General features: G+C 37.2%; 2 protein-coding genes across 2 annotated transcripts; one reads left to right on the forward strand and one right to left on the reverse strand.

The window, feature by feature from the left end:
- Positions 1-28,031: 28,031 nt before the first annotated feature.
- Positions 28,032-38,447, reverse strand: LOC145121553 (phenylacetaldehyde reductase-like). Its single transcript, XM_079057282.1, has 7 exons — positions 38,390-38,447; positions 29,166-29,198; positions 28,634-29,005; positions 28,365-28,544; positions 28,220-28,272; positions 28,162-28,171; positions 28,032-28,048 (listed from the first exon to the last, which is right to left on the reverse strand). The coding sequence occupies exons 1-7, from the start codon at positions 38,445-38,447 to the stop codon at positions 28,032-28,034; spliced, it is 723 nt and encodes a 240-aa protein (XP_078913408.1).
- Positions 38,448-55,131: 16,684 nt separating this feature from the next.
- On the forward strand, positions 55,132-56,196 carry LOC145118763 (DNA-binding protein S1FA2-like). Its single transcript, XM_079054439.1, has 2 exons — positions 55,132-55,253; positions 55,871-56,196. The coding sequence occupies exons 1-2, from the start codon at positions 55,239-55,241 to the stop codon at positions 56,069-56,071; spliced, it is 216 nt and encodes a 71-aa protein (XP_078910565.1). The 5' UTR covers positions 55,132-55,238; the 3' UTR covers positions 56,072-56,196.
- Positions 56,197-72,089: the final 15,893 nt, after the last annotated feature.

Genomic DNA, 72,089 nt, shown 5'->3' on the forward strand with positions numbered 1-72,089 from the left:
AAAAAAAAAGAAAGAAAAGTAAAAGGGCAAAAATGTCATTTCAAATTTACCAGGGACCAAAACCATTGAAAATTCTTGATTTTGGACATTCCATTTAAGTTGGAAACTTTTTGGACCCTATCCACAGTTTTTTGAATACCACATGGACCAATCTTGCAGTTTTGTCATCGTTTTTTCATCATTTGTAAATTATAACTTTGGTCCTTATAGTTTGCTCCAATATACATATTTGGTCCAACTTTGGAAATATTGATATGGTTGGTCCCTTTGGTTTCCAAATCTTGCACCATAGGCCCCTGGCGTTGTTACCATTTATTAGCCACCATTAATAAGGGTACGCACACCTCAAATTAGGGAAAAATTGTCCTTTCTTTTGGAATATGACTCCAAGGGATTCGCAACAGAAGAAAATGGTGACTTCGGGTGTGGTAGCCAAGCAGTAATCATGACCTTATGGACCAATCTAAATCCAGGGCATCGATTTTAGTGTTGTTCTCGCACTGGATAAAATTACGGTTTTCTAGGGTTATTTGACCCCCGAATGTGTTCAAGGGCAGTCGATGTTATTCATGGGTTACTTAGGTTGACGAACGAGCTGGAAAAAAGCATTATGTGATGCAAAGAAATAAAAGATCTTCTTCTTTATTTCATCGATGTTCTTCTTGTTTGCTTTTGCCTTTAACATCTTATGAATGTTTATGTGTAAGTAGGTTTATCTTGGTTTTTGGTAGGGGTAGGTTGGTTTTTGGTGTCGCTGACAGTTTATGAGCTAGTAAGAAGTATAATGTTGTTGTTGGCACGTATTTGTACTTGTATTTATATGTGGTTTGTTAACTTGTAATGTAAATTATGATCTTTCATTAATTGAACATCTTGACTGTATTATAGATTTGTATGTACTTAGCAATGTATTGATTTACATATGTTCAATAAAATATTTTGTTGATTATGAGACTAACCATATTGTGATCCTTATGGTCAATAAAAATTGACCTTACTTTGATCATTTTGACGATTACATTTAAGAGTCAAAACATTATCTAAATTTTAACCTTATTATTGCAATATGAGCAATTAGGAATGCAATTACCAAATTCAGTTTAATTAAAATGACAACAAACTTGAAAGATAACAAATGGAAACAAAAGTTGAAACATACCATATGATGTGTAACACCCGGATCGTGAGGTACTTCACATTTTCAATTTTTGACATATTAGGGTTTTCCGCGGCATGGTGGAGGCACCACGACGTGGCAAATCAAGATAACATTGCAGGTTCATTTAAGCCGCCACAGTGTGGCAGTATATGGCCACATCGTGCTAGCTGGAAATTGTCAACCCCTATTTTTCGAGTTTTTCTCCCTATTTAAAGGAATGAGGAAACTAGGGTTTGCTCAACCTCAACCTCCATCAACCTCCTTGAGACCTGAGAAACACTAATCCCCTTCCTCCTTTATTTATTCCCTTTTTGGTGTCCTTTGAAGCGATTAAAGGAAGAAAAAAGAAGTGAGCTAAGATTCGGCGAGCAAGTCCTCATCCTTTGTTGTAGCACTCTTCTGGACCTTTGTAAGTATCCAAGACACGTTTTTTTTATCATGATATGTTTCTAGATCTTGATTTTTGTCCCTAAATCTTCATGTTCTTGTTGTTTGGAGTGGTGAGATTTCATAAAGTTTTCAATTTTATGAATCTCCAGGCCATTGAGGGTGTTTGGTCCTTTGGATCTGGATTAGAATGGAGTTTTGGTGTCATGCATGGATTTTTTGCCATAAACCCTATTTTTGACCTAATAGGAGTTCAAGACATGCATTGGACATGCATGTCTGGAAAGCATGGATTTTTATGTTATTTATGATGCTAGAACCTTTCTCGAAGTGTGGAACTAGAGGTCTTCAAGATTAAGTGCTTATTGGTTTAATCTAAATTGTGTTTTGCCCATTTTGGACCTAGGAGTGAGATCTCTATCTTTTGGGGAATCTAAACGGATAAAGTTGGAAACTTTATCCACTTGGACCATAGAATGGTCCATATCTGAGCTTTGGAACCCTTAGAATCGAAGAAAATGGCTTATGTGATAACCCGATGCTTTCTAGTCAACAAAAGTCAATTTCCGTTAAATAAATTTCGAATTTTATTTGTTCCGTTAAGTTCTTGTGGGTTAGAAAATAGTCTAAAATTTATAATTAGAGGTTATAAAAATTTTCGGAACCAAAAACGCTTGAAAAATCAAGATTTCCCTCGAAAAATTAGCAAACTCACCCAGCCATGCGTTTACGGCCGTAAACCCGTGGGCTGTAAACCCCTGGGCCGTAAACCCGTTTACAGCCGAGAACCCACTTTCGGTCGTAAACCCAACCGGTATAAAGGTTTTTCCCGGAGAGATTCTTCATTTCTCATATTTTTCACCAAAAACTCTCTCAAATTGCTCCCAAGAACATTCATATCCTCAAGAACAAACCTTCAAATCTTCATATTTTCACCAAGAACAACCCTCATATCTTCAAAGGCTGCAAACCCAGTTCACAGCCGTAAACCTTGTTCACGGCCGTAAACCTAGTTCACGGACGTAAACCCAGTTCACGGCCGCAAACAACCTTGAGCCGAGAACCTTGGCTGAAAACCCTCTTTTTCAATTTCAAACAAGTCTCGGTAACATTCCTAACCCAAAAGAAAGTGTTTTCTAACACTTTAATTAATGGTTTCGCTAATTTAAATACAACTATGTGTTTAATTGTTATTAGAATTCCATTAATTCCGCGTACAACAACTCGAGGGTCATCTTTCAGTTAGCGATTCAGCTGCAAGCACACACTAACTGTGAGTTTATACCCCTACATTTTTCCAGTTTTTAATGTTTTTAGGGGGGGATACAAGTACCACAAAATACATTTTTGGAACATTTCAATATTTTCTAAACGATTTCAAAACTACCATATATTGTTTTAAGTTATCCTAATTTAATTTGATAAGTAATCAATCATTGTTTTCACTGAGACGTATTTTATACAATCATGATTATTTGAACCTTTGTAACATCCAGAGCAAAGGAACATTTTCAGAATACTTATTATACAAATGGAATATACCCATATAAACTATAATAGGTATAGTTTATGGAACAATTACATTATCAATACACGAAACATAGACACAATGCAAATAAACATATAAACTATAAGAGGTATAGTTTATGGATCTTACAAATAGTCATTTAAATTCAAAGGGTTCATTTTATTCTACACTTAATCGTCAGTATAGCATTTTGTGAGTGAGCATCTTCGCGTACTTACCTAAGTACTAACAAAAGTCATGAGATTATAACCAGAATCTCCTGGAGGGAGAGCGTGAGTTTGTGTATAGATCTATACGGGACTGGCAATCCCGCACCACAACTGTAAGCTACAGTTAGGCCGGCAGGATTAGGTGACAAAGTCATTTCAATTCTGACGCCTGAAGAACGTCGTTCAGGCAATTCAATGGTCAAGTATGGTTATAACAACTCATAAATTTGGTACTAAATAATACGATTAATGTATGAATGGTAAACAACTCCACTTCACTTAGTTTTATTATAAATAAAACTACAACAATGTACGAAACTCACAACAGTATAAACTAAAACATTTGTTTACGGGATTTCAACTCTTCAATTGGTTTTATTTTAAATAATAGAACAATACTATACATTACTGGTGGTAGCCATGGTTTTCATACAGATTTCATACAAAGGTTTTCATACAATACATTTCTTTACATAACTACTGGTTGTATCCAGAGAATTCATACAAGAATTTTCATACAAAACAATACAATACAAAACAGCTGGTGGTATCCAGGTACACATTCATATACAATTACAGAATACAGTAACAAACATACATTTTGATCTTAAGGCCTAAGACTACTCTACACTACTAAAGAAAATATTGGATTTTCTTGAGAGACATACAAACATTTTCACAGATTCAAAGACAGGTTTTCACTACAAAAACATACTTATGAACTCACCAGCTTAAATGCTGATACTCTTTCAAAACCGCTTGTATTCTCAGGGAACCAGTAAACAGGTTCGCCCGCAGGATTTTGAGAAGACGGAGCTTTTAGAGTCGCGTCTTTTATACTTTGTTATACTTTTGCTGTCATACAAAATATGTATTGAATAGATGTAAATACTATATTCAATCAATGTAATGGTTGTGTTTGCTTTGATTACTATTATACAATTGTTGTGATACTGTACATGACGTCCTCCGCCCCCGAACATTTATGCCGTCTTGGTTTGGGGGTGTGACAGCTTAACCCATTAAGCTGTTAGGAGCCCAGTGCCCATGACGTGACCCTAGGTTGCCACGACGTGGAAACTGGCTAAGGCTCATTTGATTTGGCGATTAGCGGACACGACGTGGCCAAGGATGGCCACGTCGTGGCGACCAGTTGGAGGTTGACTTTTGACCATTGACTTTGACTAAGTTTGACTTAAAGGCATTTTGGGTAATTTGTATGGTAGTTTGAGTTTGGGTCCCTGTTGATTGTATATGTGATCTGTAGAGGCAACATTTGGAGCAGTGATCTGTTCAACTATTTCTCAGTATGTGAGGTGAGTTTTCCTCACTGTACTTGTGGGTCTAAGCACCAATGCCGACCCACTAGGTTATGTACCATGGTATATAGGGTGATGTTATGATGGTTATATGATAGATTGGTAGACCTTTATGGTTACTTGTATATGATGGATATGTGTTATAATTATTTATTGTATATGTCGACATATTGTGGTTGGGTGGAGGTGGCCCTGTTTCGTGCTGAAGGCCAAGATACCCAGGGCGGTCCGGATAGGCTGTAGGCCTTGTGAGGTGGTCCAGTCAGGTCGAAAGTGGTCCAGATAGGCTGTAGGCCCTGCGAGGCCGTCCAGTCAGGTTGAAGGCTCATATTTGCATGATGTTATCGGTTTTGTTGTGTGTGGTATTTTGGGAGAACTCACTAAGCCTTAGCTTACAGTTTGATTTTATGGTTTCAGGTACTTCAGAGGATAGGGGCAAGGCGAAGGCTTGATCGTACACATCATCCTGGATTTTTATGAGATTATGATTTTGGGTGTAACATCCCGAGAATTCAGGTATTTCTAAATTCATCCCTTGGTTTTTAATGTATGTTATTTTGGCCCTTGGATTGCACGGAAGTAGTCATGGGAATCCCTAGTGGCAGATTTGTAATTTTAGGGCCAGGAGGAGTACGCTAAGCGTACATGTGTGTACGTTGAGCGTACTAGGGCGCACCCTAGTACGTTGGGCGTACATGTATGTACGATGGGCATACTCGTGTCTATAGGAAACCCTAAGTTTTAAGGTTTATGGGGTATTTAAGCACCCTTATGGCTCATTTATCCCGACCTTTTTAGCCTCCAAAGTTTTAGAGCCGTTCTTGCAAAACCCTATCCTCCTAGAGTGAGATTGAGAGCCCTAAAGTATGTTCTCGGTGTTTTAGAGGGAGGAGAAGTGCTTCAAGAAGCTTGGAAGCATGAAGCAAGGATTAGATCTGGAAGTTTGGCTCTCTTCTCCCCCATCTAAAGGTATAAAGTCCATACCTTTATGGTTTATTTGATAGATCTCATGTTTAGGTCTTTTTATGTTTCTTTTTGGTCCCAAATGCTCCATCTTGAGCATGTCATGCCCTGGATGTTTTGAGTCGTCCTTTCAGACCCTTGGAGGGGTCCTTAGTCATAAAAATGAGGTCCCAATGGCTAGAAGTGTCCCATGCATTTGGTAGAACGGTCTTAATGGATTAAGACCTTGTATTAAGAACTTTGGGACGTGTAAAGTCATAAAGTTGGAGACTTTATGACTCTAGGGTGCATTTGGACCATGGATCTGTAGTTTGGGCTTAAGTGCTTAAGCCATTAAGCACAAAATGAGACTTTTGCATATGCAAGGGTACGCCCCGCGTAAGGGGTAGTATGCCCCATGTACTTGGTCAACCACCCCGATGTGGGTCAATACGAGGCTCGGTGTACTCCCCGCGTACGCCTTCTGTTGGATTTTGGAATTTGGGCTTCAAGTTTTAGGCCATCTTTTGGGCTTAAATGCTTGGGCCCTTATTGGACTATCTGAGTATGAGTGTTTTGGGCCAAATGAAGGGTTAGACCTTAGGATAAGGCCCAAAAAGGGAGTTTGAAATTATGGGTCTTGAATAACCTTGGGCTTTTGGATCAAGAATTGGGCCTGAGTCTTGGTCCAATTAGGGAAAGGTTAAAGTGGCCATTTACCCTAGGTATGGATTATTAGATAATAATGGTAATGCAATTATTAATTGGATGTTTATTTGTTGTGATAGTTCGGGAATTTTAGTGAACCAGCAGTCGGAGGTTTTTAGTGCGATTCGTCAGTGTGAGGTGAGTTGTACTCACTGTACTCTCGGTTCGAAGGCACCAATGTCGGCCCTTTGGATTGTTATCCTGGTTTATTATATGCTTGCTATAGTGATCTGTTGGACCTGTATCACTGTCTGTATATGCTAGCTATGTTTGATTATGTTATATGTGCATATGTGATGGTTGGTTGGGTTGAGGTGATCCTGCTGTGTGCAGAAGGCCAACAGAACCAGGTCGGCCCGGATAGACTGAAGGCCTGTGATGCGGACCAATCAGGTTGAAGGCCCGGAGAACGGTCCAGACATTCTGAACGCCCGGTGCGGCGATGCAGACATGATGAAGATTCTGTATGCATGTTGTTGTTGTAATATCTATGATTATGTGTTGTTGTGGTATTTTGGGGAAACTCACTAAGCGTTGGGCTTACAGTTTTGGGTTATGTTTCAGGTACCTCAGATAATCGTGGGAAGGCAAAGGCTTGATCGTGTACCTCCTCATGTTATGTTTTTGTGATTTTGGGAAAAACTCTGATGTTAAATGTGTTTTGAAAACTACAATGTAAACAATTATGATTTTGGTTGGTTTGAAAAAGTTTAAATTTTTTATGAAATTTTATGGATGTTACAATGGGATACTTTGATTCACATTTATGACTTTTGGAAACTATGTTTTCTAAACACTTATGGTTTTGGATTGGTTTCAAAAATGAAAATTTTACCTTGATTTTTGGGATGTTACAAGTTGGTATCAGAGCCCTGGTTTGAGAGAACTGGATGAACATTCGTGTAAATTCAGACTCAAATTAAGTATCTGCAAAACTTTCCAAATTATTTTCAAAATTGTTTTCTTAAATAACCAAGGGAGGATGAGATGTGTACGATCAGCCGGAGCAAGAAAGTATTCCCCAAGATACCCACACTGTTATTTTCTTATGATGATTATGATAGAACTGAATGCTAGTTGTAGGCTATGGATATTCAAGAATTGCATAATAGAATTGTCTGAATTATGATGCCTAATATCCTAGGAGATTTTCTTGTATGCTAGATGGAATTGACATCATTATTGTAGTTGTTTAGTGTATGGACCATAATGGTACATAACTAAGATTTATATCCTGATAATGTTTGGTTTAGCCTTATTTCATGTTTCTTGTTTGATTGTGGGCTTAGGGTAGAATTGAGCATTCGACTGTCTATGGAATCCAACGTTATGTATGATTAGCATGCACGAGTGACAGCAGGGTTGGTGGAAGTTCCATGAGTGAGTATCACAGTACATTGTGAGGAAGGATTAGCCACTCATGGGAAATGTATATGATGTATGTGTATCCTAGATGTTAGGTATTGCGATTGGGTGGTCCGTGACGACCCTTTGATACAAATACATGTAGGTGTGGAAGGTAGTATGGGCTCATACTACTTGAAGCACATGACTCTTACGCGTAGCAAGGAAGTCACGAACCCTGAGGGTCTAAGTCTTTCCGTAATGATTGTTATAATACGAATTGTGGTATTTCTGATGCATTTTGGTTCATTTTCAGTATGGTGTACACGCGGGGTTCAGGATCAAGAGCAGGCGACCCAACGAGGCCAGGATTGACTGATGATGAAATTCAGGAGTTAATCTCCACTGAGGTGACTGCGACTGTTTGGGGTGCTATCCCGGAGGTTTTTGGGTCTATTAAGACCGCGATGATTGAGCTTTTTTATGAGCGGTACGCTGATGTGACTGAGGCTGCAGCTACCGCAGCTGTTGTTGATGCAGGGGTTCATAGGATAGGGTCATTCCAGTAGTGGGGCTTCAGCAATACGAAGCCCCCATATTTCGATGGGGTCAAGGAACTGATTGTGTCTATGAGGTGGACTTCTGACGTGGAGGGATGCTTCTTCACTTGTTCCTGTCCGAAGAACCAGAAGGGCAGGTGCGCCCTGAACCTTCTTTGTCAGGGCGCGAAGGACTGGTGGAACCTGGTGACTGGTTCTTATACTCCTGAGCAGAGGGTTGTTGTTACTTGGGGGAAGTTCTTGGAGATGTTTCACACAAAGTATGTTCTCCAAGCGGAGAGAGAGTGGTTGGCTTAGGAGTATCTGTTGTTGAGGCAGGCGATAGAGTCGGTGACAGAGATCACCAAGATGTTTACTGAGAGAGCTCTTTTCTGTCCTGAGTATTCTGCCTCGGAGAAGGCCTTAGATGTCACAATGCTTGAGCATGCTCAAGACTGAGATTCGACAGTTTGTGTCTACCCAACGATAGAATACCCTCTCTGAGCTTCATAATGTCGCACGAAGGCGGGAGATTGTGATTGAGATCCAGAGGAGGGAGGAGAGGTAGACTTCGGTTCAGCCATAGCATGTAGCTAAGCAGTTCAAGCCCGCTGTTTTACGGTCTGGAGGATAGAGGGGACACACTTTTGGCAAGTGCGGGAAGGCGCACGAGGGCGCATGCCGATCACCTACTGGTTGCTACAAACGTGGCAATGAGGGGCATTTCGGGAGGGAATGTCGTCAGCAGGCTCCCCCATCGGGTACTAGGATTTGTTATCATTGTAATCAGGTGGGCCATGTGAAGGCCCAGTCTCCTTTGCTTGCTGCTATGTCCATACAAGCGCCTGTCCTGATTACTTTGAGTATTACAGATGGATGGCAGGGGAGGGCTGAGGCCCCGAAGGCCAGGGGTCGTGCTTTTCAGCTCACAACAAAGGAGGCCATGGTGGCGCATGTCGTCGTTACTGGTATGTTCTCATTTATTATTCTGTCAAGTTATTTTGTTATATGTTTATGATTGTATTTCTGCTAGGTACCTTCTTAGTGAATTCATTGCCTGCTCTTGTGCTTTTTGACTCGGGTGCGAGTCGGTCTTTTGTGTCTCAGTCCTTCAGTAGGAGTTTTGATATGTCTCTCGGAGAGTTGGAGTGTCCGTTGCGAGTTTACATCGCCAACGAACATGGGATTTCTACATTGAGAATTTTTCGGGATTGCACCTTGGAGACTTTCCGGTGTCTTACCCAATCGATTTGATACCTATACATATGGGGGATGTGTGTGTGATAGTAGGGATGGACTGTGAGGGACATCGAATGGTAGTTCAAACCTTAAGTGAGGGAGAACTGACTATTTATGGCGTGGGTACCAGAGTTGGTTCACCTTTTTGTTCAACTGCCAGGGCTTGACAATATCTACAACATGGGTGTCTGGGATATCTCACGTATGTGGTTGACACTCGGTTGGAGAAGGGGGTTTCGATTTCGGATGTGCCGGTAGACAGAGAGTTTCCAGACGTATTCCCGGAGGATTTACCCTGCGTTCCTCCCGCGAGGCAAGTGGAGTTTAGGATCGATATGATCCCCGGTGTAGTGCATATTCCTAAGGCGTCGTACCAATTAGCTCTGCCTGAGATGCATGAGTTGTCCTCTTAGCTCCAGGAGCTGTTGGGCAAGCAGTTATCCGACCGAACTGTTTGTCATGGGGAGCACCGATTTTGTTTGTGAAGAAGAAGGATGGTTCACACCGAATGTACATTAATTATCAGGAGTTGAACAAGTTGATAGTGAAGAACTGTTACCTACATCCACAAATTGATGATTGATTATCCAAGATTGACTTGATGTCAGGTTATCATCAGATGAGGGTCAAAGAAGAGGACGTAGAGAAGACAACGTTCCGAACTCAATATGGTCATTACGAGTTCGTGGTGATGTCGTTTGGGCTCACCAACGCACCGATGACATTCATGGATTTGATGAATCAGGTATGTAGGCTGATGCTCGATCGATTGTTCATTGTTTTTATTGATGATATCCTGGTCTATTCCAAGACCAGGGAGCAACAAGAGTAGCACCTTTGAGAGTTGTTGGGAGTTTTGAGGAGGGAGAGGCTTCATGCCAAGTTCTTGAAGTGTGATTTTTGGTTACATGAGGTCCAGGTTTTCAGACACCTCATCAACCAGGATGGGATTCTGGTCGACCTGGCCAAGATAGAGGCAATTATGCAATGGGAGGTCCCGAAGTCCCCCTCGAATATTAGGAATTTTTAAGGTTTACTAGGGTATTATCGGAGGATTATTCATGATTTCTCCAAGGTTGTTGTACCTCTCTCTCATTTGACAAGGAAGGGCGTTGATTTTCGTTGGGGCCTGGGTAACAGGTTGCATTCGAGACGTTGAGACATAAATTATGTGAGGCCCCAGTGTTGACCTTTCCGGAGGGCGTGGAGGATTTTGTTGTATATTGTGATACTTCTATCACCGGTTTGCTGGGGAGAGGTCGGACACAGATTCATGGGTAGGATTGAGGTAGTTCTTTAGACTAAAGAGCTTATCCAACAGACCAGACAGAGATTGTAGACAACCAAGAGCTGACAGAAGAGTTATGATGACCGGCGACGATCGGACCTCGAGTTCCAAGTGGGTGATTTGGTGCTTCTGAAGATGTCACCTTGGAAGGGTGTCATCCGGTTTCGGAATCGGGGAAAGCTAAGCCCCGATTCATTGGTCCCTTCAGGATTATTGGCCGGGAAGGCAAGGTTACATACCGATTGGATTTTCCTGAGGAGCTTAGACAGATCCACAACACTTTCCATGTCTCTCAGTTACAGAAGTGTGTAGCCGATGATTTTGCGGTGATTCCTTTGGATGACATTCAGGTCGATGGGCGCCTGAAATACGTGGAGAGACCGATTGTGATCCTCAACAAAAAATCAAAGACTCTGCGCAACAAAGTGGTAAACCTGGTGAAGGTGCAGTGGCAACACCGTAAGGGTTCTGAATGGACGTGGGAGCCGGAGGACGATATAAGAGAACATTACCCCAAGTTAATTTCGGTGGCGGACTTCGAGGACGAAGTCTGATTCAAGTGGGGGTGATTTGTAACACCTGGATCCTGAGGTACTTCACATTTTCAATTTTTAATTTTAGGGTTCGCCACGGCGTGGTGGAGGCACCACGACATGGAAAATCAAGATAAGATTTCGGGTTCATTTAAGCCGGCAAGGTGTGGCAGTATATGGCCATGACATGGCAGATGGCAATTGTCAAACCTTATTTTACGGGTTTTTTTCCCTATTTAAAGGAATGAGGAGGATAGGGTTTGCTCACCCTCAGCCTCCTTGAGACATGAGAAACCCTAATCCCCTTCCTCCTTTATTTAAGGCCTTTTTGGTGTCCTTTGAAGCCATTAAAGGAAGAAAGAAGAAGAACTGAGCTAAGATTCAGCAACAGAGTCCTCATTCTTTGTTGTAGCACTCTTCTGGACCTTTGTAAGTGTCCAAGACTCGATTTTTATCATGATAGGTTGCTAGATCTTGAGTTTTGTCCCTAAATCTGCATGTTCTTGTTGGTTGGAGTGATGAGATTTCATAAAGTTTGCAACTTTATGAATCACCGGGCCGTTAAGGGTATTTGGTGCTTTGGATCTAGATTAGTATGGAGTTTTGGTGTCATGCATGGATTTTTGGCCATAAACCCTCTCTTTGACATAATATGAGTTCAATACATGCATTGGACATGCATGTCTGGAAAGAATGGATTTTTATGTTATTTATGATGCTAGAAACCATTCTGGAAGTGTGGGACTAGAGGTCTTCAAGATTAAGTACTTATAGGCTTAGGCCAAGTTGTGTTTTTCCCCTTTTTGGACCTTGGAGTGAGATCTCTATCTTTTAGGTAGTCTAAAAGGATAAAGTTGGAAATTTTATCCACTTAGACCATAGAAAGGACCAGATATAAGCTTTGGAACCCTTAGAACCGAAGAAAATGGCTTAACCCATTAAGCTGTTAGGAACCAGTGCTTACGCCGTGGCCCTAGGTTGCTACGACGTGGCGATTGGCCTAAGGCTCGTCTGTTTTGGCAATTAGCGGCCACGACATGGCCAATGATGACCATGGCGTGGCGACTAGCTGGAGGTTGACTTTTGACCATTAACTTTAACCAAGTTTAACTTAAGGGCATTTTGGGTAATTTGTATGGTAGTTTGAGTTTGGGTCCCTGTTGATTGTATAGGTGATATGTAGAGGCGACATTTGCAGAAGTGATCTATTCAACTATTTCTCAATTTGTGAGGTGAGTTTTCCTCACTGTACTTGTGGGTCGAAGGCACCAATGCCGACCCACTAGGTTACGTACCCTTGTATATAAGGTCATGTTATGTTGGTTATATGATAGATTGGTAGACCTGTATGGTTACCTGTATTTTCTAGATATGTGTTATAATTACTTATTGTATATGTCGACATATTGTGGTTGGGTTGAGCTTTGTGCTGAAGACCAAGATACCCGGGGCGGTCCGGATATGATGTAGGCCCTACGAGGCGGTCCAGTTAGATTGAAAGCTCATATTTGCATGTTATTATCTACTTGGTTGTGTGTGTTATTTTGGGGGAACTCACTAAGCCTTGGCTTATAGTTTGATTTTATGGTTTCAGGTACTTTAGAGGACAGGGGCAAGGCGAAGGCTAGATCATGCACATCATCCTAGATTTTTATGAGATTATGATTTTGGGATACTCTAATTCGTGTTTATGACTTTTGGTAACTTTGTTTTGTAAACACTTATGGTTTTGGATTGGTTTAAAAAATGAAAACTTTACCTTGATTTTTGGGATGTTAGATGACGATTATTAAGTTAAACATTCAATATATGCATAGTTCTAACCCACTTAATACAAGAATCCATACCTTAACCATCCTATCAAACCAAAAGACTCGACTTCATGAAAGTACTAATAAAATATAACATATAATATCTTTTTCAAAAGAAGCAAACATCAAACATTACCTCCCCCTCTAGTACCCTGCTTCCTATCTGATCCATTTTCATCTATATAACCACTTGTTCCTCCTTGAACCTTACAACTACTATAGTTATGGCCTTTGTTATGGAATTTCCTACAATTCTCAATGAGGCACTTCCTTGATAGTCTAGTAACTTGACTTGCAGACTCATTTCTTGGGTTTTAAGTCCATCCTCACCCCTCTTACTCTTCTTTTTAGGTCTTTCTACCTATAGATATGGACAAATTAATACATGAAACATGAAATATTGTATAAAGATCAAGATAATGTTCAACAAATTGTACATACTTGTATGTTTTAGGAGTTGTAAGTGTGATTGGGCATTCAAACTTTGCCTATATTTCCTTACCATTGATTGGATCTATTTGGAAGTCGTATATTTCCTTCCAGGTTCATAACTTTTAACGTGGGTTCACCCAGTCTTCAGGTTGTTCAACTTCCTTTCTATGTTCTTCCATGTCATAAAAGGCAGCAACAATACGAATGCAAGGGATCCCAATGATTCCCTACTTTTTGAAACTACATGTCCTCTTATTTGTGTTCACCGCATATTGATCAAGGTATTTCCCAACACTTGGTACTTTCTTACCCCATTGTAGATGCAGTTATAATGAGTAGCTTCATCCTTTATTGTTTGCATCAAACTTTGTGCAGTTAGTGTGAGAATACTAATTTCCTTGCTGGTTACCTTATTAACTATATATATATTCTTTATAAGATATTCCCCAATAAAATCTAAACAGGATATTAAAGGTATATACATTTCATTAATTAATTTGGAATTAAAAGACTTACATAAGTTTTTTAGCAAAATATTTATATGTGGCCTACCTAATTTTGTATATACCATGATAAAGCAAGTCAAAGAATCAAAGCCAACCGTTGTAACATGTAATCTTATACTTGATAAACTTGCTTGATAAGGTATATACATGAGAAATGATTCTTAACCCAATGCTTAGATGATATATTTTGCAACCAGTCATGAGCTTAATTGTTTAATCTCTTTAGGCCCTACATTGCTTTTCCAAATAAGGGAAGTGTACTGGTAGTGACATACCCCCATAAATACTCTTTCAGTTGCTTTCCCTACCAGTGTAGCTTCATATTCTCATGGATGTTTCTTAGGAAAAACATGTGCTCAACTCAGGGGAATACATTAGAAATGGATGATATAAGACCCTATAAAAACAATATTAGTTAGGTTTAAATAATATCATACAAAAAATATATAGTATATTATGTTTGTACCTTATGTTTATCTATAAGGAAGGTGAAGTTGGATCTTGAAGTCAGATCTAGATCACCACTCAAACATTCTAAGAACCGTGTCTAATAGTGGGTTATCTAAGCCTCGACAATTGCATAACAACATGATAAATTACATTGTTTTCATCTAGTGCAACAATTGTTAAGATATGGCCTGGAAATAGGACCTTCATAAATGTTCCATATATCCCCCAACAGTTCCCTCTTACTGCTCTAAAACTATTTTAAAGGCCCTAAACATACATATATCCTTTTAAACTTTCTTGCTTTCGTGTTTATGTTTCTGTTAGATTCAGCTTTAATCCTCATAGTTGTTCCTCTATTTTCCTCTACAACTCTAACATATAATCCCTTAACATAGTATAATGCTTCTCATAGTCACTATGTAATCTGTTTTGAGCAATAACCATTGCTCTAAATACCTTCATCCTTGAAATTTACAACTTGTATTTTTTTAGAGTTCCACTTTTCAAAGTAACAATATGGATATTAGGATTAGTACATATTTGGTGTATGATTTGGTTTACAAGAAAACCTTATGTTCAACTTTTAATAAACCTGTTACATAAGCAAGTGTGATGGTTAATAAATGTTATAACCATCCAATCATCATATACTTTAGAACCTAGATACATGAAGTGACCAAGGACATTTATTTGGTTTTAAATTGCCATAAATGTCCTTTCCTTTGTCATGACTTTCTTCTGATGGCTCACCAGATTCATGAACAAATCCTTTATATTCCATCCCTTTTTAACAAGCCTTAACATCCCTATTACTTTGAATCGATAGATATTCAATTTATTAAGTGACTTGTTTTTTTCATGAAAGTGTCACCAATAAAAAAGCAACTTCATGTACTTCCCCTAAGATATAAGTCTTTTTTTCCTCAAATTCCTTAATATTTTCTGCATATTATCCTCCTAAACCCCAAAAACTAAAATTGTAACACTCGTTCCTCAGGTACATTTCCTTATAATCTTTAAAGTTTATTTTTTTGGGAATTAAGGGTCTACACGAGGTGTAGATGGTTGACTACGCGGGGCGTAGTTCATTAAACCGATACGGGGGTTTTATACCCTACGTAGGGCATAACCCAAGTTAAGCAGGGTGCAAACCCTAATTGCGGGACTTGGAGCCCTATTCAAGGACTTAAACTCTTGGAGGACCTTCTCATGACCAACCTCCATCCCCTCTAGCCCCCATCTCGAAACCCCCATCCCTTGGAGAGAGTTTTTGAGCTTTTGAGTGATTTTTGGTGTGTCTTGATAGTGAAGGAAGACCATAGGTGAAGTTGTGGTGCACTTAAGCTTGTGGATCCAGATCTATCATCCGTTTATCCAACTTCAGAAGGTATAAAGTTCAAACCTTGATGAATGTTTTTTTAGATCTTGCTAGTTTATGAGTTTATGTTCTTCTTGTCCCATATTCTTGGTCCATTTGGGTATAAACTACTCTAGAACTTGTGAGTAGTATTTATAGACGTTTTGAGTGCATTAAGTCATAAAAATGCAATCTTGGCCCTTCCTTCCATACATGCATGAGATATGGATCATGAGAATAAGTAGATAGTTAGGGTTTTGGATTTGAAATCTCATTAGCCATGCAAAGGCATAAAGTTGGAGACTTTATGATTTAGAATGTTCTTTAGGGCCATATCTGAGTTTTGAGTGAAAGTTCCTAATGTATTAAGTGCTTAATAGAAAGATTGGAAAAACAAGTCGTACATGGGGCGTAATCTGGGCAATGCCCAGTGTAGTCTAGTTTTCACCAGTTTTCTGGTTAATGCTATACGCCCTGCGTAGAGCTAGGTGTATGTCGCGCGTAAGTCAACGGAAGGGTTGACCGTTGACCTTTTGACTAGTTTGACCTTTGGTCAACTGTGAGGGGTTGAGGATCTAGAATGACAAATTTGTCTTTAGTCCAAATGAGGATTAGTTTTGGTATTTGGACTTGCTGAGTTGGGGTATTTACCTTAATTTCTAATTAGGGTTTTGTTTTTGGATATGCTTAGTGGGAGAGAATTTAGCACTAGCATCTCGTGTGTGAGTTCTATTCGTTTACTGATCGAGGTGAGTCTCTTCACTGTACTCATAGGTCAAAGGCACCAATGTCAGCCTACTGGATTATGTTTGTAGGATGCTAGTTGTTTTTGTGACTCTTGCATATGTTTGTGTGTTTTATATGAGCGGGGCCCGATTATTTGGGTGGGGCCCATTATATATCTTTTTGGATGGGGCCCGTTATGCAGCTTGTGCGGGGCCCCTTTATATATATGTTGTATGTGGTATTTTAGGGAAACTCACTAAGCTTTGTGCTTACGGTTCATATTTATTGTTTCAGGTACTTCCGGTTTAAAAGGGAAGAACTCGACGTGATTGCATTGCATCCATCAGTGTTCTAAATTTTATGATTTGATCTGTACTCTGATAACTATATGACATGTTTTATACTTTGATGTGATCTTGGATTAAATGATTGATTTTTTTGGGTTGACTTAAAGAAAATTTTTTACTTGGTATTTTTGGGACGTTACAAAAATTTCCCAATATCAATGACCTCTATGTCACTTTTTTGCACCTCAAGAGTATTCATAAATTGTCTTTCCTAACCAACAATTTTCATATAAGGATCTTGTAACGCCGTAAATTTTCAAACAGATTTTTCATTTTAAAACCGCATACTTTTCATAACAAATTGTATAAAATCTCGTTTATTCAAATTACAGAGCACAACTCCATTAATAATCCAGGATCCTCAAAATATAACTCTTTCTCTGGTGTGTACAATCAAGCCGGTGCCGTCCCGCGATCTCAAGAAAACCTGAAACATAAAACACATAACACGGTAAGCACAAAGCTTAGTGAGTTCCCCAAAATAACACATACAACACATACGCCACTCGAGGCTACAGTACGACCCCCCAGTCGATGTGTCTCAGCGGAACCCTCCAGTCCCGTAGCTCGTTGGACCCCCTGGTCCGGTCATAGCTCGTTGGACCCTTCGGTCCGATCTGTATCGTTGGACCCTTCGGTCCGGTCTATATCGTTGGACCCTCCGGTCCGGTCTATACAACACATAGCATACATATATCACAATGCACATAATCTCATACATACACATAGCACACAAGACCCTCCGGTCTACACATAGATACCACTCTAGGTAATGTATAGTGAGAAGACTCACCTCGGATGAAGAACAACTCCTATAATCACTGCTGCTACGCACCAGACTCTAACTCTGTGCCAAACCCACAATAATCTCAATTAGGAGCTAAGTCTAACCTCTCACTTATTGGGTCTAAAGATAGACCACCTATCCGCCCATTAATGCCCTAAGTCCATTGGGCCCACCAAGGCCCAATAATAAATGGGCCCTCACACGGCCCAAATCCCAACCAAAAAGGCAAGTCCAAACCAAAGGCCCAAAGCACATACATACACTTCTCTAGTCCAAGACTCTATTACATGAGGTCCAAACTTCCGGCCCAACACTCAAGGCCCAACAAAATGCTTAGCCCAAAAACCCCCAAAAGGAGTTACGCGGGGCGTACCCCCCCTGGTACGCTCAGCGTACCCAAACACTCAAGGAACTGATCGGGGACCTCAACCCAGTATGCGGGGCGTACTGGAATTACGCGGCGCGTACCATCAGGCTTGCTTAATCCATTTTCTGGGTCTTAACTCGTTAAGACCTTAGCTCAACTCTTGGATCTGGACTTCCTAACATCTCTTACTCCATAAAGTTAACAACTTTAAGCCTTTGCATGGCTGATAAGGCCACAACACATGAAAACTCTTGCTTTCTTAACCCAAAGTGCTCATAACTCATGCATGGGTAGATTCACACGATCAAGGCCTTATTTTTATGGTTCTCCACCACAAGAAACACTTAAAAGGACAGGTTATTAAGCTCTGGAGTGCATCAACTCATAAAGCCTCAAGCTTGGGACCAAAAACCCTAAAATTGGTCCAAGAAGCACACAACCATAACAACAAGGAAAGTCCTGAGCTTTTTACCTCCAAATGAAGCTTCTCCCTCTGTAGAACTCAGATCCAAGCTTGCACTCCAACTTCTAGCCTTCACAAGAATCTCCTCTTCTTCTTTACTAACACACAAAGGCACTTTAGCTCCAAAAACACTCACACAAGCTTAGAACGAAGGATGGCTCTCTTTTAGGGTTTCACTCACTCAAATGGTGGCTGAGGATAAGGCCATAACCTTCTTTATATAGGGCTCAAGTCTAAATTAGGGTTTTGCATCTGGGCCGGTTACGCCCAGCGTACTTCATGGAGTCCGCGTTTATTAAAAGCGAATGAGTACGCGCAACGTACTCTTCAGTACGTCCAGCGTACTCCTTTGCAACATTTCCATAAAGGGGCTTCTCTTGACAATTTGGAGAAGAGGAAGGGTTAAACAGATATACCCAAATTCCCGGATGTTACAGATCTACTATACTAAGTAATTCAGCCATATCAATCTCTATATCATCTATCAAGTCTAGCTCATCTACATCAAATTCTACCATCAGAAGAACTTCCTCTACCTATATTATTTGTGCTATTTTCATCTTTTCCTTGTATGTTTAATTTTTCTAAGTTTGTAGCTACATCCTCCTCTACTTGAGTCTGATATCCATATTCTAGGTTGATATGGTAGTCCTCCTTAAAGTTTTCATTGTATAAGACACTTTGATTCCTAAAATAAAAGAAATGATCAAATAATTTAAGTTTATCTTGATTAACTTTAAGGAGATTTTCATAAGGAATTGGGTTATCCCATGTTTGTATTAGGTCATTTTCACCGTCCCCCAATAGGACATATCCACCATCAAACAATGTTGCATCATTAAGAGATACATGGCTACCATAAAGGGATATTCATAAGGAATTGAGTTATCCTATGTTTACATTAGGTCATCTTCACCATCCACCAATGGGACATATCCACCAACAAAAAATGTTGCATCATTAAGAGCTACATGAATACCTTTAACATTTACGTGTGTCCTTTTGGGATACATTACTTTGTTGAAAAGAAATTATAGCATATGAGTCATTAAAGGGATCATCAACATCAGTTACTTGGGAAACCCCCAAAGGTTTGTTTGTAATATAGTATGGGGATGTTTCATCTTCTATATCCTTAATAATAACTTTAACATGGTACTTAAAGTAAGAGTGTAAATGCGTATGTACATGTTCAGTGTAAACAATGATCTCCTTACACTTATCAACATACCTAGAGAGAGTAATCCCATCTTGGTCGTTTCCAAATGGTAAAATACCAAAGTCTAAGTGGAACTTTAGCATGCAAAAGTGGATGTAAACTGAGTCAACATAAGTTAGCTTTCCATCAATATATTTTCGTCTGCATACTTTGGAGAAAAACCCACCTTGGTGATTCTCATTGTGAACATATTCAGAAAACACTATGTAAAAAACATATATTTGTTAACAAAAAAAGATATTTTAATGAAAGATTTATGGTTAAAGATTACATTTAAGAACTTACTATAAACTTCGTTTGTATCCACAATTGTTTTAAAGGTACGAATATTGCATATTGTAGGTTGGAACATTTTGATTACCTTGATTTTTCTTCCCGGTACATATTATGATCTTAACCTCTAACCTATGGTAGATGAACAGATGACGAAGGTTACAGAAGCTAAATGAGTTTTCTTGGGTTGATAATTGACAGTGTATTTGACAAGTGATGGTGTACATCAAAGTCTCTATTAATGCTAGAGTATTATGGCGGCAAGTCGTTGAGTGTATCAGGTTCCAAAAGAAAAGACAAATTTTCCCTAATGCGAGTTGCACGTGCCCTTCATTACTTGTGGTGTAAGATTTGGAAACACAGACCACGCATTTCAATATTCCCAAAGTTGGACGGAATGTGCAAATTGGAGCCACCATGGGTAATAAAACTATAATTTACTCTTTAATCATTGATAGTTTTTTTTCCTAAACCATTGCAAGTGTTTCTTGTCAATGAATTATAAAGAATCATTAGAAAAGTATTTTATAAAAAAAGAAAGTTATTGTTATGGATAAATTATAAACATCAATTTTGGATGATCAAAACTAACAAATTCCTAACTATATAGTAGTTTTATAGAACTTAAGGTGGTATGTAGTGATTTAAAAATCTCATTGATTAAATAAAAAAAAGGTTATTTCAATGGTTAAACCATAAATAAATAAATAAATAAATAAGAATAAGAGTAAATTACACGGATGGTCCCTGTGATTTGATGTAATTTGTATGTTTGGTCCCTAACTTTTTTTTAACTCGGGCCGTCCCTCTAATTTGGTTTTGTTACGTCGTTGGTCCCTAGCCGACATAAAATGACTGATATACCCTTATGTAATATTTTAATTGGTTTGTTTTTTATTTACTTATTAACTAATTATAAAATAACTTTTTTATTAAATGTGGGCCTCCTCTTTCTCTAGTATTGTAGTGGTGTTGATTATGATGGCATGTGCGGAATTAAGAATGATTTAGTGAATCATCAAGTAAAATCAAGAACATGAACACAAGATCTAAATAATTCTTTTAAGCTCTCATTAGTTTCATAGAAATAGTACAAAATGGGTTTTGCAAATACTCTCTCTAAACTAATCTCTCAAAATGTTCATTAGATAAAATGAGTGTCACTCACTTCCTTATAAAGGAAAGACAACTCATTATGCACACACAAAGGAGTAAGCCCTCATAACATCCAAGAGTGACTTTGCACCCTTACATTCTCCCCCTCAAAGTTAGGATTGGATGTTCGGCTTCAATCTCCAACGAGCACGCGCGATCCAGACCAAACTCCCCCTCGAAGTAAACACCGGTCTTCAAATCCGCAAATGAAAGATCCGCTTCGAATACCCATCATTCTCCCCATTTTTATAATCAAAAAATGATTATAAAACCCATTAAGGGTGAGAAGCGCTCGAGGAATGAACTTTACAAAACTCCCCCTTGATGTGTGCCAAAAATGAAACTCCAAAAATCTTGCACGGAAAAACAATCACGAAAAAGCCACAAAAAATTTCCAATTTATGAAAATTTTTGACTTTTTGGGTGAAAGTTGCAAGATTTTTCAAAAATCGGGTAGAAATTGTCACTTTCTGAAACTTGCAGGGACCCATTGCGCCAAAACCAGCCTAATATGCGAAATTCTCCCCCATTTGAGAAACTGGGTAGAAAATGTTAATTCGCACAAACTGCAGGGACCAGAACTGTAAAATCTTCATTTTCTCAGAAAATTAACCCAATTTCGAAGTTGGGTATCTGCTGCCAACTTTTCGAAACTGCAGGGGCTAAATGAGAAATTCTGCCATTCTTCACAAATTTTTACTCCAATGTCGAAGTTGGACCATTTTTGTCATTTCGTGAAAAGGGCAGGGGTGCAAACTGAAAATATTTGTTTTCTTCCCCAATTTTCGTTATACAGGGACGAAGACGTGAACTAACGAAAATTTTTCCCCTTCGTATGAAACTGCATCTCTTCCTTCGTTAGTTTTATTCACCCATTCGTTAGATTCAATCACCCATTCGTTAGATTCAATCACACCCTTCGTTAGAAACAAACATCACCGAACTAACGAAAATTTTTCACACTGATTAACGAAATCGAAGGTAGTCGAAGCCTTTGAATAACATCTTAATCATTTAGTCTCTGAATCGACTTCATCCCTGTTTATCAATTTCGTTCATTGACATTTCGTTTACACAACCTTCGTTCGTTCTCATGTCGACATCAAAATCAACCCTTCGCTTTTTGTTACTAACCCAAATCAACAATCAAATTGCTTCATCTGTTCGTTCCCAAACCATCAAACAGTGACTCCAATTTATCATCTGCTTACAATCATTCGATCTTGATACCCAAGCATCGACAATCTGTTCTCGCTTCAACCCTCGAATCGATTACTCAAAACCTTTTTCCAGTTCTTTATCAAACAAACGAGTCAACCCAATTGAAGTCCTTCGCCTTCCCAGATTATCATCACTCGTTATCAATCTATCAAAATCTTCGTTACTTTAAAACAAGCCATCGACTCCAAAATCTAGTTCCAAAAACCTTCACAGCTCAATATTCGATCATACGCCCCAATTCCAAAATCGTTGTCATCAACAGCAGAGTCCAACCCTTCGCTGTTAAACATCAACGTCGACCAAAATCGACATCAACGACTCCAACACAGCAATCGACAGTGAAACCCAACACTTCACTTTCATTAAATCGACATCATCATATGCGAACCCAGCAATTTCGTTATCTGCTATCAATCGCCGACCATCGTTCCAGTCGATTCCAAAACCATAGTCAAAATATGTTCGAAACCAAAACCGATTCTTCATCAAATTTAGCCATCGATTCTTAACTCCATTCGAAACCAAAATCACTCCCAATTTCTTCGTTATCATCCAAGCCAAATATGCGAACTCGATTCACATAACCATTCGATTCTAACACAAATTTCGATTTCAACATCAAAAATCAGTCGGAATTTTGAAATCGAGTTTGACTACAATATCCAAATCATATCAGTCGACTTCAATTTCAATCGATTCCAAAAACAAATGACCTACTGAACGATGAAATCAAGAATCCTGCTTGCCAAAATTTAACAATCGACATCAAAAGAACACAAGAACCACAACGATCCAATCGTACAACTTATTGAAGCATGCGTACAAGTTGAACCAAGAACAACAACTTTGACTTTTTGTTTTGACGCAAATTAGTACCACCGAAATCAATTTTACTCAGCCATTGAACCAATATTAAGCAAGAAACTCAAATCAATATTCAATTTCGACTTCAAAATTAAGAAATCGATCATCATGGATGGAGAAAAATATGATAAAATCATATTGAGCACAATCGATTGATACTGAACGGAGATTCAATCTTTAGATCACAAGACATAGCGGAAAAAAAATGTAATATTCACGAATTTCAATTCACAGATTGAATGATATGTGAAGAAAGAACCAATGTCATGAATCAATTTAGCAGAAAAATTAAGGTGATCAGATGTCAAATTGGATATAAAATTTGATTCACTGAAAATACGTTGACGAAGATGGAATTAACTTTGGGCTCATCACAATAAGATATCGAATCAAAATAAAGTTTGGGCTCAAACAAATGATGCGAACAGTAATGAATCATTAGAATTGGGCTTGAAAGTTGAATCAATGAATAGTAAACGAATTTTGATTTTAGGCTCAATTTTTGATCTATGCAACAATAAATGGATCAATCAATGGGGTGAAAACGAATTTTGATCCATAGAGACAAAACGATCAAACAATCAAGAACGCAATGCACGAATTGAAATCATGGACGTTTTGGAATCCATTTGAGAATTTGAGATACCTTTTTGACGAATCGAGATCCATTTGCAACGAACGAATGAAATTTAGAAGATCTTGGTTCTTTTGTTGGAATGAGAAAATCTTCAATTTGAACATTGTACCACCCATTATGCGTGATGTATAACTCGTTCTTCGTGTTCTTCGTGTTCTTCAACGATCCAAGAACATCTTCAAAAGAACCACCAACACATTTGGGTTTTGACTTCAAATTCAATACAACATTTGGAGATTGTTGCTTTGGAACCCAAATTTGCTTCACGGATTTCGGATTCACAACAACATTCAACGATTTTTGTGAATAAACCCGCTTGTTCTTCCGTTTAATCTTCTTCTTCTTTTTCTTTCTCATCTTTTTGCATCTTGAAGACTTGACTTCATGAACAAACCCACTTTCCACAACATCAACTTTGTGAATTTGAATCAAATCTTTTGGAGTTTGATACTTGTGAATTTCTTGGATCACCGGCTTCCGATAAGGAATCATTCCTTCAAACGAATCACAAGAACACAAAATATCATCGGTTTGAACTCCAATCGAGCAAAAAAGTTTTTCATCATGAGAATCAACTTGAACTCCTTTTTCTTGAACATCAAGAACATCACATTGAACTCCATTGTCAAGAACTTCAACAAACTTAAGAGCACGAAGATCATTTGGGTCTTCAATAAGAGAAACATATTTCTTTTTGAACAAATGTTTTTCTTCTCCAATCTTATCACTACTACGTGTTGATATGAACCATGTAATATCAGCCAACCATTTGATCTCACAAAGTGGTTGAAATATCAAGCTTCCATGATCATCCTTCAATCCTCCATAAGAAACCATAGTTTCCCAATATATCAACTTGTTTAACACCAACCCAGAATATTGATCTTTATTGACTTTGTATTTGATATCTTCAACGATCACAATCCAAGAATTGTAAGGCAAATTCACCATGATCACAAAAACTTGAAGATTTCTAGAGAGAGAAAGTGATTTCGAATGGGTTTTCTAGAGAGAGAAAGTAAAAATCACTTGAATTCTAGTGAAGAAAATCGAATTATGAATAGAATCAAAGATGAATTCGATTTCTAGAATCCAAAAACTCTCTAAACCACGAAGATCAAAGATCAAAAAATGAATCACCAAAGCAAGATCGCCATCAAGGATCAATTCTTGATCAAATCAAGAACACCTGCTCTGATACCAATTGTAGTGGTGTTGATTATGATGGCATGTGCGGAATTAAGAATGATTTAGTGAATCATCAAGTAAAATCAAGAACATGAACAAAAGATCTAAATAATTCTTTTAAGCTATCATTAGTTTCATAGAAAGAGTACAAAATGGGTTTTGCAAATACTCTCTCTAAACTAATCTCTCAAAATGTTCATTAGATAAAATGAGTGTCACTCACTTCCTTATAAAGGAAAGACAACTCATTATGCACACACAAAGGAGTAAGCCCTCATAACATCCAAGAGTGACTTTGCACCCTTACAAGTATCAGTAAAGAATGAAAAGAAACCTAATCCATCGGACCGACATCAGTTTCCCTTCCTCCTTCTCCTCTCTCTCTGGCGCCACCTCCCCCGTTCTACTGAAATCGTTGTCGCCGACGACTAGAAACTTCAGACAATCGTTTGACGATTGTGTTCAAGGGAAAGATGTTGCACACTCCTCCTTCCAATCATCCCCCCCCCCCCAATTTTACCCTAAACCAGTGAACCACCCAACCATCATCTATCGCCTTTCTCCTCTAAACCGACAACGCCCACAACGCACCTCAAGTCCATGGCACCGAAGGTGCCGGGAAGGGAAGAGGATTAAGGTGGGGTGGACCGGTAGGTCCCACTTTCAACAATATATTAACAGATTACTTTATTTAAAAATAATGAAATAATAAATTAAAGACTAACAAAATAAAGGTATATTATTAAGGGCAAAATAGTCATTTTAAGTCGGGTAGGGACCAACGACGTAACAAAACCAAACTATAGGGAGGATGGTCTAAATTAAAAAAAATAAGTTAGGAACCAAACACGTAATTTATCCCAAACCACAAGGACCATCCATGTAATTTACTGTAAAAATAAAAATCCAAAATACAATAGTTTCGTGAAATTTGGCCTTTATCTATCAACAGAGAATTAGTTTGTCGCTCACAATCTAGATATAGTAGTGTTGTAATTGAAAATAAGAAAAATAGATTTTTTAAGAAAATCTAAATTGAGTTAAAACATAAGTTATGTACTTATGTTCATCTAAAAGTTATAGAAATATTTTTCCCAAAATCAAAACTGAGATGAACGGCCTTAAAATTCCAAAGCATGTTATGTCTATCAATTTGTACAATCGTTAATAGTACGTCAATAAATGAATAATATAGATCGTAGTCCTTTGTGGGTCTAAAAATATTAAATAAAGTCAAGCCAAAACAATCAAAACATACTTTGAGAGTAAATATACATTCTTCAATAAAAATATTAATAAACTTATCATTTGCACATGATATGATGATAATATGATAACGTAATGAATCTTATTTGTTATATTATTTAACTGATCTGTTTTTTTATAATATTGTGCGTCAAGTTATATGGTCGGTGAAATGTCATTGTACCAACTTGTTTTTATCCAAATTATGCTTTTTGAATTTAAAATAAAACTTTTTGAGAATAAAATATGTACCACATATTACTCGAAATTTGTCTACGATTAATTTAAGGAAACAAAAGAAGTTGGTTCGATGAATGACACACAAATATTCACACAAGTCCCACAAATACACATATTCCGTTTGTCTCCGATTCCTTAAAGGACAAAACAACAAATAAACCTCAAACCAATTGTGGATGTGGTAATAAAGTATATCAAAAATACAGAAAAACATGTGATAGGAAAATCATATTGGGTTGGAGGTTTTAACGAGAAATCACATTTTCCTTTTGGTGGTGTGTGTTTTTTTAGTCTGTATCAAAAATACAGACTATGGACGGGTAGACAAAAATGTCTTTTTTGCTGTAAAACATTTTTATTTCTAAGTAAAAGTAATTTTTTGTATTTGTACTTATTAGCATAATAAATATGTTAATGTGCTCTTTCTATATCGGACTTTTATTTAAAGTTTTAGCAATGAGTTTGATTTTTGGATTTTGATTTCTAAGTGTGATGTCTGCTAGAGAATAGAAAAATGAGATCTAGAGTTTCAAGGTCTACCGTGGGTAGACATATCAATTAGGCGGATTTTAACCCTCAGTTGCTCCAAACCCAAACCTGTAAAAATTTTATGGGTTTTGATTTTAATTTTCGATTCGCTTACTCGTTTATGATTTATTAGGGCCGGTCTTGAGAAATTAAATATTTTCAAAGACCCAGGACGAGTCAGAAAAAAAAGTCCTTATCGTTATTATAAATTTTTATTTTTAAATAAAAATATATAATAAAAAAATTGGGTCCTATGTAGTTGTCCACTTTGTCTCCCTCAACGCCTCCATGCGATCCATACATGTTTACTCTTTTATTAATGAGTTAGATATTGATCATTGTCGATTCACTTCACCTATAAGCCATCCTATATATATATATATATATATATATATATATATATATATATATATATATATATATATATATATATATACACGCTTAGATTATTTTATTCAAAGTAATTATTGTATTATTATATGCATAAATGTGGGCCAATCAATTTCACTTATTTTAAGAAAGTGAATAATACATGTTATTAAATTAATGATAATTAGAAAATACCATCTAATTTCATTTTAAGGGTTTTTTAGTCAATTAACATAAATTTAAAAAAGGAAAATTGCATATTTTAAGTGATAATAGATTATATTAATTTTAAAAATCTGATTGTAGTGATGATAATTCTCGGATATTCTGACAGAATATATTTATCAAAAATAAAAATATTCTTGAAGCATAAAATAATAAAAATATTTTGAACCTATTCCTTGATCATAACTTTAAAAACTTCTTGGAGAATAACAAATTCTTGAACCATCAATTGAAGAATAAAAACAAAAATTACATTAATTCTTATAGAATACGTGTAACAATTGCTAAGAATTACATTTATTATTAAAGAATAAAACTAAAAAAACTTTCAAATCGGGAAAAAAACATCAAAATCTAATAAAGACACTAATACATTCTAAAAGAATAATGTTGCTAAGAATCACTTTCAATTTCATGGTCCATTCTTCAAGCTTCAGCTGCTTCTGTGGAAACAAATCCAATGCATAAATCAGTAAGAAAATATCCATATTTCATTCCAACAGAATTGGAATTCGTGATTCCATTATGATAGAATTGGAATTCAAGATTCAGTTACGATATCCATTCTGTTGGAAAAATATCCAAAGTAAAAAATAATTTAATGAGAATGATACTGCATCTCTCACATCCACAAGTCTATAAATTCCATCTGGAAATATTTCCTTTCCTACATATTATAAAGATTTGAGCATGCAATATGTTCAATAAATTAATTATACAGATCGGATGAATTGATTTTTAGTTGTAGTAGACAATTACCAGTTACAATCAATCCCATAACCCACTCAGAAGTGGTGTTGAGAGTTGGCTGTAAGAGAGGACCAATGACAAACCCAAGATTTATAACCACCAACTCCAAACCTTTCTCTTTACAAAATGTCACACCAACATCCTCACCCAGGGTCTTCGAAAGTGGATACCATAAATGTAAATTACAAACTTTTTGACTAATTAATAATAAAGTTAAAGTTTTAACACAATTATATATATATATATATATATATATATATATATATATATATACATACATACCTTTTTCTGTTCACAAGTTTCAGGATCTGAAAACCATGTTTCATCCACCTCAGCACCAAACTCCCAAGGTTCTACACGAAACATAACCGCAGTCATGGAAGATGTCAAAACCACTCTTTTGAGAGATGGAACTTTTGCAGCTGATTTGAGAACATTAAGTGTCCCCGTCACTGCAGGATCTAGGAATTGTGCCTTTGGGTTAGAAAGTGAAACTGAAGGTATAACAGGAGATGTCATATAAAAGACACATTCGCAGCCATTAGCTGCGGACTCGAAAGATCCTTGTTCAGTCAGGTTAGCTTCAAACAAAGACAGCCTTTCCTTAGCTCCATCAAGGGCAAGTAGGTGTTGTGTCTTGTTTGGATCATCTGCACCATATATGAAAGGAATCTGTTAGAGGAAAACAAAACGAAATCTTGAGGATGAACAATCTGATTAATTACTTACACAATTAACCTACTACTCAGATTGAAGAATCGAACTCAGAGATGAAAAGTCAAAATTAGAAAGAAGGCCGTAGAGGCTGACCGAGGGAGAGGACGGTAGCATGAACGGTATAACAAAATATACAGATATTACCAGGTCAATGGGGCGAAGGAGAAGAAGGAGGGGTTTCTAGCACCCTGTCTTGAAGGGAAAGAAGAAGATCAAGATCATCACCGTGAAAAAGAGTGCCCGCCTCTGTTACCTGCTGGTCGGCGTGAAGGAGTCTTCAACCGGTGATGAAAATTAATCCTACAACGATTGATCAGATCAGTCGTATATAAAAGGGGGATTAGGTTAAAATCAACGTAACTAGCAAAATTATAGAGAGTATTTGCGGAAGTTATTTCTCAAATTACCTAGTTACCCTTATTGATTTATTTAATTATTGTTTTTTCTATTAAATTTTGATTGGTCCATAATCATGCATACAATAATACAATACTTAGTTAAAATATCTGAACCTATCTCTCTCTCTCTCTCTCTCTCTCTCTCTATATATATATATATATATATATATATATATATATATATATATATATATATATATATATATATATATATATATATATATATATATATATATATGCAACTCGATGTCTAAGTAAAAGGTAATTCTTATTATATTGGATTTTGAGTATTAAGTAATGTACATCTTTTTTACGTAAACATTTTATCTTTTTTTTCAGAAATATTACTATGTGACACATATCAAATTGTGAAATTTTAACATTGTAAAAGGGTCGGGTTGATGGGCCGGGTGCTCATCAATTCAGTGGATACAGATATGGACTCGATTATTCAAAACCCTGAGGGTTATTGGAGCGGGTGGGTCATGTTTTTAAAGGGTTTCGAACAATGTTTTAAAAACCGATTTTTTAGTTTAATCAGTATAGTGACTGGTTTCCGGTTTAATCGGTTCGACCGCCAAGTAAACCGGTTTCTATAATTTTCATTTTTTTTTCTTCGTATTTTCTTACACATACATATATATATATATATATATATATATATATATATATATATATATATATATATATATATATATATAAATGAAGATATTGATGTACACAAGTTAAACATTAAAAATACACATGCAAACAAGTTGTAGATCAATCTAAATACATTAAAATAACACATAATCATAAGTTTTACATCAATCCACGTGCATTAAAAAGAAAATAAAGTATTTGATGAATACAAACGCATCAAAAAACTTCATAACATTTATCATGTGTTTTTATTCATAAAAATCTGAATAGATGTGAAAAAACCACCAAAGTTTATTATGCAAAATGTTTCAATTCAATGTGTTTTTATTCAATTTAACCGGTTCAACCGGTTTAATTTAACCGGTTCAACCAGATTTTTGTGCCGGTTCGTTCCACTTCAGAAATAGACATAAAACCAGTTATAGTTGAACCGCTCTTTTCCCCGGTCTAACCGGTCGGTTCAAACCGGTTTTTAAAACATTAGCTTGGATCGATGGTGATTCGCTCTAAACCCGCCCAATTGACAGGTCTAACCATGGCTGAGGTTGAAGGCGGAAGGTGGAGGTTGCAGATGGCGGGTGTGAGTCGATGACAAAAAAAGAAGTGTTGGATCTCATTGTTTGAACATTAATAGTGGTGATAGAGTGGATCTATTTAAATAAATATTATTAAAAAAAATTAAAAACGATAATAAAAAAAAACTAAAAAGATTAAAAAAAATGTATAACATTCATTTCAGGTCTGGTAGGGACTAACCCTGAAACAAAGCAAAATCATATTAACCACTTGAATTTAAAATAAAATAAAATAAAAAGATAGAACCCAACAATGAAAACTATCCCAAACATTATAGACCATTCATTTAATTTACTCATATGTATAATCTATAAATAATGAAGCTGGCTGACAACTAGAATGAACAAGAAAGTTCTGTTTTCAGAACAGTGAAGATATTGCATCTAGAAGTCAAGTATCCAAATCGTCTTGGTAGTAGGTTATGAAAAAGTTTAGCCGTTAATTAATTCAATTAAGTAGTAGTGAGACGTCGGTACGGAGTTGCGTCAGCTGTGGATATAGACTAGGCTAAGGGGCAGACTTCATCTCTTCTATTCTCTTCACTTACACCTTACACTTCTGCTGAGTCTAACGAGTTTGGTCATTCATTCTTGCTTTTTTGGGATTGAAGGATAAATTACAAGCAAGTCGTGTTTGGAGCGAACGAATTACCTCCTTTGAAAAGAGTTCCAAGTACCATAGCATTGCTAGTTCAGACTAAGATTATAAAACCTTCAATATAGTTGAATCGTTAGATGAATGTTCCCGGTATTGACAATCTTTCATAGGAAGAGTTGTCATCTCTATCTTCCATCATCCATTCCCTGTAATCAGTCCTAGGATCCAAGGCACTAATGCTAAGGCTCAGATTCATACCCAGAAGAGACTAGACTGCTATTAAGCGCCTTGACTTTCTATATTAGTCAAGCGCACTCACTCTAACGGCGTACCTTTTGCATGATGGGTCAGCGAGGAAATGGGAACAGCGGCTTAAGCCATTAGGTGTAGGCGTTTTCCAGAGGTGGAATCTTCTAGTTCTTCCTATTTGACCCGAAACCGATCGATCTAGCCATAGATAATAAAAGAAACTATTACCCTGAAATCATGGTTATTTGCGATAAATAAGTGAAAGTAGTTATAAGGCGTGTTCGGCAAAATTAGCTGGTAGCAGGTAGCTTGTACCTTATAACGTTTTGTTAAATGTTACATGAAGTAACATTTGGATTTAGAGCGTTTTGTTTAAACTAAACGTTAAAAGCTTATAGTGTCAAACAATGCTTTCTTTTCAAAACAGAGCGTTTTGTCAAACGAGAAGCTAGAAACTCTCAAACGCTCTATGCTGAACATGCTCATAATGTGATTAATTTGCCTCCTATTGTGGAATATTTTGAGTTTACGCCTAATTTTTAACTTTATAATTACATTATTTTTAAGATTGTGATGAATATGAAGACAATATTTTGAAATGACGATGAAAGTGAACTTAATTATATAAGATAAGTAACTTCATATCTTTTAACTGTATTAATGAATTTATCCTATATTCTGAATCGATAAAGAAACCCATATTTTGGAACCTACATTTTCATGGAACCAAATCACAAATAATTTTTAAAACTCTTTGAAACTTTGAACAACTTCATCTTCAATGGTGGTAAGATGAAGATGTTCATACAATATATTAGATATCTATACAAGCTAACTTTATAATATTTAATAAAATGGAATATTAAACATACATAAAAAGCTAAGAGGTAGTAAGGTGCTTAGAAATAATGTCAATATAGAGGCATAGTGAGAAGCCATGTGGATGACACACCATTGATAATATGGGTTTATCTGATCAAATTGTTTAAAATTAAAATTAATACAGAAACAATTTAACAAGTCATTATAGCAAAAAACCATTAAGAAGTTAATATGTCAAAAAATAATAATTCATTGCTAGTCAGTAGTCATTAGCATTGACCCGGTTTTATTTCCTTACCATTTTTGCAAAAGAAACAAATACCCCCAAAATAATCGTAAAAGTACATTTTAAGAAAGACTGAGAGTTCGATGTAGCGGCCCATTTGCAAACAGGTTTAGTACTTTTTGTTTCATATTCTTTAATATTTTATCGTTGTCTCATTGGGCCCAAAATAATCGTAAATGTAGATGAGAAGAAAAGAGTTCTGTTCTTTCTGTTTTTAATCACTTTTCCCCGATATTGAATCAAATATTTTGTTGTTTTTAAGAAATTCTTCAGTTTTTAATCTTTTTAAACAACTTGAGAACTATTTCAAACCATAAGCTCCTCTTCTTACTTAGCATTCATTAGATTGGTGGAATTAAGGTTATTTTTTATTGCATCAACGATCAACGATTACGATCAAATTTTGGCGTTGTTGTTAGGAAGCTATTACGTTTAGCTTTTAGTTCTTTTCAGCAGTTTTTACTGCTTTTCAAATTTTTCAAAACTCAAAAATATTCTTGTTTTTTGCATTTAGTTTGTTGTTTGGTTCTCTTTTATACGCTTGTTCGTCTTTTTCTTTGCAGATTTGCAAAAGTTTAGCAAGCATACTCATAATTTGTTTTTGTACCATGGTTAAACAAAAAACAATGGTGATTACCTCACCGTGGATCAAGATTATTATGATTTTTATAGTCCATCAAAGCAACCAAATCCATACAATAATGATGGGTGGAGGGACAACCATTATCAAAATCAACACCATATTTCATCTTACATTCAAGTCGATCAAAGAAGATCAAATGACTCTTTAATCAATAAGAAGTTGGATCAAATGATGGAACTGTTGAAGAATGAATTTAAACAAGAGGAAGTCCAGTCCAAATCAATTTTGACGCCTAAAAATCAAGTAGAACAAATGGTGGACCAACTAAAATGATACCACGCAAGCGAATGCGGTAATTGTCTTGTGTAGTGATGAATCTTTCGACATTCAAGTGTACATAAACCTACACTACCCGATTATGAGGTTGTGGTAGATGACTGTGTATCAAGTGATGAGGAAGATGTTAAAGTGGAGATAATTAACGAAGAAAAATTTGAAATTACATTGGAATCATCTCAAATAATTTTGCATGAACCAGAAACACCCAAATTTAGAGAGGGTTTCGTGTAGGCTAATATCATCCCCCACCCAAGAATTTTGCAAGATCCTGATAAACAACTTCTTGTTGATCTTATCGGGATAGGTTGGTAAAACTCGTACAAATACAAACAACCAAATGGCATCATTCGTCATCCCTTTTTGGCAACTAGTTATACCCACACTAGTTGTTGGGAATGTGTGGTAGATGTAACATGTGGAAACAATATATTGAGACTTTTATTATTTGGACCGACTAATGATACTCCAGTTAGCGACGACCATTTTATGATTGATATTATAGACGATTATGTCTATGAGCATATTGCGTATATGCTCTCCCATATTGTCCGCGATTTGGAGAACATTTTATCATGTAACAGGTCAAAAAGATTTAATTATAGTTTGAGTCAACATATGAAGAAAATGTTATTGAATAAGAAACATGATACCGCATGTGCCCATAAATCAAATAGGAAAGTGTTCCATGACATCAAGCTTCGGTTAAGAAGATTCATTCCACAAAAATGGGCATGGCTTTTCCCAAAAAAAAAACATTTAAGCGTTCTCGTGGAAGGTTTTAAAGTACACGGTTATATCTTAACATGTAACGTGCCAAAAATTACTACGTAAAAAATTCATTTTTAAAACCAACAGAAACATCATTCACTAATTTCAAAATCCATCAAAATGTGATAATGTATAAAATAGTTATCAGAGTACAAATCATGTCATAAAATGCGGAATGTTGGTGGATGCGGTGTAATCATGTCGGACCATTCCCTTCCGAACTGGAAGTACCTGAAACCATAAACATAAAACTGTAAGCACAAAGCTTAGTGAGTTTCTCCAAAATACCCCATACCAAACATACGTAACAACTCGAAACTAAAACTGGGTCTACCAAAAGCTTAGTGAGTTTCCAACTTTATCCCTTGAGATCTACCAAAAGGTATAGATCTCAAGTCTTAGATCCATAAAGCATAACCATGACATGGGCTTAATCAAGAAGCACTTAATCCCTTAAGTCTTGAGCCCATTTGCTCCAGAAGAGCTTATAACACTAAAACCATCCTAAAGATTGATACTTTTTAGACTTGCATGTCCAATGCAAGTCTTGGACTCAACTTAGGTCAAAATGGGGTTTTATGACCCAAATCTTATGAATGGCACAAACAAACCACCAAACTTCAGATCCAAACCATAAACTACTTCAAATGATCCAGAGATTCATAAAGTTGCAACCTTTATGAAGTCTCACCATCCCATCCAACAAGATCAAGAAGAATGGGACAAAATGCAAGATCTACCACTCTATAATAAAAAAGGTGGAACCTTGAACTCTTAAATGGTCCAGAATTGAGCTAGGAAGGGAGATAGGGACTCTCTTGCTGATCTTTGGTTTACTCATTCGTGCTTCTTCCTTCAAGACCTCTCAAAAGCACTCAAGAAAGCTTCAACAATGGGGGGAAAGGATTTAGGGTTTCTTTTGAGTTTAAGAGGGTGATGGAGGCTGAGGGTGACCAAACCCTAACCTCCTCATTCCTTTAAATAGGTGCAAAAACCGGAAAAATTAGGGTTTAAGACATTAGCGGCGGCCACCCCCGTGAACTTCCTTGCCACGTTGTGGCAAGTCAAAAAGACCCACGGCTAGAAAATGCCTCGCCACGTCGTGGCCATCCTTCCCACGTCGTGGCGACTCACTAAACTTCAAATTTTAAATTAAAATAAAACATACCTCCAAAACCGGATGTTACATAACAAGGTCAAAGAAGGCATGCCATATGATCCGGGTCAAACTCAAGAATATGGACTCATTAAATATGAAGGAAATTATTTAACACCATAATTTCCTTCTCTAACCCAAAGTAAGGTGCGTGACATCATGATTGGCTTTAAAGAAAATCAACCAACATTTGATCCTCTATGAGCGATCATCCATGTATGTATCCGACTGAATACGTGAACTTAGCACTTTCGGAGGCAAACCGTGAATGTTGCGGGTAAGTTCACTGTAAACCCTCATGAGACTTCACTCTTCCACTAGGGGTAACCTAGGGGTTTAAAAGTATTGTTGCACGTGCCAAGTGTAATCGCATACCCGACGAAATTGAGGGCTAGTTAACATTGTCTTTTTTATTTTAATATGTTGTTTCTAGTTTTTGTTTTTGGTTTTATAAAATTTTAGTTACATCAGGGATGATGAAAATGCTCAAAGTTGGGTAGGGGTATTTGAATGAGAAGAGGCGACAAATAAAGGAAATATGGAAGATTGAAGAAATAGACGTATTTTGACAAAACAAAATCTAAATTTTTTGGTTTTGTTCAAGCTCAAATGAAAACCCAACATTATTCTCCTAGTTTTAAATAAATCAAATCTTCCTCTACCTGAAATTGCTAGGTGAATTGCTCTCATTTGCTACTTTTTATTATTTTTATTTTGGTATTTGTTTATTTAAATATCCCGGTTGTGTTTATTTTGATTGGTTTAGCTGTAATAACTTTAAATGTTAGATTCGTACTATTATGATGAAACCTTCTAAGTTATTTAAGTTCCCCGGTTTGGCCACTACAATTTCGGTGATGAAATTTTAGCATCTTTTTCCATCTGGAACGTGACTTTAACTTTAGGAGTCTATGTTAAAATTATAAATATAAGATTAGTTATAAAAAAACTAGGAAGTAGTGTTAACATTTGTGGATTGCTAAGCCGGTTTGTGTAACCAAAAAGAAAAATAAATAAATGTTTATACGAGAGCAATACTAGTAGGAAGATATATAATTTCCTAAAAATTGTGCTTTTTAGACTTGTGAATAATAAACCTGTCTGCTGAAGTAAGCCATTACTGAGCCTTCTGATTGGGGGACTGTATTGGATTCACTTGCCATAAAATTATCCTTAGAATCCCTCTCACAACTAATTCCTCTATTTTAGTTGCTTAACTAAAATCCAATGTACATTACACATTAAATCTAAATACAACGTCTTAAAGAATGAATGCAACTTAAGGCACTTTTAATGCTAGCCTTCAGGAGTTTAACTGGAAAAGAGAAATGAAAAGAAAAGGTCAACAAACAAAAAATTAAATCGATTGTATCACAGTATCAGCCACTAAATGTTACACAAAAACGTGAAAAAATTTAGCATACCAAAATATAATACATACTATGGCCACTAAAAATAGAACTTTATAGGACAATGACATAGACCTTAAGGTAGCATTTGGTACACCAACGTAATCGAACTAAACAAAACTGGATTGTACTGGACTGGACTGAACTGAACTGAACTGAATTAAAATAACTTTTTGTATGTCGTTTGGTACCACTTAGATCGGATATAGCATAATGACAAAATTACCATATTATTATATATATATATATATTAAAGTTGTGAAAAGTTTTAACAGTAAACCTGAGACATTTTGCCCAATTTTGGTCCCTTAAATTACATTTCCGGTCCCTCTATTTTTGTTTGTGTGTCACTTTACCGCTATAGATGACACTCCCGGTCTCAGCACAAAACCTCCGATCTTCTCCCATCTTCTTTTTCACTGATCCTGACTACTTCACCGACCTCTATTTGGGTGTTCTCTCCTCTAATTCCTGCTCCACCAAACTTTTGCGTTGCTGAGATAGAGAGAGAAATCGAGAGCAAGAGGCCATAAATCGAACCACCAATTACAGGTACTGTTCTGGGGTTAGCTTACTCCTCAACTGGGTTAGTTTAATCCCTCCACCGTTGCTTTAACTCCAACCTTTCCAGATTTCTCCACCGTCTCTCAGACTCACACACACACACTCTCTCTCACCCGATCTCGAAGCCTCCAATACTATTTCCGGCGGTCCAACAGCACTTACGATCGGCTGAGACAGGGGCGAAAAATAATCGCTCAGCGCTGCACCGGTACCAAGGACCGTCGCCGCTCAGGTAAGGGTTATCAAAATCCATCGCACTTCAGATTTCATCAGGTTTCTGTTCTGAGTTTCTACTTCCCTTTTCCTTATGTTCTTTTATGATGATATGATGTGCTATTTTGTGTGATTTAGGGTTGTATTTGGTCGTTGTTAGGTTTCTTCCCTTATATCGAATCTGGAGGCGTCTGTTTCTTTCCTGCCTACTTCACTCACCCTTTCTGTTTTTTGTTTACAGATTCGTCATACCCGCTTCAATTCACGAATGTTTCATAGATGTCGATGCTTTTTCTGTTTCTTTTGTCAAGATTGAGGAATCATGGGTTGATGGTTGTTGACGATTTCGATTATCGACACTGGCATGTGATGGTTGTTCACGAGTGTTGTGGAGCATTCGGGTGGGTATTTCTTACCTAGGCAAGAACACATGCTTTTGTGTCAACTACGCTTTTTATGGGTTACAAGGATGAGATTGTTTGATATTCTACTCATTTGATTGGGTTTTTTTTTCAGTTGCTAATAAGTTCGATTTTGTTATGACTTTCTTCCTCTACGTTTCCTCTTTTTACTATGTTTTTCTACACTGATGCCCTTTTGGTTTTCCTATTTTCTGACTTATTTTTTTAGCCTTCTATCATCTTTATTCTGAATTTTGTGTGTAGGTTATATTAAAGGTCATACTCAAAGGTTTTAAGGGTTACAACACACAGCGTCCGAGCAAGTACCAACTTTATTATGAAGCTGTAAGCACATATTCGTCGATTGTTCATTCAGCCCAAGCACGAGCAAGTACAATTAACCGTCTTCCGACTTCCCAAAAGGATATTCACAAGCGACAAGGAGACGGGAGCAGATTCAAAGCAGGAAAATGACATTGAAGGTATTTGCTTAAAAGAAGTGGAGAGATAGAGGGCATTAAATCAAACCCACAGGTACCTCCTGGTAAGCCTTCTATTCTTTTTCGTTTTGTTGCTACTATTCACTTGATCATGAAGTTATAAATTTGTGGATTAATCCTTCAACAAAAAATTAAGAAAACAATCAATTCATTTTGTTTATTCGACTTTGTTGTGTTCAATTCAGCCCTAACACATTGCAACCAAGGGTCGACGAATTTGAGAATGTCGGATAATTACTTCAGACCATGGGAAGGGTTTCAAAATGCGTTTCAAACTTCATTTTTTTCTTTAGTTGGAGCTACATTCTTTAGCTTTCTCTCAGGTATACAATTACTCCACCCTAGGTTACTTCCACCGAGGTATGTAATTAACCAGGATTATTTATATCCCTTTTTATGTTCATGTGACTGATTATTAGTTGTTCATATAGATCCATGTGTTGTTGGGTCACAATATTCTGCATTCCTTTGAGCAGAAAACAAAAAAAAAAGATTAGTCACACCAACAGATTTTACTTTTCAGCACTTTTTTTTCATGTTTATTGGTAAGTAAGAGGCGTTACCAATTGGAATTCAATTCCGGTCAAATCCTAATTTTGATTGCAGAAGGGTATGGAACCGAATAGCATGGGAATTCAAGAAATACTTGCACATTTGGTAGATTTTTTTTTTTATAAAGCAACTTATTTGAAGATCTTATTTACAGATTTACTGTAGGCTTTTCTAATTCACATGATACTTTTTTTTTCGTAAATTAAAATGTGCTCTGGTCACTGTTATAATGGGCAAGGCCCCAGTTTTAAGGAAGGTACTATTTATTTTTCATGGATAAAATCTGTTGTTGATGATGGCAAAAATGGAAGGTAATACTAATTTTTTCATTCATTTGACTTCTGCCTTTTGATTGTGTGTTCACGGCTGATACCTCTATTGACTAAGATGTTTCGTTGCAGGAGATTTGTCAATGAATAAACTTCAAGGTACTATTCCTTTTTTATTTGATTTTCAGTGCATTGTTCACTCCATTTTTACGTTTGCCCAGTTCGTTTGTCCTTTTGAAGAACAGAGAAACCTGTCATATTTCTATTTGATATAAGCTCTCATTTCCCTAGCTATTGCCGCTTTCATTTGATTGATTGTTTTTTATTGTCTTCTATTTAGATGTGAGCATGGGTGTTGTGTATATTGCTACCTGTTCTTTTTTTCTTTTGATGTATACTCAATTTTTCATATTTTGGACTACACTTGCAACGACTGTTGCTTTGCTTCAGCTTTGAACGGTGATTCCAGAATTTCTTAGTAATTGGTTAATTTTTTACTCCACACATGTTTATAATCTGTAATTTTGATATGGTAATCATGATTTTTGATTCATATGGCTATAAATGATTCGACTTTTTTAATATCCTCATAACCTTCAGTTTTTTTATGACTTTTCAGCTAACAAGTTGCTAATCGGGCTTCATATATAGATAATACGAAGTTTTAACAGACGGTTATTTGATTTGTGCAAAAGGGATATTTACGCCAGATTACACAAAGGTAAGAGTTCAATATTTTTGTTTGCTGTTAGAAATGAATAAACATCAAATTCTTACACACAATCTTTTCAATCAAATATTTAATCATCCAAATAAATTTTATTTTTGTTGGTTTATGATCAAGAAAGCATTTTGACCTAATTTGTATTGTTGGTTTGTGAAATCTGGTACTTTTATGAAATGTTGAACATGATTGAAGATGTTATGTTGCTTTATATGCTTTCCATTGATATGGGTTTTTGAAGAACATTGAGTTTTTTCACAAAAAGATTTAGGGTATTTCAGAAGAATTATACTATCTTGAACGAAGATGACATGGCATTAAGGAAGATGACATACCCCAACGCCAGGAAGATGATATCACTAGAATTTGTTCGGTTCTATTAATCTGAACAGACTCTGCATGTATGTTTTTGTGCGTTTTAAGTGGTAAAGTGTTTAATTTTTTGTGAATAACAAATTATTCTGTATTAACAGCTTCAATCTTAACACATCTTAAATGAATTTCTTTTTTTTGTTTTAATTTCAGTATGCCTTGCTCAATCAAGGAGTAGAATGGAAAATCTAATTTTCATGTTAATTTTGTATAGTTTCTCATCAACTGATATTTGTTTCTTTACAGTTATAAGAAGAAGAGACGTGCTCAATTTGCAACAATCAGCGGACATAAAAATGGTAAATGACTCAACCGATATAACTTAAAACAAACTATTAATTAAAATTCAGATCAAAGAAAGCAACAATTGCATTCCAGATTAGCAAAAATTGAAATAGAATGTCCAGATTAGCAAAAATTGAAATGGAGTAGAATTGGAACTGCACTTAGCTCTTTTCAACACAGGTCCTGTCCTATGTTTATTTTATTATTAAATTGGGGGTAGGCGTACGGATGATGGATTATGGGTCCAACTAATTTCTTAATGATATAAAATTAAACAAAAATGAACTAAGGGGCATAATAGTCCTTTTTAAATGGTACAAGGTCAAAAAATGTTACGAAAGTAGTCAATAAGGACCAAAATTGCAAAAAAAAAAATCAACTCCTTTTTTTTGAGCTAAATGACTACACTTTGGTCTGTAGTGTCGATAGTATATGTCAACAAAATCTACTTAAACATGAATAATATGAAAACCCAATAAAAAGAAGCGGTACCGTTTCCCCTAAATTTACTTGCCACATCATGCTTGGTTTGTAGCGTCCATAAAACATGCATTGCACCTTTACTTTCAGGTGACTATACTGATTGCTTATAGCTCGAAATTTAATCTGTTTTTCATCAATTAGTTGTATAATTATGTTTGGATATCCGGATTATCGATTTTTCTTATTCGATCATATCAAGATTTTACCGATTCAGGTTTTCTACACTTTGATTCACATGTATTCAAGTTAGAACAAGATACAACTAAGCACATGAACTCTTTTGTCAAATTATGGAACCCTTAGCAGTTTGTTTGCAGTTGTTTTCCATGACGAAACAATATTACAAATATTGAAATGGAAAACAGATAAGTCGTAAAGAACATACTATTTAATTTTTCGTGCTGTTGATTTACCCATTTTTGAAATTATTTGTAGCTGTTGTGTCAATTGAGGAATTAGGGATTTGTGACTGTAAGTTTTTCATGGATTTTCTTTCATGTTTCTACACCCAACTGTTCGATGAAATGCCTAGAAGACTTTACTATTTGTTTATCATGGGTATATTTTGATTTGTGAAGAGTTTTCAAAACAAACATGATGAAAGGTATGCATAATTTTCCAATCCTACGTTTTTGATTCCTGAACATAATCTTATTTTCTTTTAAAGAAAATGATAAATGAAAGACCTTTTTTATAGATACAGTTTAAATGATTAACAGAACAAATGCAGTCACTTATTAAGGGCTGGAAAAGTTTGAACAGGAATTAGCTGCATCTACTAATGGTTTCCTTGTCTTTGAAGTTTTTCAAAAGGTAAATGGATAAGCCTTCTTATGAAGTTACTTTTAATTTTTATAATTTTATATATAATAAATGCTATGTTAGAAATTTAATCATTTCATCAACATTGCTGAATCAGAAATGACATATGTAACAACTTTGTACTATGTGGTGCCAATAACAAGTAAAAGCCCTTTTAATTAAAGTATATAGTTAATCATTGGTATTATATAATAACATTTTTGCTATATAAAGTGTAGTTCATTTTTTTTCAAGGTAGCAATAGTTATGGATTGGAAATGCATATTGGTGAAGCTCCTGTTCGTTGCCCTTTTAAATAAGGTAATGTAAAGTTTGCCATTTTTTGCATTTTACAGAGACACTGAAGAACATGGAAGTATAGCTACCTTATTTTCTCAAATTAAATGTTTTGGGTTGTAATTAAAACCTTTTTCAAATTCTTATCTAACCCGGGCGAAGCCCGAAATCCTTTTCTAGTTATCCTTAAATTTATCAAATAACAATTACAGGTAAGACATGTGGTACGTTTTTACAAACCATAATAAAAAAGTATTTATGCATAATATATATATATATATATATATATATATATATATATATATTGTAATAGTAATAATAATAAGAATAAGAAGAATAATAATAATAAGAAATATAGGATCATGAAGAAAAAGCAATGTAGATGTGATAATTCCACATCTACATTTTAGATCTTAACAAAAATGAATTTTTGATAGAAGATTATTTAGGACAAATAATTTTAACAAAAAGTTATAGTATATGTAATAAGGATTCCGGAGATTTAAGGAACGTTGAAATCCGACTTATAACGAAGAAGTTATGACCCGATGAAGTTTCGCGACTAAAGCGGCACCATTCTACGTAACGTAAAAAGTAAATTTTTGATAAAATACATTTTAGCCATAGTGATCTAAACGAAAGTCATAGTAGTCGTCAAACCGAGAGGGTGCATATAAAGAACGTTTAAATCTGACTTCGTTAGAAGAAGTTATGATTTTTCTAAGATTCAACATAGCAGTATACAACTCAGAAATCGAATTTTAGATTGGTCGATTTTTAGCCCAAACAATCTAAACGAGAATTGAAAATCTCGTTAATAGGAGTTCAACGATAAAAAGACAGTCGAAAACGGACGTCGGATGACAAAGTTATGATTTTTTAACGGACTTTAATTGACTAAGCCTGTTAAAATATAACTTTAAAATTAAGTCAAAATTAGCCAACGGTTTCTAAACGAAAGTTGTAGATCTCGTCGATAGCTACGCGTAGATATAAATAACGTAAAAAACGGAGTTCGTATGAACAAATTATAATTTATAATTTATAATAACATATTTACGTAGTAAAATAAAATATAAATCGTATATATCTATATATATATATATATATATATATATATATATATATATATATATATATATATATATATATATATATCATTAGAAAGGTATCGACGATGCAGTCGATATAAGACTAATATTGAGTACTTTCGACATTAGTTTAGTACAAATATCGTTAAATCTTTTTAAAATAGTATTATAATGGGGCGTTTGGTCGTTTAAGTAACTATAAATGGTGGTTTTTGAAAATTCAATTACTATAAATATGAGGCTCTAGACTCTCATAATTCTTGCACCATTCTCTTGATTCAATAGTCTTTCTCTTTTTATACCCGAGCATGTCGGTCCCTCATGATGCGACTTCTCTTTCTGTAGTTTTAGTATAGTAAGGTGAGCAGTGAAGCGCTGCAAGAATCTTTTTAGAAGAAAGATTCAACGACGAAGTTCTGACCACGGAGTTCTAAGTTTTTCGCTAAACCACCTATAAGTTGAGTTATGCTTACCGTGCTTTAAGTATAACTTATGTTTAAATTCATTATCGTTATTATGAACCTTTAAACAAGATTTATCTGTGATTCCAAGTCGTTATACTGATTGATCTACTTACGGGGATGATGACAAGTCTAGATTTAGTGAGGTGTTTAAAGTGGGCTTTCCAAATAGTATACTATGTATACCAAACGGATCCTACCTCTAATATGATCTTACGTGGTTGTCTCTTATCAGCTATAGATCAATAGACTTTGAATAAATGATGAATCTAGACTAATAATTAGTCGCAAGAAGTATTAGACTAAGACTTAATGATAATGATACTAGGTTACGTCAAAGGAAAAGACAGTTGCTAGAAGCAAAGCACTATCTGAATTTCGAGTCATCACTTTAACAAGTGAGTGCATAGTTACTTTCATCTTGCACTTATATATGAAGTATTTAAGATAAATTACATGCTATATGTGCCTTTTATCTGTGTTCCTGATATCTATGCTAGATGAACACTTTATACATGTTTTACTTGATTTAAACTGTATATGGATTTTTTTACCTATAAATATATTGGGAAAAGATGGGTAGATGAAAGATGATATATATGATGAGAGATGAAAGATGAAATAGATGATGAGAGGCCTTGACTTTAAATATGATCCGGTCGTCTATTCTAGACAGTCCAGTGGAACACTGGCAGACTCGCAACCTGTAGGTATTTTTGAACTAAGTGTTCACCAGGTGTACTCCATCCCCCCATGGTTGTCTTACTGACATATATTGCTAAGGAATCCCCTAAGAATTATTGTCTATCCCGAAGATAATCCTTAGGATAGGTCCCTTGAATTAGATGCTTTAGGGACAGAGAGTGAGGATAATGGGAACGGATATTCGTGTTGAATAATTTGATGAAAATAAAGAATTTAATTATTATGGGTTGAAAACCCTATGTGCTCACCAGGCTTCCAAGTCTGACCCACTCAGTTTCTTGTATTACAGGTAGTGACACAAGAGCATATGTGTGATGATTATATGAGAGATTTATGAATTATAGGCCAATAGAATAATAGATGTTTGTAAGACTTATGTTATTTCCGTTTATGCTTATGTACTGTATTGACGATGACATCCCAACGTTTTTAATATAGTTAAAGTACATTTCTTCGGAAACGCTTTGATAATATCTTTATAATATTTTGGGAACAAATTCCGCAATATTATTCTTCAAAAGGATACTCTGATTTTTAAATAAAGCATAAACAAATCGGTCTTTTCTGGCCGTGAAATTGGGGATGTCATATACATCGTTCCTCCAGTTGTTTGCCAAGTGTCTGGTGCAGAATGACCCGCGTCCCCCTTTCTAGAAGGTATACACGCCGTGCCCCTGCCACGCATGCCAATTTTTATTTTTCTTCTAAAAATCGTATCTTTCTCATACGAGATCCATTTTGACGTTCTTTATATCCACACATAGCTATCGATGAGCACTACAACTTTCATTTAGACTCCGTCGGTTAATTCTCATTTTACTTTTTAATTTTATACTTTTAAAGGGCTTAGACTGTTAAAACCCATATAAAAATCATAACTCTTTCATACGAACTCCGTTCTCGACTGTCTTTATATCGACGAGTTCATATTTACGAGATCTTCAACTCTCGTTTACATTGCTTTGGCTAAAACTCAACCGATTTAAATTTCGATTTCTGTGTCGCACATTGTTATACTGAAACTTTGAAAAATCATAACTTCCTCATACGAAGTCAGATTTGGGTGTTCTCTATATGCACGCTCTTGCTTTTACATTTACTACCACTTTCGTTTAGATTACATAGGCTACTAAGCAACATATCTCTGATTCGTATTTTACGACATACTTTGCCATATAGGACTGAACGCAAAACTTCAAACAATCATAACTTCTTCATGCGAAGTCATATTCGAGCATTCCTTACACCTATGGAATCATCATCGCGACTACTACAACTTTATCAAGATTATTTATCATAAATATTTTTTTAACGAAAATGTTATTTCTATCGCTTAGTGAAAAATGGTCTTTATAGTCTTGTAACGCGCACATCTAACAATTATCCTATTCAATGATTAAATTATTCAATAACATGAATAACTTTTATTATAATTACTCAAATAATCTGGCTCTAACTTATAGACATTGCACATTTGACATGACATCATGCTCTATATTGAGAAGACTTAGTATGGTACTCCCACTATAGTGTTGTGTAGGAATGCAATGCATCCAAACATTTGCCATAAGAAATTCAATCGGAATGCAAAAACATCTTAAAAAATATGGAAAAAATAATAAGCACTTTGAAAAGCAACAATAACCAAGCGTTGTAACGGTGGACAACACCAGTTGGACAAAAAACATCATTATCAGGCAAAACACACACACCGAGAAAATAACTCCATCCTTGATACGAACCTACCATTTCCGATCCCAAAACCACATGTATACAAAAATAAACTGTAACACTATAAATTTTCAAAAAAAAAAATTCATTTTTAAATCGCATAAAACTCAATATCACATTTCTCAAAACCACAATGTATCAGTTGTCAAAACATAATTTAACAAAATGACTGATAATATCCCAGAATCCTCAAACATAATCTCGAACAGGTGTGTACAATCAAGTCGACGCCTTCCCGCGATCCTGAGAAGTACCTGAAACACATGTCACGCAACACGGTAAGCACGAAGCTTAGTGAGTTCCCCAAAATACCACACGCAAATAATTAGTCTCTCATGGCTATATCTCGATAAGGACCCTCCGGTCTCATAGTTCGGATCGGACCCTCCAGTCCGGTATCTCAGTGAAGACCCTCCGGTCTCACAAGAACAGAATAACTCAATAAGTCACATGAGTAATATACAACATAAATCACAAAGACAAAAGGCATGATATCACATAACTCAGTATAAGCATATAAGACCCTCTGGTCACACAATGATTACCACTCAGGTAAGTATATTGAGAAGACTCACCTCGGATGATGAACAGCTCCTATAAATGTTGCTGCTGCACACCGGCCTCTATAACTGAGCCAAACCCACAATTAACCCAAATAGGATCTAAGACCAAACCCTCACTCATTAGGTCTAAAGATAGTCCACTAACCGGCCCATAAATAACCCAAGGCCCAATACTAAATGGGCCCTCCCAAGACCCAACCCTTAAACTTAAGTCTAAATGGCAAGCCCGACACAAGGGCCCAATATATATATATATATATATATATATATATATATATATATATATATATTCCTCTGATCCAAAATATCCAATACATCAAGCCCAAAATCCAGGCCCAACACTTAAGGCCCAATACAAGATTTAGCCCAAAAAGCCCACATCGATATTACGCGGGGCGTACCTCCCTTGGTACGCTCAGCGTACACACAAATCCTGATCGGGGAAACTAGACCAGTACGCGGGGCGTACTGCTCAGGTCCAGAAACTCCATTTTCGTCTTAACCACTTCATCCCAAAGCATCCAAACCTTAGGGTAGCTTCGTTACAAGCTCCTAACTGATAAAGTTGGCGACTTTATCAGTTTACATGTCTTAAGGGGACCCAACTTCCAAAATAACCATTAAGACTCTCTTAAATCCTCTTAACACATGCATGAAGAAGTCTAGACGACCAAGTTCTCATTTTTATGAATCAAGGCAACCCACAACACTTAAAAGGACAGGATATTTTCTCTGGAGTTCACCAAACTCACAAAGTTCCAACCTTGGGACATAAAATCCTAAAAATGGACCCAAAAAAAGAACTAGAACAACAATAAGCAAGTTTCGAACTTTATACCTCTAGAAGATGCACCAACAAGGGTAGAACTCAGATCCACAAGCTAAAAGCACAAGCTATCCTCTTTCAAGACTCCTTCTTCACCAAGAGCTTCACCAAAAACACTCAAATGAGCCACCACACTCAAACAAGCCATGGAAACGAGATTAGGGTTTTGAGAGGAGTTGGAGGCTGGAAATGGTGGTTGAAAATGAGGTCATCATGTTCCTTAAATAGGGTCACCTCAAAATATTAGGGTTTACATTCTCTGCCTAGTACGCCCAGCGTACTAGGTGGTCTTCGCGTCCATGCTACATACATAAGTACGTTGAGCGTACACATACTTACGCCCTGCGTACTCATTTGCCACTCATTTCTCAATAAGGACTAAACTTGCCAAAACTTCAAACTATCATATCTTCTGCGTTATAAGTCCGTTTCCAATGAACCTTATATCCATGGAAAGGTGGTGAGAAGCCCTACGCTTCTAGTAACTCGTCGCAGCCTTAAGGCTTCCTCATGCCCGGGTTGCAGCCCACGAACCCTAAATCATAGACGATCTGAAACAGGATGTTACAATTCTCCCCCATTTAAATTTGATTTCGCCCTCGAAATCGCTCCTTATCATTACTCAGATTCAATCAATTAGCCCGAGAAGCGCAACCGAGTATTCGGAACATAAACGATCTCCCCAAGACAACCGAAACCAATCAGAACCCTCCATCCCGAAGAAGTACGAACCCTTCGTCGTTGCAGAACCAAATCTACCTCTCCAAAACTTGGAATCTATAGTGGTATGTCTCCCCGACTGACCGCCCAAGTGGAATATCCCCATGTCATTCGTTCATCGAATAACAGACCCGTTAAAACACCTCCAACTCTGATTATTTTGTCGCGACTAATGGAACAAGTCGTTGACCATAATTAGATGTTGAACACATTTGCCCGACATACCAGTCGATTCTGACCGAAACCCAAAGAAACGGGGGTCACCTCGCACCAAGGACCAACCACCGATACTGCTATCAGAACCCATCTGAATAGTGAACCTCAATACTCTGCCCTCAACACTAAATGAAGACCTGCCGATCCACATGGAAACCGAAACCCTACACTAGGTCCGACCTCCTGAAAGACAAAATCATTTCACTACCGACCCCAGGATGATTCAGCTCCGGCCCCGAACTCGATGACCATGTCTGACCAAACTATCCACTGATATCCGGAAACATAACTCCAGCTGCCTCTCAATTCTTAACACCAAATCCGAATACAAGATCGAATCCCGACCCAACAGTTGGACCACCAAGGCTACTCTAGCACATCTAGAGATATGACTCCACAGCCGATCGATCCAACCGAGTTATCTCAACTAATCACACTATACACGCAATCACTAAGTTTGCTTTACTCCAAGCGAATATTACAACCGATCTGCAGTCACACATCACCTCCGACCTCTGTCGTCTACCACTTGCTACTTCATGCGTGTCGTGATTCTCCTCAAACCAACGAACCGATCCACCCAGGTCTAAAACATCATATGGGAAACATCCCCACTCACAAAGAAATCCATCTGAAAACTCCGAAATCCCAACCTACCCGTCCTCCATACAGATAGAGCCTAAACTCAACACAAGAGTCTGGCCCGACACATAATTGGAACCACTCGTATCCAATCTGTTACTCAACTCAAGACCCAAGATTCGTGAATCCACGCGTACATTACTCCTCCCATCCTTTCGAATTGCGACAACTTCTCTCACAAACGAGATAATACGACTTCCTACCATCACAGAGACCCAGTCTCGCCCCTAGTCCGGCCACCAGGTTCCCACGGACTCATTTGACAAGGCTACCCAGGCCTAAGAACCCCTCTGCGTCACACCCTAACTAGTAAAGGCTACGGCTCCCCGCAGTTTTACAACACTCTCTCACTGACTAACAAGTACTACGGCTCCCCGCAGTCTTATGACACTCTCTCACTACCTTGTGAATGCTACGGCTCCCCGCAGTCTTACGATACTCTCTCTCGCTGACTCATGAATGGTACGGCTCTCCGCAGTCTTACGATACTCTTTCTGACTCATGTATGCTACGGCTCCCCGCAGTCATTCGATACTCTTTCTGACTCATGTATGCTACGGCTCCCCGCAGTCAGAAGATACTCTCTCTCTGACTCATGTATGCTACGACTCCCCACAGTCATACGATACTCTCTCTCACTGACTCGTGAATGCTATGACTCTCCGTAGTCTTGTAATATTCTCTCACTCGCCATGGGTCACCCCACGGTTTTTCCCTGACAGTCTTAAGTGATTACTCTCACCCGGATCCGCTCACTCTCTTGTCACCCCACAATCTCGTTATCAAGTTGTCACCACACTAAGCTCACTATCTCATGCTCCGCGGTCCAACATAATTAGGTGCATACACCTACCCAGATTATGCATCACTACTCTTGACGAAAGTTCTCGTAGACAAGGCATTTTCCTCAATACAGTCACACCCTTGGATAATCCCCATGTGGCGACAATTAATTGATGGTCTCACATCTGGAAATATAGCCGCTTGATGTTCCACTTGCCGTCTAACAAACCCAAGTCTCATAGTAATCCAAAAATTTAGGGCATCATACTCGGATACCTCGATACACCATCACAGAATCTCACGATGTCTTGCCACGACCACTGATCTTCTACCCACACAACTCGAACCCTTGAAGTACTCCAACTCACAATTTGAAGCACGGAGGAATTGTCCATGACTGAGAACAGATTGACGACAATCCAAAGCCCCATCCTCTACTGATCACGCCCATGCGAAGCTACTCATACCGACTCTGAAGTTGATTAACAAATCAACTGCTGCCCTTCCCTGAGTACAGATAACAATCTATACACCGAACTATCAATCTCTTAGTAATAAAATATTGACCTCAGCAACCCAACCGTCTCGAAACTCAAACATTAACACCCCCGAAGAAACACGGACCCGTAATCGGATTCCTGTCCAACGGCCACCTGTCGTAGACACTCATTCCCTCCTGAGCATTTGCAACATGCATCATCTCGCTCTGTATGTTGCCTTGGCTACCACATGACCCCAATCTCATATACTCGGGTCGCAGATCCCCATAACCCAAACTTCTGTACCACATCCGATTGAGGTTCATCCCCACATAATACCCAGTTCTCCCCCACTTAGGGTTCGAACCATCGTCCATTGACATACCAAACAGACCACACTACAGACTGGCTCACCAGATGTACCATTCCCGACTCATGGAACGTACCATGCAGCACTCTATGACCTTCCAGATAATGACCAAATAACTCCAAGTATCCCGAATCTCAGATGAAAACCTCAGAATCCTCCCAATGTGACTGCCTCTAGTCACTCAAAATTTCGTGCCGACACACCACCGGACATCTCGACTGTCCCGAATTAGTTACGACTCTCAACCCTTACCGTCGATATACAACGTAGATAACGAGGGCCACCACCCCGATATACTCCTCTTGATTACCTGGAACTGTTGCTAAAATACGCCTTACTATACTCACTAAGGCATATCCTTGTCCTCGTCGATCTCAGTCCCCTCTGATGACTCCCTCACGGTATAAGAAATACCTCGCATCAGACATACCACAAAATTACTCTGGCGAAAATATCACAACTATATGCTACCCCACGGGGTTTACCTCCAGACTCTGAAACCGGAAGCTCGTTATCTCTTTCGCTCCAAACGGGAAACGAAAATAGTGTAGTTCTCGTCACAGAAAGCAACATCTCATCCATCAGCCGATCACTCAACGCAGTCCGCAATCCTCCACCTGACATTATCTCCACCTCTCCTTGAGTCCTGCGACTTCAACTGGCACCTCACCAGTTAAACCCTTCGGGATCTAACTCAATTTTCCTCGTAAGGTACACCCCCATTGAAGCTCGACCGACATAGGCCTCTGGCCCCACAATCTACCATATCCACTCTCAGTCTGAACAACCACATCGGGATAACTGGTAAAGATGGAAGCACACTCTTCTACAAATCGTGGTACCCGAACCACGTTATCTCCCCTCAATTAGCTATTTAGAACCCCTGGAATTCTCCCTGTTTCGAGTATGGGTCCTCTGCTTTCAGTAGTACGGGCCCATACTACATGCCACATCTACCCATACTTTCCACACGGATCGTCCCAGATTTCCTAAGTAGCTGCTCGACCTCCTCGATCACTCATCCCCTTGCACATACTCACTCTCCAGCGAATACTCACCTCTAAACAGCATACTCATCACACTAAAATTACTCCCTAGGCTCTCACACTTCCCTGCCATCAGCTGCTGAAGAACTCCTCATGATGCCAGCCATCTACCTCTTGAATATCGTCATATTCACTTAGTAGCTGACTCCCATCATCAAGAGTTCTACAAAGCACAAAGCAAGCAGCATTCGGGCATCAAATATCATCTACCAGCACATAAAGCCACTCTAGCTTACAACTCCGCTCGCTCTATCCACAACTCAAAAGGCATCACCGAACTCAAGCAACCCTACCTCTCGTGGGTATCTAACTACTCTCTCAGTAGATTCCTCAAATGTACATCTAGGTATCTCTCCAGATTACTCCTCTACTCAAAGTTCTCTCTAAAAGATTCCTGCTAGGCACTCCTACTCAGCACATACATATAGCAAATAACATATAATATCAAACAATAGCATCCCCTAGGCTAAGGAATCATGCATCAGGCAACTATAGCCATAACTTCTAAAATACCTAGCCTATCCTCTAGCATGCAGCTCTAATATCTCATAAATATCTCATAATGTAAACAAGTAATGGTATTTTGGGAAATCACTGCTCGGGCTCTGGTTGATTGTACACACTGCTTCGTCTCGTTTTCTCTTTAAACTCTTACTCGTTTTAGAAAAATCATTTCTTTTTAGAAAATTTTCTTAAATCCTCAGTTTGAGTCCATACATACCCGAGAGTACATCCGAATCCCTCAAACCAAGGCTCTGATACCAACTTGTAACACTGTAAATTTTCAAAACAAAATTTTCATTTTTAAATCACATAAAACTCAATATCACATTTCTCAAAACCACATTGTATCAGTTGTCAAAACACAATTTAACAAAATGACTGATAATATCCCAGAATCCTCAAACATAATCTCGAACATGTGTGTACAATCAAGCCGGCGCCTTCCCGCGATCCTGAGAAGTACCTGAAACACATATCACGCAACACGGTAAACACGAAGCTTAGTGAGTTCCCCAAAATACCATACACAAATAATTAGCCTCTCATGGCTATATATCGATAAGGACCCTTCGGTCATGTGTCTCAGTGAAGACCATTCCGTCTCACAGCTCGGGTCAGACCCTCCAGTTCGGTATCTCAGTGAAGACCCTCCGGTCTCACAAGAACAGAATAACTCAATAAGACACAGGAGTAATATACAACATAAATCACAAAGACAAAATGCATGATATCACATAACTCAGTATAAGCACATAAGACCCTCTGGTCACACAATGATTACCACTCAGGTAAGTATAGTGAGAAGAGTCACCCCAGATGATGAACAACTCCTATAAATGCTGCTGCTGCACACCGACCTCTAACACTGAGCCAAGCCCACAATTAACCCAATTAAAATCTAAGACCAAACCCTCACTTATTAGGTCTAAAGATAGTCGATTAATCGACCCATAAATAACCAAAGCCCATTAGGCCCACCAAGGCCCAATACCAAATGGGCCCCCCAAGGCCCAACCCTTAAACTTAAGTCCAAATGGCAAGCCCAACACAAGGGCCCAAAACATATATATTCCTCTTATCCAAAATCTCCAATTCATCAAGCCCAAAATCCAGACCCAATACGAGATTTAGCCCAAAAAGCCCACAGCGAGACTACGCGGGGCGTACCTCCCTTGGTACGCTCAACGTACACACAAATCCTGATCGGGGAAACTAGACCAGTACGCGGGGCGTACTAGGACTTACGTGGCGCGTACTGATCAGGTCCAAAAACTCCATTTTCGACTTAACCACTTCAGCCCAAAGCATCCAAACCTCAGGGAAGCTTCGTTACAAGCTCCTAACTGATAAAGTTTGCGACTTTATCAGTTTGCATGTCTTATTGGGATCCAACTTCCAAAATAACCATTAAGACTCTCTTAAATCCTCTTAACACATGCATGAAGAAGTCTAGACGACCAAGTTCTCATTTTTATGAATCAAGGCAACCCAAAACACTTAAAAGGACAGGAGATTTGCTCTGGAGTTCACCAAACTCACAAAGTTCCAATCTTGGGACATAAAATCCTAAAAATGGACCCAAAACAAGAACTAGCACAACAATAAGCAAGTTTCGAACTTTATACCTCTAGAGGATGCGCCAACAAGGGTAGAACTCAGATCCACAAGCTAGAAGCACAAGCTATCCTCTTTTAAGATTCCTTCTTCACTAAGAGCTTCACCAAAAACACTCAAATGAGCCACCACACTCACACAAGCCATGGAAACGAGATTAGGGTTTTGAGAGGAGTTGGGCTGGAAATGGTAGCTTAAAATGAGGCCATCATGTTCCTTAAATAGGGTCACCTCAAAATATTAGGGTTTACATTCTCTGCCTAGTACGCACAACGGACCCTCTGGTACACCCAGCGTACTAGGTGGTCTCCCCGTCCATGCTACACACATAAGTACGATGAGCGTACGCATACTTACGCCCTGCGTTCTCATTTGCCACCCATTTCTCAATAAGGACTAAACTTGCCAAAACTTCAAACTATCATAGCTTCTTCGTTATAAGTCCGTTTCCAACGAACCTCATATCCATGGAAAGGTGGCGAGAAGCCCTACGCTTCTAGTAACTCGTCGCAGCCTCAAGGCTTCCTCGTGCCCGAGTTGTAGCCCACGAACCCTAAATCACAGATGATCCGAAACAGGATGTTACATAAACCCTATAAACATAAAGGGTCATCTCATATTGAGGTAACCTCTTTTCCGACTATATCTACCTAAAATTTCCATATCTATCTCATCAAATACTAACTTGACCGACAACATATTTCCATGACGTTTCGTATGATGGACCCTGTTTTTTTTTTTTTAAGTGCTCTCAATTTCTATTTAAGTTTATTTTACCCAAAGACCCTCTCAAACCCTGTATTCCTAACCCGGTTGCATCATATGATATTAATTAGTTTGTTTTAATCTAGTTTTATTTGTTTATCATATATAGTGTTGATTGTAATTAAACAAAAGTTTAAAACTTAATGATTCAATTAAATAGTTTTTAGGAAGAAACTGCAATACAACAAAGATTTGGGTGTGATTCATAAGTATATAAAGTCCAAGGGTCAAACTTGTAAGAAGCAAACAAAGACGCAACTAAACAGAAACCATATAGATCGCCTAGGACTCTCCGTAACGCGTTTTCAAGATATCGATCTCACCAAATCGCACTTTCTCTCGCTCCATCTTCAAATCCGTTTTGATGGACCAAGAATCGGTTAGTTTTTCTTCTCTTTTCATTTTCAGATCTCGTAACAATTTTCTATCTTTCAACCATCTGAGATGATTTTTCAAAACTTTCTTAGATCTGCGTATGTTAGTTTTGATCCATTAGGTTTCTCGTGCTCTAATCTAGGGTTCTAAGCATGTTTCAACAGATGACTACACTCACGCAGAACATTCGTTTGTTTATCTCCAAATTGAGTTGATTTTATGTACTTAACCGATTCCCATCTTCTGCGATGCGTAATCGTTTCTGATTTAGCTAATTGATCTGTTGAAGCTGTGAACCCTGTACTTGTAATGAATGCGAGCTCGAATAGTTCAATAGGGAGTGAAATTTGAGGTATTTTAAGTTGAAATGAAACTCCGATTTGCTATATTAATTCATTCGCATTATAATTGGAACCTGAGAGCTGTGTTCTTGTTTAGATATACAACGATTTTAATTCAATTAAGTCTCATTTCAACTGGAACTTCTTCTGAATCTATTTGATTATGCTTAATTCATGTTTATCCTGTTTCTTTCCTTCTTTCTTCTCATTTCTCCATCATAACAAGTGAATTTGCTTGTGTTAATCATAAAAACTGATGCTTGATCATTGTTTTCTCAAGGTTGTGGAAGCGAAGGGATTCAACCCAGGATTGATCGTTTTGCTTGTTGTGGGTGGACTACTGATAACGTTTCTTGTTGGAAACTATGTGCTTTACATGTATGCCCAGAAGACTTTACCTCCAAGAAAAAAGAAGCCAGTCTCCAAGAAGAAGTTGAAGAGGGAGAAACTGAAGCAAGGTGTTGCAGTTCCTGGAGAATAGATTATGAAAAGATTCGAGTTATAATATGATCATGTTAGTGTCCAGTATCTTCTTCTTTCTTGTGAGATGTTTGCACTATTGTTAGTTTTGTTTGTGCTTTTCTAATGGTAATAATCACTTTATTACTTCTTTTTGCCTCCTATTTTCCTTCATCTTGCATTTGGAAACTCAAATGTCATTACAAAATGGGTTTGGAAAGTGAGAATTGTGAACCCTTATAAGCTATAAGTCAAAAGCATCTAAAAAGGTACCCTTTTTGGGGACTTAGTTTTATGGTTGCCCAAAAAAACCCTTTTATAACCATAGTTATGCTTTTAGTTTTTTGGACATACTTAAAATGGGTACCCAAAAAGTTTACCCTTTTAGTACTTAATTATATGTGCTAAAAAGTTAGAATCTATATAATTTCTTAATTCAAGTATGCCCAACAATAGACACCACATTCATATTGGTATAGATTTTGCTCTTTTTACATACGGGTGCATGTGAGGATGCCATTTTCGATTGGAAATTCAAGAAAGAAGTGAATAGATGAGAAAACTAGCTTTTGAAAATAGTCGAGATTATGAATATAGAAAGTTTTGTTTGTTGTGTTAAAAGTTAAAACCAATACAATTGACATCTGTTATACCAAGTCCAGAGGGGCAAATTGGTAATTTTGGGGTTTTCGGTGGTCTGTTTTTTTTGAATTCTATCCCATTTGTGTCGGATTAGATATTTTCGGTCCAAATATCTTCAAACGGGTTGGTGGTTAATACAACGCTCTAAGTAAATTGTTCCTTAGCAAGATAAAGTAAAAAAGAAATAAAAATTAAACCAATTTGTTTTCTTGAATCAAATAAAATTTGATTTGATTTGATTTTAAAATACGAAAAAATGAGTATTAACAACTAATTGCCTAAAAATACAAAATGATATCCGTGAATATGTGTTGGTTGTAATATCGTATTCATGTTTTATGTTGTCTAGTCACATTTGTTGGGGTCATTTTCGGCTTAGTAGTTGTACTAGAAGGTTGTAATGTTGTATTTATGTTTTATGTTGTCTTGTCATATTTGTCGGGGTCATTTTCGGCTTAGTAGTTGTACTAGAAGGTTGTGCTAATTCTTGTTCTAGTGTTTCTTATCAGAAAAATTAAATATCCTTCTACTTTTCTTCCTACCCATGTGAAATGATGACAAGTGTCTTAAAATATTATTAGTTTTTTCAAACCATGACACTTGTTACCATTTATTTTACCTAAAATAATGCAAACAATATTTCATTTCTAACATGCATCAGATTTACACAAAAAATCAAAGTATATTGTTTTTATAAGTCAATACATAGCTGCCTAGCTAGCCCTTTATTGATAGCAAAACTAATTTTTTTGAAAACAATATTCGTGGATCTAGGAGATATAACATTACTATGTATGACCCGTTGAACTTTGTTGATGAGTTCCACTGCCTCTGGTGCGAGAAAACCAGAGGTATCAAATACGAAAGGTATAAACACATGTTGATTTTCAATGTATGTGTTTTCGTATTTTGTCACTTTTCACGCGGTAGCTTTCAAAGCAACATGTCTACTGTGAAACCCCAACTCCTCAAACCCATGAGAGGGGAGACCCCAGTAAGATCCACACAAGCGTGCTTCCCTCACACCCACCTGACGACCAAAATGTTAGCTAGTCTGAGTGTGGATCTTCCATCCAACGGGTCAGTCAAAAAGTTCACAGCCGCTTCTTTCTTAACAGAAATATCGGCACGCCAACAAACATCAAAGAAAACATCCATAACCATACCATGTCGGTATCTGAACTCTGGGAGCTCTCTACAATGAACCACATGTTCCCCAAATGTGTTCAAACATGCCTTGCAGAAAACTAGGCATATCTCGTCAAACGGGAATAGAGGAATCATGAGATGGTATTGAAGGATAGTATAGTATTCCACATGATACATATGATGCCCGAGACCATCAATAGGGATAGTTAGCAAAAAATCCAAAGCATGAGGTATATGAAGACACTCAAAAACTGCTTTATGTCTAACAGACATGTCTAAGTCGACTTCCACATCCTTGACGGTTTGCTAAAAATGACACACGTCAATGCTTTTTGGGATTTAGGGGGTGTCCTTATTAGTGAAATCGCTACAGTTGAATCTCGAAATCGTATCACGAAGATGAGCCAAAACACAAGGGTAATCAGAGTCCACATAGTACATGTCACTATCACGTAAGATATGATCTTGTAATGTCCAAGATTAGGCCCTCGCGGCTACAAATGCATAGGAGGAAACCTCATTTAGTGAGTACAACCCCAAACCACCGAATCGAATAGGTAAAGAAGCCAGTCGTCATTGGATGTCTACAAAGAAGGGGCCACCATAAACCACCATATCCTTGATAGACTCGTACAATCCTTTGTCAAAGAACAAAGTTGCATCCTCTATGTGCTTAGGTTGGCATGTCCTTAAACCAAAGAAACGTTTTGCAATGTCCATACCTGATCAAAGCTAAAGGAGCTCATTATGCGGGTCACATAATTGTGGAAGAATACTCATCAAATCAACAACATTTATAACTCTCTTCATGTCCATCTCGGTAATAGACCCCGCGTCCCTGCTACCTCCTCCTCCCCCCTGAAGGAGCTTCACCCCCAAAAAAAGGTTTCCTTATATCTGCTGGGAATAAACCGACACGAAGCTTCCTATCATCACACGAGGGCAAAAAAAATATTCGTTTTCTTAATATTCATGTAACATATGGATTCCGAGGTATGAATTTTAAAAGTTTTTTGAAAAATTTGGTTGGCGACGACGTGGTGAGGGTATCACCACAACGTGTCAAAGTTTGCTTGAGGCGTGCGTTTTAAATGAGTGCCACGACGTGGCAATATGTTGGCCACGGCGTGGCAACCATTTTATGCAAAACCCTAATTTTCGGGCCTTAAGCCCTATTTAAAGGAAGTATAGGCTAGGGTTTCTCCCACCCTCAGCCTCCATCACCTCCTAACGTCCCTTTGGTCAAACCCTAACTCTCTTGATGCTTTTGAGCTAACTTTTGCAAGTTATGGTGGTTTTGAAGGAAGGAGAAGAAGATTTGGTGCTTATTTCCTCCAAGCAACCCCTCGTCATCTTTGTGTGTAGCTTCTGGACTTCTTGTAAGTCCTCAAACTCCCATCTTTTTGTTGTATGCTTCTTAGATCTAGGTTTTATGCCATATTTTGCCCCATTTTTAAAAATAGAGTGAGTAGAAGAGATAAAGTTTGCAACTTTATGATCTCTCTAAGTCCCACGAGCATTATATCTCATATATCGAGGATGGGGTTGTGATTTGAGGACCTTGCATGGATTTTTGGTCATATTGCGTGTTTTGACCTAGATTTGGGAAAGGACATGCATGTCCATAAATTTTTCATTTTTAGGGATCATTAGGGTCCCTAAAACCATTCTGGAAGTTTTGGATTGAAGACCTTAAGAATTAAGCGATTAATGGTTGATTCCAAACATTAAGCAAGGACCTTGGACTTGAGATCTTGGCTTAGAGGGATGTCTTGATGGAAAAATTTGGAAACTTTATCCATTGAGACCTTGGGAAGAATCATATCTGAGTTTTGAAGCCCATGAAATGGAAGGAAAATGGCTCAATACATTAAGTTGTTGAACCCAGTTTCCACGACTGCGTTTGGCTGCAACGACGTTGCGATTGGGGGAGGTGCGTAACTATTGTGTCCTTATTATGCCATGGAGTGGCCAATAGGAGGCCACAACGTGGCGGCCCTCTGAAGTTAACTTTGGACATTTGACTTTGACTGTTGACTTTTTGACCCAGGTTGACTTTTGGTCAAAGTGCTAGTTCTAAGGTATAGACTAAGGTTGGACCTTGTTTGATTGTTAGGTGTGTTGTAGCACTGGTTTCGTGTCAGTTAGTTGTGATTTATCTCACTTCATGAGACAGGTGAGTCTTCTCACTATACTGTGTAGGATGTTAGTTGTCTTTGTGACTCTTGCATATGTATGTTGGGTTGGACCCATTTGCATGTTGGGTTGGGCCTATTTGTATATATGTTGGGATGGGATCATTTACATATTGGGTTGGGCCTATTTGTATGTATGTTGGGTTGGGCCTATTTGTATGGTATGTGGTATTTTAGGGATCCTCACTAAGCTTTGTGCTTACGGTTTTGTGATTTGACATTTTCAGGTACTTCCAGTTCTAAAGGGAAGGGCCCAACCTGACAGCACAACGTCCCTCCTATGATTTTCTGTTTTGATGACTTTTGTTATACTCTAATATTTGAGATACATTTATATCATGCTTGATTTTGGAACAAATGTTGTATGAATTTGATGGCTTACAATTTTTAAAAAAAATTATCAGTATTTTGGGATGTTACAATTCAACTCCAGACACAAGCCTGAATCACTCACCCGAATAATGTTCAACACTCGACTACCTCCTCTGAATCTTTAATGATGGTCCTATTATCTAGATACCATGCGTGGAGAAGGAGCTTGCAATTTTCTCTAATCTTATGCATTAGTGGGAGCAAAACAAGGGCAAAAAGAAAAGGTCCCAAAGGGTCACCTTGCTGCACCCCAGTGGCGAACCATATATGCTTGTCTCCTATATAAAGTCTCGCTGCTTGCCCATATAAGAAATCCACCTACAAAGAAATAAAAGGGCTTATCCTCCTAACCCCGTGAAGTAAGGTTGATCTATCCTCTAGGTTAAAGGAATTCGAGAAATCCATTATAAGCATTTCAAGAGACCCATCAGCATGGTGTTCACTCAACACCATATTGGCGTTGTGTAAAACAACCAATACCACCCCCCCCCCCCCCGAGACACCAATGCCGAATTGAAAATCATTTAGTTACTTGGACATTTCTTTACCCACACCTTTCATAATAACCTTGGAAACCAAACGTCTCTATATAGTGCCTACTGCATTTGGCCGGATCCCGTTGTCTGCTTTAATGAGAGGTGTGGGAGGAGCGGATGCAACAAACTCTACCAAAATAGATGGACATCTTCCCGCTAACCATAAATTAACCACCGCAGTGATAACACGTAAAAGATTCATGGCTATAGCAGACCCCTCTCCACAAAGGGAATCTAAAATATCTTGATCCCTCAAGCGATCTCTCCTAGATGAAGTTCCTTCAGGGAAAGATTTAATGCAACCAAACACACAATCAATCTTTGCTACATGGGGAGGTTCAGAAAATATGCGGCTCGAAATGGATGGGGTGGCTTGAAAGGGTGCTTATCCTCCGAAGCTTTAATAGTATCACCATTGTATAGCACACCAGTAGGGGAGCATAACTCTTTCAGTGTTGCGGTAAAATACCTATTTGCAATCTTACGGAGGCACTGCTTGATGTTGGTGTTACTCGATGTTGTCTCCTTCTGAATGATGTCTCCACCCTGTCCCATGGATCCTACCCCGGAATTGTCATATTTAACTAGCTTGTTGATATCATCCTCTTTCCCCATGTAGCTAAGGACTTCAAGATATAACTTTGTTTTAAAGATTTCCTATTCCCAAACCTACATTCTTGTCTATTCTAAGGATTAAACAACGGCAGTGTGCAACGAGGAAGAAGTAACAAACTAACCCATGCATCAACATAACCAGGTTGGGCAAATACCTTGTAAAGAACTGCCTTCAATGCTTGAGAGAAAGCGAGACATCAACTATGGGGGATACTTTTGATAGTACTGATAGACGCTTTAAGAACACAATCAAGGAGCCTAGCATCTAAAACCAAACCCTCAATAATGTTTTTTGCAGACTCTTTGGTAAAAGCCTTTAAAATACCGACAATGTAACGACTCAAGCGGTCCACCCATGTAATAAAACGAACAAGACCATCTGGGTGATGACAAGCACAACTAGCAGCATGTATAGTTATACACTTCCGATACATCCATTGACCAAAAGCCTTCAATGTTTCCTCCACCGCCATAAATAATCTACCGTTAGTAGAACGAGCTTTGCGGAATACACTTTTACGATCTTCAGTCAGAAGATGATGCCTTTTGAGGTGTGAAATCATACATATAGTCCCTTACTACCCACTTTACCATTGGGGCAACAATGTAAGCTTCTAAACGGGCACGCGCAAATACCATTCCAAATTGTAGAAGAAGAAGCCATAAAAGAAAGCGAGCATCGAGATGAAGCTTAAGCTATGATGCTAGAATTTAAAAGAGAAAAAGGAAATGGCACACCAACACACCCTTGGTGTGCATATAAACAACTCAAGCCAAATAGGATACATTATCTTGAAGACAAGTTATCAACATGTACGAATGTAGAAAAATAAAGTTGCAGCAGGAGAAAAATTGGCATGGACATTTTATCAAACACTTGGAGGGAAAAAGAAAAGGCTTCTGAAAATTCCATCTTCTTCCATTGAAACATCAATCTAGAAAACTCCAATCCAAAATCATCATTCTAGAGAGCAGAGAGCAAGAAAAGCAGGTTGATTTTTTGAATTATGTAGATTATCAAAATCACCCTTCAACTTAGTAGCTTTTTACAAATAAATTTACATATTTTTGTTGTAATAATGTTATAAAATATACTAATACAAATTTAAAACCAAAGAAAGTGTTATTATATTATTAATTCGGATTATTAGTTATTTTATTAAATCGACATTGTTAAATAAAAAAACTATATTTATAATACTTATATATATATATATATATATATATATATATATATATATATATATATATATATATATATATATATATATATATATATATATATATTACACGTACATTTGTTAAATAAAAAGCTGCAATTGTAATTAATAACCATTATATTTAGAAATCTTTTATAAATTAGAAATATTATAAAAATAAAAAAAGTTAAGGAACAAAATGAACACATGAAAGTTTGATACTATTTTAGTGTAAAAGATAAGTGTAACACAAAATTTAATGTTATACTATTTATTTACATCAAAATGATGAAATAAATAAAATGGGTTGATGATAATTTATATAAAAATTGAGAAAAAAAGCAGAAAAGTTTTTGAGTGTAGTTGTAGATGCTATAAGATTCTCGAGTGCTTTTAGGTGTTGTGTATATTCCTCTCCATCTAAGTAATTTTTCAAGCAGATGCGTATATACATCCATCGCAACTTAAATCTTGTTCTCTACTATCATATAACCATACCATATGTGGCCAAAATCGAAAATTGGTGTTTCTTATCTTTCCATTGAACAACCAAATTTAGATATTTGTATGCCATCCCAAAATATCGTTCATAGTAGTAGGGGTTTTGTATTTCTTATTATAAATGGTAAATAAAACTTTAAAAAATCTTACTAAAATGGTTATGTGCACAATGCGAAGACATGAAAATACTACAACTCTTGAAAATATTTTATAAAACTTTCTTTTTCATTAATGATATCACTTGGGTCCATACTTCATAATCATTTCTATCTTCACACTGTTTAAGTTACTAATCATTAGAAAATTTTGTAACGCCCAGTTCCTGGTATGTATTTAAAATTATAAGTTGTTCATTTTTGTACAGGAACTCGACAAGTTGGAGGCCCCAAACTCGTCGAGTAAAGATGGATTTGGACGCGGGTTATAAAGTCTACTCGACGAGTTGAGAGCCTCAACTCGACGAGTAGGTCCGACAGAGAGAAACCCTAATTTTAAGGGTTTTGCACCCTATTTAATCACCTTAACCTCCAAAGGCTGGCCTCATTTACAACCTCCATCGTCCCAAACCCTATTCAAGAAACCCTAATCCACTTTTGGAGAGTTTTGATCCATTTTGTGCATTCTTTGTGATTTTGAAGCTTGTGAAGGAAGGAGAAGCTTGTGGATTCAAGAGGAAGCTAGTAGATCCAAAGTTTGAGCTGCATTTCTGACTCATTTGAGGTATAAAGTTGATACCTTGGCTTTCTATTACTTAGATCTTCATTTGGAGTAGTATGTTGTCACTTTTGGGCCATATTGAAGTCATTTTCAGGATTTGAGTATATCATGAAGTTGTGACTTTAGATCTAGGCACTCATGAGCTTATAAGGCTTAAAGTTGCCAGCTTTATCAAGCCTTAGCTCTTCTCCATGCCCTAGATCTCTTATATAGCTTAGTTTTGGTGCTTCTAGCTTCATAACACCATGCATGGACGTAAAGTTAGCAAATTTACGTGGTAACTTAGTCCTAGGGGACTAGATCTATGGTTTGGAAGCATTGAGCTCGATTGGAAACGACTGAATGAGTGTAGACTAAGGGAGCTCGACGAGTTGTTCATGCAACTCGGCAAGTTAGAGCGTGATCCCCAACCTTTTCTGATTCCTGATCAAACTCGATGAGTCTAGGAGACGACTCAGCGAGTTGGTTAAGGTTTTCCGAGTTTGAAGATTAAAGAACTCGACGAGTTCAAGGAAGGACTCGATGAGTTGTAGTGAAATGTCCCGATGTTGTTGATAGGAGAAACTCGATGAGTTCGTGCAAGAACTCGACGAGTTGGGTCGTGATTTCAGGGTTTATGATTTATGGAACTCGGCGAGTTGAGTCGACTCAGAAGGTTGACTTTGTCCATAACGTTGACTTTGACCAGAAGGTTGACTTTGAATTGGACTCTGACCAGAGTTGACCCTTAAGGGGGGTTATGAGTATGAAAGGATAATTAAAGGAGATTTTTATGTGTAGGAGTTTGAGTGGAGTTGATTGCAGAGCCGAGGACAATTCAGCTACTTCACGACATTTGAGGTGAGTTACCTTCCAGTAGAAGTGGGTCGAAGGCACCAATGCCGACCCACCAGTAGGTGATTACAGTAGAGATGATTGTCTTTGTTATAATTGTCTGGTATACCACTATCTGTTATGCTTTATGTGCTAGTAAGCTATGATATTATGTGATAGTGGTAGGAGGGGTGAAATAGTCCCCGGTTACCAGTTGAAAGAGACCGAAGGGGTAGATAGTACCCATATATGCCTAGCAGTATGTTTATGATATGTTATTATGTGGTAGTGGTAGGGGTGAAATAGTCCCAGTAACCGGTTGAGATAAATCGGAGGGTAGGTCGGGCACCCAGATATGCCTGACAGGGTAGGTCGGACACCTCGGTATGTCTGACAAGCGTAGGTTGGGCAGCCCGGTATGCCTAACAGGGGTAGGTTGAGCACCCTGGTATGCTCAGCAGGGTAGGTCGGGCACCCAAATATGCCTGACAATATGTTTATTGTATGGTATGTGGTATGATGGGGGAACTCACTAAGCTTCGTGCTTACGCTTTACAGTTTTGGTTTCAGGTACCTCTTCTTCGAAGGGAAAGGAGCCGACATGATTGCAGCGCATCACACACTCGATTTTCAGCACATGAGAGTCTTGGGATTTGTACTCTGACATTATTTTCCTATGATATGTTTTGAGAGATATTGACTCATGGTTTTTCATGATATGAGATAACATTGGTGACATTTTCAGTAATCTGTTTTATGAATCTTTAAATTAAAATCGAAATTTTTGGTCTTGAATTTTGGGATGTTACAAATTTGTAAATTAACAAGTGACTAATAGGAATATAAAGACCATGTGACATTGTGGTTATATTTTTATGAATTTCTAACATATCATGGAAGTGGTCGATTATTATCTATATCATATCCCTTCCTCACTTTCTCAACCGGCCTGATAATATTGTCATATGATTATTGAAAGAGAGAAATTACAAGGTTCTCAATAAAAAACATAAATGCTACAAAGAAGAAAGAGAGAATAAATACTAGCTAAGACCAAATCCTAATGGGATAAAGCCTAAAAGGACCATAAATATGTGGGTTAATAACATATAGGCTAACATCCTCCATCAAACTCACAACGCCAAAACAATAAGCATTGAGAGTTTTTCACACAAGAACCGAAACCGAGATGTCGATAGAGCCTTCGTAAAAATATCTGCAAGCTGCAAGGTTAAACAAGCGGAAGTGATATGGTTCCGAGCTGTAAGTGATGACGGGTGAAGTGACAATCAATCTCAATGTGCTTCGTCCTCTCATGGAAAACAAAATTCTTCGCAATTTGTATCACACTTTTGTTATCACAATGCAGGGGAGTAGGTGAAGAAATGTGAACCCCCATATCTGCAAACAACCACCGTAACCAGATAATCTCACATGCAGTCACAACCATAACACAAGATCTAGAGACAAAGTCCTGTTTCTTGCACTTCCATGAAATGAGAGACTCTCCAAGAAAAAAAGCAAAATCCCATGGTGGATTTATGACCATCACGATCACCATCCCAATCAACATCAGTATAGACACGTTACTCAAGAGAAGACGTCTAGGGAAACAAGAGGCTCTAAAATTGAGTGCCACGAAAATATCTCAGAATACAGAGTACAGCTCCCCAATAAACAGAAGTAGGAGCAGTAACAAAATGGCTGACAACATGAACAACATGAGCAATATCCGGACGAGTAACTATGAGATTAACCAAAATTCCCACATCAATGCGATAAATATTCGGATCGGATAAAGGAACACCATCAGTAGGAGAGTACCGTGCATTTGTTTCAAGAGGAGTATCAACAGTCTGATTTTCAGAGAGGCCCGACCATGTAAATAAGCCAACTATATATTTCGTCTGAGAAAGAAGATACCCTTTCTTAGACCGAGCTACCTCAATACCCAAGAAATAACGCAACAAGCCCAAATCCTTCATAGCAAATCGATGAGCTAGATCATGCTTCAAAGACTCAATACCACCATTGTCATCACCAATAATAATCATGTCATCCACATACAAGGACAAAAGAATTCTTCCTGCACTCGAGCATCTAACAAACAAAGTCGAATCATGATTACTCTAGACAAATCCAAGAGAGGTAATCACCGTGGAGAATTTATCAAACCAAGCATGAGGTGCTTGCTTGAGACCATACAAAGCTTTGTGACGCCGACAACCCGGCTGGTGTCGAGTTCATGGGGGAGGAGACATATAAAACCTCTTCATGGAGGTCACCATTCAAAAAGGCATTCTTGACATCCATTTGAAAGATATTCCACTATCGAACGTATGCAACTGCAATCATAGTACGGATTGTCACCATCTTTGTCACCGGGGAAAAGGTCTCCTCATAGTCAAAACGTATTGTTAGTAATACCCTTTTGCTACAAGTCTGGCCTTGTACTACTCAACAGACCATCAACTTTTGTTTTTATCTTGTACACCCAACGAAAACCAATCGTATGTTTCCCAGGAGGAAGGGAAACCAAATCTCATGTATGAGTCTGATGAAGAGAAGTGTGTTCCTTAGCCATAACATTATGCCAAAGAGGATATAATACAATTTCTCTATACTATTCAGGTTCAGACAGATGATGGATGCTCACTATAAATGAAGCAAATGATCCTGAGTATGTAGAGTAAGAAAAATCTGGAAGCTTGGTGGACTTGATAGGACGAGTAGACCTCCTGAGGGGTGGTGGACATGGTTCATCAATCTCAACAATCGAAGGGGCGAACTCAAGAATAAGAGGAGTCGAGGAACTCTCTGAAGAAGTGGGCGTGTCATGAACTGAAGGATCATGCGGCATAGATGAGTCTCGAGCCTCTATACCCTCATCAAAAGGATCAATATGTAGAAGATCTAACTTTGTTACATCGTGGGTTGTAGAAGGAATCGAGTTGAAAGGAATATGTTCCAAAAAGGTGACATTCGAGGAAACATATAACTTCTGACTCACAAAATCATAGCAATGATATCCTTTCTGTTAAACACCATACCCCAAGAATACACAAATATCAGATTTTGGTCCCAACTTGTTCTTCTCAATGTGAGGAAGAAGAACAAAACAAGTACATCCAAAAATTCATAGAGCATAGTAGGCTGGTAGATGACCATATAACTTCTCAAAAGGAGACATTCCTGAATTCAATGCCGTAAGGATATGATTATTCATATAAACAACAGTTAAGACTGATTCTCCCCAAAAGGCACTAGGAACCTACGCAGACAAGAGCAATGAACGAGCTGTCACAACAATATGACAGTGTTTCTGTTCTGCCACACCGTTTGGTTGAGGAGTATCAGTACATAATGGCTGGTGTATGGTACCATCAGAAGCAAGTAACTGAGTAAACTCATTAGAGGTATATTCACCACTAAGTCACACCTGAAGCACTTTATCACATCTGAATGTTGAGTTTTAATAAGAGCTCTGAAATTGTTATAAATGCCAAGGAAATCATACATGCATTTCATAAGATAAACCCAGGTATAGCGAGAATAATCATCTATAAAAGATTCATAATAGTCTTACCCACCCTTTGTGGATACTGGTGCAAGACCCCACACATCAGAATGAATAATATCAAAAGGAGCAATAGAGCAAGACATACTTTTATTGAAAGGTAAAGCCGATATTTTTTCTAGTTTACAAACACTACAATAAAAAAATATCACAAGTTTTCAAATCACCCAAAACACCACTAGAAGGTAGAAAACTCAAACGTGATACAAGTACATGTTCCAAACGAGAATGCCAAAGATAAAACTGAGATGACAAATAACTCAAACGAAAAGAAGACAAATCAATGATGGAGGCATCAACAACATACATTTTGACAACCTCCACGACATAAAGTTCTCCCACCCTACGGCCGATCCCAATCACCTTCTGAGTGTGTTGGTCCTGTATAACATAGACGAAATCAGAAAAGAACACCCAATTACCAGACATGCACACCTGGCTGACCGAAATAAGATTCAAAGTGAGTTTGGGAATGTAATAAACATCAGGGAGAGACATATGAGGAATAGAAACAGACCCAACACCCTTGACTGTCATAAATATATCACTAGCAGACATAACAGAGATAGATTCCATGCGTGACAAAGAAGAAAACAATGAGAAATAAGGAGACATGTGATGGGTTGCACCAGAATCTAAATCCACAAAGATGAAGGTATACCTGAGGTACCGGATGAAGTAGGACCAGAATGAGACATAGATGCAGACATGGCAGTAGGATTGGAGGCCAAATACTGTCTGAAACTCTCAAAAACTTTGGGATCCAACGCAGAAGGTGGCATGTTGCTAACTCACTCAGTGTCAACTGATGGAGCAATAGAAACAACAATAAACTGTGGAGGGCGAGGTGAATGTAGCTGAAACTTTTGTTGACCAGATCTATTTTGTTGTCCCGACTGAGGCTGGCCAGATTTACCCTTGTTGACTAACAATGGACACTAAAGGGAATCATCAATTCCAGTCATGTTTTCAGTGGATAAATAACCACAACAACAGATAAGAAATCAGAGAATGAGAAGAGCAATAAACCAGCGGAAGCAACCAATCGAACAACAAGAGATCAAACAACAACAAACTAACAAAAAAAAATACCAACAAGCAAATGAACATCAACTGCAAAGGAGCATCAACCGATGCGCGCCCCATATGACTGGTACATAACCTTCTAATAACGTATCAAACCTCCGCTCTGATACCATGATAATATTGCCATATGATTATTGAAAGAGAGAAATTACAAGGTTCTCAATGAAAAACATAAATGCTACAAAGAAGAAAGGGAGAATAAATACTAGCTAAGACAAAACCCTAATGGGCCCATAAACTTGTGGGCTAATAACATATAGGCTAACACGACCCACCTATGTTCTCCCTGGTTATAATGTTTTACCATACTTTTAATGCCTTTGTTGTCGTAAATTACATTTAAGCGTATAATATGTTCAATTCCACATAGTTGGTATGTCAAAATTTTGAGCAAACGTTTGAGAAGCGACATTGTGACAAAACTTTCTATACCTGGTATGTCTACACTTGCTTCTTGTAATAAGAATAAGTCATAACATTTTTCTAAATTGTTTCTTCCATCATCTTAAGCTCCGTTTGAACCGACAAATTTATAAAGTTAGCATTAAAGTGGTGGAGCCGGAACAAATGTTCAGGGGTAGCATAATTTTTTAGCCCCTTTTTATATAATATGACTTTTTCACGTTCTAGTTAAACGGGTTCGGTTTTTTGGGTTCAAGTTAAACGTGTTCGAAATTTTTTCATTTTTATAGAAAATTTTGTCGCTATATATATTAGCAAACTTGATTTCAACAACATATATTAACTAACTTATAACCTTAAGTGCCTAATTAGTATTTATAAATTGTCTTTTTTCAACTAAAAACTTGTTTCAACAAGGAGGAGGCGGGGCTTCGTGAAGAGAAAATGGTGGAGAGGAGATGAAAAGGTTAAGGATTTGTTCCCTAAAATTTATCTTTTTGAAGCACAAAAAGATTGCAAAGTTTCACAGCAAATTATAAAGGAGATGGCATTGGATGTTCGGTTCAAATGGGATTGGAAAAGACAGTTTACAGCTACCAGAAAATATTTCAACTATAAACTTGATTTTAAGTTTCAACAACAAATAATCACTAACTATTAACCCTAAGTCCATAACTAAATAAACCTAACTGCTATTTTTTTAGTTTTTCAACACAATGGAAATTTGAAATAACCTAACAATAAATAATAGAATTGATTTTTTTTTATTTGCTTACTTGTTTCATCGTGCAAGTCGACCAGAGGGGAGCTCGTCGGATGTCGGACGACAACGGCAACAGCAAGTCGACGAAACAACAGCAACAAATCGACATGAACAGTACGTAGGGGGAGGAGCAAAGACGACACAATTCTTCATCCGTTTCCTTCTTTCAATTTTTGAAAAATAAGAGAATTTGGCTTATTACCTTATTTGTTTCATTAAACTTATTTGACTTTTGGGCTTAAAAAATTTGGACTAATTAAATATATTAGATTATTTTAAACATTTTGGGCTTTTTTGTGTTTAAATTTATAAGTTAGGAATAACCCTATTTTTTAAGGGTAGCCCAAATTTTTTTAGGACAGCACTCCGACATAAAAAGAAAATTTTTAGAAAAATTTATACTCATGACAAATTTTGAGGGGTAGCCTATGCTACTCTAGGCTCCTTCATAACTCCGCCTATGGTTAGCAACATATCTATTATGAAAAAAATACATCATCTAAAAACGTTTTGAAAGTGAATTTTTAATTTATTTATTGTGCTTGTATTAGGGGGTGTTTGGGATTGTATATTTGAAGTGTTTATTGATTTATTGCGGGTAATAAACTAACCAATGTTATCGAAGAATATTAAAACCATTTATTGAGTTAAATAAAGAGTTTTTGAAAATATACTTTCTACTTATTGACTTATAAAAAAAATAAGTTACTTCAAAGTTATACATATAAGCACAATTTATTAAACACTAAAAAAAACTTATCAACTTATAACATTTTGGTACCGGATAAACTTGTTCAAATATTTTTTAAAACTCTGTTTTAACACTAATAAACTAATAGGAAATTTAAAACTTATAGCATAAGTTGTTTTAAATAAGCACTCTTGGTAGAAACTTTTTATAATGTAGGCTTTTGGTAAGTCTTATATTTTATAGCATCTAGTTCGAATTTTGTTGAATCCCATGTTTATAGCATCTTGTCTAAGAATAGAACTTATTTATATAAACTTGATATCTAGATGATTAACATTTCTACTTGTATTAATCGTTACCAAAACTTGCACTTTTTAGTTCATGAATTTGCTATAGAAATAAAGGAGCTTGCTTGTTTTGTAACATGTATTATAAAGAAAAATGATTTAGACGCATTCATGTTACATGTCGATGAATGATATGTAGTTTATATAAAAAAATTGCAAACTTCCTTCGACTGTATTATACTAGATACATAATAGCAATAAATTAGGTATTCAACAGTCTGGTAAGATCTAGGTAAGAACTGACTGGTCAACAAGAATATAAAAGGAATAAAATATGAACCTTATTAAAACAATATTACTTCATTCATTTAAAGATCCACAACAAACAAATATCAAACTGCATGTGATTTATTTACACACATATTAATATAAGTATATAATATCAAACTGCTTCGATTGTATTATGCGAGATACACTATAGGCAACAATAAAACA

This window comes from Lactuca virosa, chromosome 6 (genome assembly GCF_052849685.1).
Source record: "Lactuca virosa cultivar CGN04683 chromosome 6, Lactuca_virosa_CGN04683_v6, whole genome shotgun sequence".
Lineage (NCBI taxonomy): Eukaryota > Viridiplantae > Streptophyta > Magnoliopsida > Asterales > Asteraceae > Lactuca > Lactuca virosa.

Bases quoted from the DNA above. Each gene is read 5' to 3' on its own strand.
- LOC145121553 (XM_079057282.1), bottom strand. From the start codon at position 38,447: ATGAACAATCGACGAATATGTGCTTACAGCTTCATAATAAAGTTGGTA. The intron at 29,199-38,389 runs CGCTGTGTGTTG...TCTGTATATTTT, and splicing joins AAAGTTGGTACTTGCTCGGA to GTTATACCGTTCATGCTACC. The intron at 28,545-28,633 runs GTATGTATATAT...TTAGTCAAAAAG, and splicing joins TTGTGAACAGAAAAAGGTAT to TTTGTAATTTACATTTATGG.